Source organism: Diospyros lotus, chromosome 8 (genome assembly GCF_014633365.1).
Source record: "Diospyros lotus cultivar Yz01 chromosome 8, ASM1463336v1, whole genome shotgun sequence".
NCBI classification, from domain to species: domain Eukaryota; kingdom Viridiplantae; phylum Streptophyta; class Magnoliopsida; order Ericales; family Ebenaceae; genus Diospyros; species Diospyros lotus.
In genome coordinates this window covers 10,193,612-10,265,700 of record NC_068345.1, presented here as the reverse complement: position 1 = coordinate 10,265,700, position 72,089 = coordinate 10,193,612, and the positions used below count along the sequence as shown (strand labels likewise).

At 34.6% G+C, this 72,089-nt stretch overlaps 2 protein-coding genes across 2 annotated transcripts; one reads left to right on the top strand and one right to left on the bottom strand.

Moving 5' to 3' along the window:
* Positions 1-18,017: 18,017 nt before the first annotated feature.
* LOC127807572 (putative 1-phosphatidylinositol-3-phosphate 5-kinase FAB1D) lies at positions 18,018-31,148 on the top strand. Its single transcript, XM_052345536.1, has 13 exons — positions 18,018-18,226; positions 19,248-19,512; positions 19,603-19,636; positions 19,772-20,485; positions 20,945-21,089; positions 21,167-21,508; positions 25,252-26,100; positions 26,352-26,686; positions 27,068-27,194; positions 27,324-27,479; positions 28,421-29,839; positions 29,925-30,191; positions 30,418-31,148. The coding sequence occupies exons 2-13, from the start codon at positions 19,272-19,274 to the stop codon at positions 30,724-30,726; spliced, it is 4,938 nt and encodes a 1,645-aa protein (XP_052201496.1). The 5' UTR covers positions 18,018-18,226; positions 19,248-19,271; the 3' UTR covers positions 30,727-31,148.
* Positions 31,149-32,501: 1,353 nt separating this feature from the next.
* LOC127808403 (uncharacterized) lies at positions 32,502-46,334 on the bottom strand. Its single transcript, XM_052346930.1, has 2 exons — positions 46,133-46,334; positions 32,502-33,035 (listed from the first exon to the last, which is right to left on the bottom strand). Exon 2 carries the CDS (start codon positions 32,992-32,994, stop codon positions 32,695-32,697), a length of 300 nt encoding a protein of 99 aa, XP_052202890.1. The 5' UTR covers positions 32,995-33,035; positions 46,133-46,334; the 3' UTR covers positions 32,502-32,694.
* Between the last annotated feature and the right edge of the window lie 25,755 nt (positions 46,335-72,089).

The window sequence follows — 72,089 nt, the reverse complement described above, 5'->3', positions numbered from 1 at the left end:
TTAATGTGAAATACTAATGATAAAGGATGGTGAATTACATATCATATTGCATAAGATATAAATAGTATACATATGGGTAGGTGTTAGTTGAACATCTTCTGAATAGATCATATGGCTGAGATGATTAATGATTTGTTACTAGTTTTCAATTGTGTATATGGTCCTCAGATTAAAGGCAAAATGGTTGTCTTATATGTCAAAGTCAGAGATTTTTCGTTGAGCAGAACCACCTGGTGTGAGATATGGGAATGCTCTCTATGTAGTCTCTACGTAATAGTGTATAGAGGTAAGTGATTTCTAATGGGATCCATCGACCTCCAGCGTGAGGTGAACATCCTATATGATCTTAGTTGGTTGGTGATTATAGAAATCCTTAGCTAAGGTACGTAGGATAGAAGAATAGTTTTTTATGTTAGAAGGAGTTCCAATATGTCATCTCAATCATCCCATACTAGATTTAGATCTTGGCATTGCTACTCAGTCTTGTGAGTTTAATCAGTCCATGGCCTCACTCGATCAAGATGTTAGTCGATGAAAGGATTATAATGGCATGGTAATCGAAAGCCCTAACAGATTTATAAGAAGTATTAACTTCATTGTTGATAGAATCATCATAAGCCTGTGCTAGAGTTGCTTAGGATCTTTCGGGGTGTTTTGAGGAGATGAAAACATTTTCATAGTAGGACAAAGTGTTCAACCGGCATCAAAGAGTTTCATGTGTCCTAATTACTACTCAGCTGTGAAGCTAGAAGGTCATACCCAAGCTAGGCATAGCATTGGATACTCGATGATCTTTTTGTTAACTCTTTAACAACATCCATCATCATTAACTCTTTAATGATGATTAAGAACACATTAACACTTACTTTGCTTTAGTTTTTAAAGTTTGTAAAAAAGGTGAAAAAACTTAATTCACCCCTTCTTAAGCTAACTATTTAAACAATACTTAAAAGGCACTAGACAGAGGAATCCTATTCAAAAGAAGGCAAGAATTGACACTTGAAGCCCGTACTAATATAAACTATGCTAGGTTAATGATTGATGAAAGATCTATATCCAGGTACTGTACATTAATTCCTATGAGGAAATCTTGTAACTTTGAGAAGTAAAAATAAGAATGTTATGGCAAGGTCTAGTGCAAATGTTGAATTTAGATCAATGGCTATTGGAATTTGAGTTGTTATGGTTAAAAATAATTTTGAAAGATTTGAAAATTAAATGGAAATATCCAATGAGGCTCTATTATTATAACAAGTCAGCCATTAATATTGCACACAATCTAGTGTAACATGACCAAACTAAGCATGTGGAAGTTGACAAACATTTTATAAAGGTAAAACTAAATAGTGGTTTGATTTATACTCCATTTGTATCTACTAAACACCAACTTGTAGATATACTCACCAAGGGCCTAGTACTACATTTTAGATGATAACTAGCAAGCTTAGAATGGAAGATAACCATTCTCCAACTTAAGAGTAAGTGTCAAGAGATACATTTTTGAAGATTTATGGACTTAGTGTTCCAGATTTGGGTATTTATGTTCCTAATATAGTGGTTTAGTTATACTTGATATATCTTCTTTTCTCTTATCTTCTTATCCCCTTATTCTAGGGAATCAAAATCTAGTGGTTAGTTCCTATTTTAAGGAAAGTTAGTGGAGAAGTTAGTTTCTTATTTGTAGGGAAATAGATTTCCCATTCCATGACCCTCGCCAAATTATGTTTATATACTCTCAGCTCCTAGACCAAAGATACACTAGTTTTTCAGTCTCTACCTAATTTGTGTAAAAACCACAAGTGACTTCCTTTGATACCATTATAAAGGTATTGCATGATTTTATTGAAATGAAAAACAACTTTAGAAAATTAGGGAAATACATTAGATTCTAAATTAGGCCAGATTGTCTTCTACCTCTAACCCTTCAAAAGCAAACACTCATCTAAGTTGTATATCTTAGTCTTTTGTCCTCCAACATTTTTGGGTAATTTGTAGAGATATGTATTGGTTGATCACATATATAATAAATGATATTTTTTGAACACTGTCCTTAAATCTTTTTGACTTTTTTTTATTTAGATAGTCTTGAGCCAATTGTCCATCCTCACCACATGCATAACATCTCGATTGTCCTTCTTGGCATTCTTTCCCAATATGATATTTCTTGCTCTTAGGACATTGATTATCATGCTCAAACTTGAACTTTTTTTATTTTAGCCTTGGGTTCTCACATTTCTTCTTTAATTTGTCTACTAATGATTCTTCTAATCTCATCTTGATTACTCTAATATAGGTCAGGTTGGTTTCAACTTTCATGACTTGGAATACTTGTTAGCAAAAACTCAATGCATTAAAAATTGTTGAGTGCTCAATGTTAGGTATTCTCTATCTCATATGTCTCATATTATGAGCATATACTCGATCAACCTTGTGAACTTAGCCTCATTCTAGGCTATTGTTATTGTTCATGTTTACTTGAGATCCATAAACTCTTTGCCTTTCTCCATCTTCCAACAGCTTTGGAAATATTTTTCATTAAATAACTCCTTGTATCATTCTCAAGCGATGGTTTTCTTTTGCCTTTGAGTCTGTTCATGATCTTGCCTTAAGGTTAGGGTTTGCCCTTACAAAGTCTATTTTATCATCTTTAACCATTATTGTCTTTCAGCATAAAAATGACATAATTGACATTTTCTTTATCTTTTTACCCCAAATGTCCAAGCAATTTCTCTATTTGTTCTTGTTGGAATTTGAGAGACATTGGTAGCTATGAAGTTAACGAACAAAAGTTGTAGAAAGAAAAAACATGAATGTGAAGACTGTAACCTCATTATTTTTATTCACATCATCATGCCTTTAAATAGGAAATATATGTCAATTGAATAACAAGAAAATAGGATTTATTGCTGGACTTAAATTTAAAATCAACGAAATTATCTCAACCCACTAAATCAGTAAATAGAATCAAAGATCCAATCATAACTGACAATTTTGACTCAACAACTTTCAATCAATATTCAACATTCCTCCTTGATTCAAAGTTGCAAAACTTCAACTTTTTATGGAGCACTTATCTCCAAATTTCTTCCGAATTGTGAAGCACTTCTCTTCACTTCTTGATGCACTTCTCATCACAATCAATACTTCCTTCAAATGTTGAAAAAAACTCAATTCAATTTCATGGAGCACTTCTCTCCAAAAAATTCTTCTTGGTGCACTTCTCACCAACTAGAAGAGCATTTCCTTTTCAATTGCCCCTTCAACTGCCTTCACTGTATTTGCTTGTTCTTTCATGTTAAATTTGTAATCTTTTTTCAAATGCCCAAATCTTTTACACTGGAAGCATTGAGGCTTCCTCTTGTGCCAACAATCTTTCTCTTCATGACCAGGCTTTTTGCAATGGTCACATTCTGGAATTTTTCCTTTCTTCTTTGATGATGAACTCTTGGCAAGATAAGCTCCCTCCACCGTCTTTTCACTTTCTTCACTTCTCATAATCCTTCTTTACTCCTGAGCTTGCAAGGCTCCGATTAATTCTGCCAATGCAATTTGGCTAATGTCCCTTGAATCTTCAAGGGAGGAGATTTTTGCCTCAAACCTCTTAGGTAGGCTTATCAATACTCTCTCTATGATCCTCAAGTAGCTCTTCTCCCATAAGTTTAATTTTATTTACCATCGTCATTAGTTTTTCAGAGAACTCTTGGATTGTATCATTTTCATTCATTCTAAGAATCTCAAAATTTCTTTTGAGATTCAACACTTGTATTCTCTTCGTTCTAGCATTCCCTTGATATAGCTCTTTCAATACATCCCATGCTTCCTTAGCCATTTCACAAGCCATGATTCTTGAGAAAATTGATTTAGAGATAACAGCATGTAATTGAGATAAAGCTCTCGAAGCTTTAGCTTTTACTTCTTCATGAGCTCTGATTTGATTGAGCGTAGGATTGTTGCCAAGTGGAGGTATCTCCCTTTTACTTTCGACCCATTGCCACAAACTGAGACCTCTCAAATGAACTTTCATTTTGACAACCCATACTTGATAATTTTCTCCATCAAAAGCTAGTGGTGAAAGAGATGATGTGTTGGTGGAAGCCATAGAAATAAATAAGGCGTTGATGGGTTTTCTCTCACAGGCCCTTTAAGATCATTGAATGCTCTGATACCACTATTGGAATTTGAGAGACATTGGTAGCTATGAAGTTAACCAACAAAAGCTGTAGAAAAAAAAAACATGAATGTGAAGGTTGTAACCTCATTATTTTTATTCACATCATCATGCCTTTAAATAAGCAATACATGTCAATTGAATAACAAGAAAATATGATTTACTGTTGGACTTAAATTTAAAAACAACGAAATTATCTCAACCCACTAAATCAGTTAACAGAATCAAAGACCCAATCATAACTGACAATTTTGACTCAACAACTTTCAATCAATATTCAATCAATCAGTAACCTACCTTTGGTATAGATCCAACATACTTGGTCCCCTACCTCTCAATTTGTAACTAGTGCATGTAACCTATCATATTTTCCATTAATCATTCCATTCAATCCATTTGATTGGCATTTTCCCCAAGTTCTTCAGTAATCTACCTACCATACTCGTTATTATGTCCATTCACTTCATCATCATATTATCTTTTATGACCTCCATTGTTACCTCCTTGAGAACCCCCATGTCCATTAAGGGTTAGTAGTACTAGGACTCAATCACAACTTATATGTACTATTTGCAAAGTAAAAAATTTAAGGCACGCATTAAGGTAAGCCATCACAAATGTTTTTTTCAAAAAGAAATCTAAGACATTTCATTAACACTTGAGAAACATCAACTTCTTTGTTTATTTCATCCTATAACCATTGTTTAAGGGGTCAAGGGTTTGTTTTCAAGATGACCTCATTACTAAGAAAAATTAGATTGAACATGGGCTTTAACCACACACAAATTTCAAATCTCAAACCCTAACAAAATTCCAAACACCTCACCACCACCCAAGGTTTACCATGAGTTTCAACCACCCATGGTTACCTTGTAATCTTATTTGATGAAGTAATCACTGGGACTCATTTAACAACATTATTCTCCTTTGGTTTCTCGCCAAATGTCTACATATAACCTAAGGTTTTAGAAGGCCAAGATGACTTCTATGGTCATTGAGCTCAAAGCTATTAAATAAATTAAAAAAATTAATGATAACAAAATTCAAATTGAACATGGATAAGAACTCTTAAAGTTTAGAAGTATTAGAGGTTTAGAAGTATTAAGGATAAGAATTCTTTGTACTGTCAGATGACTAAACAAAGGCAAAAACATGCTTTGTTCTTGATCAAAGTTGAGACATCTGAAACATATCTTTTAAATTTCCAAACTATGGCAAAATGACGGCCCCTAATTATGATAATGATTTAGACGTATGAATCATAACCTATAAACATTCGAACAAAGGCAAAAGGTTTTAGGCTTTTCTTTAATCTCAACCTTAGAAGCTTGAGCCTAGGCAGTGCTTCATTCAAAAGTTTGAATACCTACTTCCAAACATCTAAATAAGACTAATTTTCTAAAAATGATCCAAAAGATCATATCTCTAGAAAGAGAACTTTAGATGTTAACTTGTCTCACAATTATGTATACAAATACAAACATCTCCTCTACAATGTATTATCTTTTGACCAACCTCTTTTACATATCATGTCAAATCTTTTCGATTTTAGTTAAATAGCTTTTTTGTTGGAGGATTGTCTGAATGGTGATATGACTCCAAAAATGTAAATAGTTGATCACCCACTTTTATTTGTAGTCAACGAAAGATCAAATTCTCCAAATTGTTATCTTCTCTTTTAACTTTGTGATTGAAAGTTTCTAGAAAATCATTAATGAAAAAAGATGTGGTCTTTATGGGAGAACTCACAAATGTTGCCCCCTTCTCTAATTCTCTCTAATAGTTTGTTTTTGAATTAAGGGTTATAAACTAAAAGATTTATAGAGCCACAAAACTACACAAAAATTTGGCAATAATCGAAAAAAGCATTAAATTCTCTCATTCCAAATAAAATGCCTAAAATGTTCCTTCTTGGCCAAAAGAGGACAATCGGAGGCAGAATGCAATAGCAGGGCGCGGGCTCTAGCGACGAATCCATCTGTGGGGCGGCTGACACCTGCAAGTACTCCGACCTTGGAGTGAGTAAGAGAGTAAGGAGAAAACAATGTATCAGTAGGTCAAAGGTCGAAACATATCTTGGCTCTAATAAGAGTTGGCTGATATAGGAGGGGGTGACATCCTACTACATGCATGCGTCGTGCATTTGCAGGTGATGGGACTGACTATCCGGCGCCGATGGTAGTTCTCAGGTGGTAGCATGGTAGCGACGAGACCCTCATTAATGTGAATGAAATCATTAATGAGGATGGAATCTAAGACGGTCGCGCTGATACCTAACAGGGGTTGTAATGACGCCATGGAAGGTTAGTGCTGGGCCGAGATTGGGCCTGATGAGAGGGCCGAGATTGAGCCTAAGGAGAGGCTGAGATTGGGCCTGAGGGGAGGGCTGAGATTGGGCCTAAGGAGAAGGCCTAGATTGGACCTGAGGGGAGGACTGAGATTGGGTCTAAGGAGAGGGTCGAGATTGGACCTAAGGAAATGACCGAGATTGGGCCTAAGGAGAGGATCGAGATTGGGCCTGGAAGATCCATAAAATTATAACAATTTTTTGTTGGTATATTTACTCTTAAGGGAAGGGATTCTCACTTTAATGTTAGGGATTTGTTTTTTGTCTATAAAAAGTTTTTCTTGGTTTTTAAGGGATTGTATTGATTTGTAGCTTCATTAAAAGCTAATCTATTCTATGTAGTAGAACCTTTAAGGTTTGTATTGAAAAGAGATGGTATATGTACTTTATTTACATATATCACAAATGTTTGAAATCACCATAAAATTATTTTAAATTAAGTCTACAAACTAAGATATATTTTCTTCAAATTTAAAAAGGTCAATTCCTTCCCCTCCCCCCTTTAGCTTAATTAATATCTAGGCATAATTAGTTCGGGGCCTTTTTAGGATCAATAGCCCTTGTTCTTCAAGTTTAACCTACCTTGATCCTTAAACCAATTGATATTTGTTACTAGACTCAAAAGTCTTCTTTCGTCTAAGTCTCTAGCCCTATGGGTTTTCCTTAATCAACATTACATCCTTCTAAAACCCTAAGTTGCATAGAAACGGAAACGAGAGACATTTCCAATAGGAAACGAAAACGCGAAAACAACATTTTTCTGAAAAAATAAGAAACAGAAACGCAGGTTAAACTGTAAATTTAAAAAATATAGGGTTTTTTTTGTAAATATAATTTTTAATATAGAAATAAATAAATAAAATATTCAAATATAAACAATAAACATAAGTTCCATAATGTATTCAAATAAACATAAACATAAAGTCCACAATGCATTCAAACAACCATCAACAATATTTAGAAAATTCTATTATCATTACATGACTTAGTAATTAAAAACAAACAGTGAATTTAAATAATAAAATCAAACATAATACAATTTATAAAAATTCATTCAGTTCATCACTCCTTGTTTCTATAGACTGGCTAACATCTTCACGAAAGAGTACAGACTCCAACTCTAGTTCATCTAAGGAGAGATTAGCAAACTCGAGAACACATATATCTTCCATACTCTCAAATTCATCTCCATCTACATCCCACATCTTTGTCTTCTCATCATAATATTGGGAGGTGTTTCTCAATAAAAGATGAAGATTGTTATGAAGAAAGACCAAATCCTTTGCACGTTTTGGAGTTAATTTATTCCTTCTAAATGAATGAACAAGAGAATAAGTACTCCAATTTTTTTCAGAACAAGATGGAGAAGTAGGTTGTCCAAGCACCTTAAAAGCTAACCTTTAAAGCAAAGGAGCACGTGAATCATAACATGCCCATCATTTCCTAGGTTCCCTATCATAGCTATTTAAGATAGTATCTAGATCTCCAAATAGCCCACTTTTGAGAGAAAAATCAACAAACTAATCATCAACAATAGCACGCTCATCTGGATTAAGAAAAAGTCTCCTAAAACACTTCATTCTTTGTGTAGAGACATCTCCATCCATATGTTGAGGCATTTTACCTTCTTTTTTTTGAAGCCATTTATCACTATAATACATTCAAAAGACAAAATCAACAAAAATTAAAAATAAAAAAAAATAATACATAGAGTATTGAATTAGTAAGAACTGGAGATTGAATTTGAAAATTACCTCGAGTTCAAAGAATGAGCTAGGTAGTGTAATGGAGTGGAGTGCTATGTTTTGTCCAACAAGCAAGAAGAATACGATTAATGACATGAAAAAATAATGAAAAATCACTTGGTAGCTTGCCTTCATGATCATAAATAACCTTCTTCATGTTGAAAATCATAGAATCCCACATCTCATAAACCAAATGAAGGTATGGTTTGTTTGTATCACAAACTCTAATCATATCATAAATAAGTGCTGTGAAAGCAAAAATATAATTATTTTTTTCCCAAAAATTCTCATTCACAATCAATTCACGACCAAATCGAGTTTTTCCTTGGTTATCATCTCGACATTGTGCCCATTCATCACTCATAACCATTGCTTCAAATGCACGTCTAAGAAGTTTAAATCTTTTAAGCATAACAACAATAGAAACAAATCGAGTGTCAACAACTGCAAGCAACTTTAAAGAACTAAACTGATTGAACATGGTCAATCTCATTGAATGATTCATTATAAAAAAATTTATGACCAAAGCATCTCCATGCACTTCAGTGATCCAATGACACTCATCATATGTCTCTTGATTACTTTCTAAATTCTTAGCTGCACATATATTCTTCAAAGCAAGATTAAGTGTATGGACAACACAAGGAGTCTAATAAATATGTGAAAACATACCCTCAATGATTTCCCTAGCTCCCTTGCAAATTAGCAGCATTATTAATAATGATCTGTACAACTTTTTGATCACCAACTTCATGTACTACCTCTTTCATCAAATTAACAATAAATTGTTTATCATATACTTCACCAACAATTCACAGATTTGATAAACATTGGACCATTTTCAGAAATAATCAAAAAATTAATCAAGAGTTTTCTTAGTGGGTCACTCCAACCATCAGTAACAATGCTAACACATTTTCCCAACCAAGTGCTTTAATAAGTTCCAGCAATTTTTCAACATTTGTCTTTTCTTACTAAAGTAATGTGGTCCTCAACTTATTATAATCCAGAGGCACATAACCACCTAATGTATGATTAGCAGCAAATGAATAAGAACTCAGATAATATGGGTTTCTAGCAAGATTAAAAGACAGACTTCCAGTGTAGAACATTCTAGCAATCTCAGCATCTAATTATACTCTAGTTTGTGTGTCAAAAGCTCTAGCAATAGGTGAATCCATGGATTTTCTTTTCTTTAAATGTTCTAGAACTCTTGGTTCATATAAAGACAAAGAAGATCCCAAAGAAACACTACTAGTCGGTAATGGCACTTGCTTATTGTTGACACACATTTTTGTAACACCCCGCATCGAGCGATAGGAAGGTCCGGGACAACTTACCTTGATTGGCCTACGCGAACTTCCCAGGAGGTCACCCATCCTTGGATTACCCCAAGTCAAGCACGCTTAACTTGGGAGTTCTTTGCCTACATTCAGCACAAAAGGTATCCAGCTAGTGTTGTTTTTTTTCTTACTTATTCTCGATATATACTACCCTCATCTGGGTTCTTGGGGTATTACACGTATCGTGTCATCATCGTAGGGCCCACAGCTGCGGGTTAGTTCTCAGCTATCGCCATTCGACGAGCAGGAGGCCCACCGCACTTATGAGCCCCTCAGTGGTTGCCCTCTGGGCAACCGATGTGGGACATACGCGGTGCATCCACACCATCCCCCCCGGCAGGTGTGGTGGGGCTTTATCGGCCCCTCCCTTATTTGGGGTTGTAGGGACCATTATGGGGTTTCCCGCAGACGGCGCCAAATGTTGACACACATTTTTGTAACATCCCGTATCGAGCGATAGGAAGATTCAGGACAACTTACCCTGATGGGCCTACGCGAACTTTCCAGGGGGGTCACCCATCCTTGGATTATCCCAGGTCAAGCACGCTTAAGTTAGGAGTTCTTTGCCTACATTCAACCCAAAAGGTATCCAGCTGGTGTTGTTTCCTTCCTTACTTATTCTCAATATATACTACCCTCCTTTGGACTCTTGGGGTATTACACACATCGTGGGGCCCACAGCTGCGGGTTAGCTCTCAGCTATCGCCATTCGACAACCAGGAGGCCCACCGTACTTATGACGCCCTCAGTGGTTGCCCTCTGGGCAACCGATATGGGACATACCCGGTGCATCCACACCATCCCCCCGGCAGGTGTGGTGGGGCTCTATCGACCCCTCCCTTATCCGGGGTCGTGGGACCATTATGGGGTTTCCCATAGACGGCGCCAAATGTTGACACACATTTTTGTAACACCCCACATCAAGCGATAGGAAGGTCCAGGACAACTTACCCTGATTGGCCTATGCGAACTTCCCAAGGGGTCACCTATCCTTGGATTATCCCAGGTCAAGCACGCTTAATTTAGGAGTTCTTTGCCTACATTCAGCCCAAAAGGTATCCAGCTGGTGTTGTTTCCTTTCTTATTTATTCTCGATATATACTACCCTCCTCTAGGTTCTTAGGGTATTACACACATCGGTCCCTACAACCCCGGATAAGGGAGGGGTCGATAGAGCCCCACCACACCTGCTGGGGGGATGGTGTGGATGCACCGGGTATGTCCCACATCGGTTGCCTAGAGGGAAACCACTGAGGGGCTCATAAGTGCGGTAGGCCTCCTGGTCGTCGAATGGCGATAGCTGAGAGCTAACTCGTAGCTGTGGGCCTCACGATGATGACATGATGTGTGTAATACCCTAAGAACCCAGATGAGGGTAGTATATATCGAGAATAAGTCAGAAATGAAACAACACCAGCTGGATACCTTTTGGGCTGAATGTAGGCAAAGAACTCCCAAGTTAAGCGTGCTTGACCTAGGGTAATCCAAGGATGGGTGACCCCCTGGAAAGTTCGCATAGGCCAATCAGGGTAAGTTGTCCCAGACCTTCCTATCGCTCGATGCGGGGTGTTACAAAAATATGTGTCAACACTTATGTTGTAAATTTGAGAATTTTTCTTCAACTTCTCTTTCAACTTTTTTCATCTCAACTATAATTTTAGGATTTACCTTTTTACAACAAGCAATCCATTTCCCACTGATACTTAATAGATGGGCCCTAACTCTTATGTATGTCTCAAATTTTTGCAAACCATAAAAGTTGCAAGTCCATTTCCAACTACCCCCTCCTTCTCCCATTTTCTCCATTCTAGTAACATATTTCCATAACGGACTATTTTTCCCATCCTTATTTTTTTATGAAATACTGTTGCTAGATCTTGAAGTTGAATAAGCCATATGACCTATGAGTTAAATTAATAAATCAATAGATGATCAAATATAGGGTCCATAATATAAGATCAAATTCCACCAAATTTATAATCCATGTAATAAGCAAACTTTGATATAATAAATCATATTGTATATGGAAAAGTAGGGAATTAGAGATAGAAAATGCCAACAGATTAACCAAAAAGAAAGCAAACAGAGGAAAATACACATATTACCAACGTTTATTATCCACCAAAACTAGCATTTATAAACCCGAAGAAAACCCAAAACTTGATTCCCACATCCATAATGTTTAATCACCTATATTACCAAATTTTTACCCAATGAAATTTTCTACAAAAATTGGCAAATGGTCCAATTCTTAATAGTCTAATTCACAACATATAACAAATTGTCCAACATTGTAATTCAGAACATATAACAAATGGTCCAATTCTTAACTGCATACATCAAAATTACATACAAAACTCACTTAAATATATAGAACAAAATTGCCCCAACACTGTAATTCTATAAACATCTTGTTTATTTGATTCATCCAAATAGAAAAGTTGCATTTAACACTATACATCATGATAAAAAGCACACCACGTTAAAAAGCACAAAAAAGCACAACAGCACAAAGAAGCACATACAAAATTCTACAAACGAAGCTGGGAGGTTACTTAGAAAAGGAAAGAGACGATCGACAGCCAGGGAACACTGGATTAGACGGCGACAAGGGCAACGAAGTAGACGACAACGAGGGCGACGAAGAGAGAGGATTTGGAAGCAGACGGCAAGGGCGACTGGAATCGAGTGAGCACGGAAGTGAGAGGCTCTGGAAGCAGACGACGAGAAGTACGACGAAGCAGACGGACTGGAAGCAGATGGTGGTGATTGCGAAGGGGATCGAAGAAGAAGAAGAAGAAAGGGAAAAAGGAAGGAGTTTAAGCCTTGGGCTTCATCAAATCGTGCGACGGAAATGCGTTTCTAGCCAATTTTATAAAATTCTAAAACAACCCATAATTTTCTAAAAATTACACAAACAGCCTGAAAAACGTTTCGAGTCGTTTTTCCTGTTTTGTGCTTCATAGCTAAAACCTTATTCACTTATTAGGGTTGGTCGTGTCTTAAATGATGTAAATTTCTAAAGTTTTATTCTTCATCTATCTATATAGACCTCAACTCTCCAATAAGTTTACTTGGACAACCAAGAAGTTGGTACCTTTTGCAAAGTAAATTTATATAACTTTTGGGATTATTATTTTCTCAAAGTCATGCCATTTAAGTGAGATGGATACATTTTCAATTAAAAAAGTATTAATCATGGGTTGAATACAATAAAATTATTGGTGGAAGTATATAATAAGAGTGTACGCCCAAAAGAGGGGCAAATTGAGTGTTTCAAAATTTTTCTGGTTTGAAATAATTTTATACAAAAACTATTTTATTTTCTTTTATAGTTTTGACAATAATGTTGGAAATATAAAACTGAGAGTGCATAATGTATGAAAATCAATTGTAAAAAAATATGTAAGATTTATAATCGTTCGGTACAACTCGACCTACTCCACTTCTTTGGTTCCTCATCAAGGACTTTTTCAAATGTAGTAAGATTCAGAGAGGTGAGCACCATCCTTTATAATGGTAGTTTTTCAAAGGCTTCAGCTATAACCTTTACACTAGCTTTTAATAAGTTTAGTTGTAACCTTTCAATAGCTTTTAACAGGCTCGGGTATAACCTTTCAATAACTTTTATAAGGTTCATCTATAACCTTTTAGTAATTTTTATAAGACTTGGTTATAACTTTTACGATAATTTGAGACATATAAAGATAAAAAAGCAAAATCTCACATAAATTACAGCTTTCAAAGAATTATGAGCAAAATCTCACAAAGCAAATGACCCTTAAAAAAATAAGAAATGAAGCTTATGGGGATCACAAACAAAAAGTATAAAAGATGGATAAATAAAGCACTTCACTATCTAGGTGTGAGATCACTTAAGGACTTGGAAACAAATGAATGAAAGAGATTGGCTTTTAACTTAACTCTTTCTCTCTCTTCTTTTTCATTCTTCTTAAGAGAATTCTCTTTTAGAGTTGGTCACTTCAATCTCGTGCATGCCTTGTGTATATAGACTTTTAGCTTCTTCAATGCACTTGACTGATTGTCCAAAGGATACAAATTTTGAAACCTATAACTTGCAAAATAATTATAATTCTTTGCTTTCCAACAGTTATATATGTATTTTAAGCTCAAATATAGTCATTTTGATGAAAGAAATGTTCAGGCATCTCTTAATAACAATTTGATTATTTGAAATTAAAAACTATGCGCATTTAATGATGTTTGTGATGGCTATTTTTTTTTTTTTTTCAAATTTTAGCACAACATTAGTTGAGTAACACTGATATTATTCAAGTGAGATGCACAGTCAATCAAGTAATTTTAAGAGTTAGTCGATTAAACTTAGATTTTATTCAACTGTTTAATAAGATTACTCAACTAAAGTATTTGTTACTCGACTAAAGATTGATATTACTCGATTAAGAGTATATCTTAATCAATTAGCATTCCAATCATTTGTAACTTAAAAGATGTTACTCAATAAAACATTTATGATACTCGACTAAGGAGTATCATTACTCGATTAACATTTCCTATTAGTCGATTAATAATTCACTTACAGAGATTAACACTTTCTCTAATAATTTTACTCTACTAAAATACTTAGTTACTTGACTGAATATGAAGTTACTTGATTAATATCAATTTTTTAGTCTACTAAATATTCAAGTAAAGAGATTTGACATTTTGCTCTTGAATTATTGCTTGAGTAAAGTTTTTGTTTATTTAACTAATATATAACTTTATTTGATTACAAGTTTGAATTAGTCGATTAATGATATATGTACATAGACTTGTCAATTTATCTCATATTTATTACTCAATTAAATAATATAGTTACTTGACTAATGTATTACTTGGTCGATTAACATTATGGTTACTCGATTAATGTTATTCCATCATATTCTTAAGTAAAACAAGTGTATAATTGATTAAACTCTTGAATATTTAGATTTTACTTAATTAAAAGAATAAGTTAATCGAGTACAAAATGTATTACTCAATTATACATTTCCTTATTCGATTACAAGAATATTACTCTATTATCTTCAAATGTTCATTAAAGATTTGCATTAAGCTTTTTATTATCAAAATATTTTGAAATTTTCATTAAAATTTTGTATTAAATATTCATCATCGAAATATTCTTAAAATCAAACTTAACAATTAGGCATAACTTTATGAGTTAATGGAGAAAATAGATAATTAATAGTAAATTAAAGTAATTCTAAAAAAAATAAAATTTTAATAGAGATTCAATCATAACACCAATATGAATGTTTGCTTATATAATGGAATATTTTTCATCGCGAATTAAATAATTTCATATCATATGTTTATTAGGAGGAAGTAATAATTCTAAAAAACTACAATTTCCTTTTAATATATTAAAATATTTTATCTGAGAAAATATATTTTATAATAAAAATTTTGCAAACAAGTTACGTAGTAATGAAAAAGAAACGAAAAATCATAATAAATATTTATTGAAACTTTAAAAAAATAGCAATAATATCTACAGAGCCCAGAGTTCCGGCCTTTTTAGATTTTTCTATTAAATACGCGGAAAAACTCGAACTTCATGGAGGGAAAATAAGGGATATACCGAAACGGCAAAGGCAATTCAAAATGAAGTGCATTACGTGAGCGTGGGCTCCACAGCCAATCAAAACACGCCACGTCATCCGCCGTAGTGAAATTCTAAGATCTAGAATCTTGATTCTTTCACAGGCTGGCCGCTGGCCTGGCCGCAATCATGGAACAGGCGCCCAACTACCCCCGCCACCATTCTGCCGCGTTCCAGTGGTCCACGGAACACGATAAGGACCACGCTGTAGTCGGCTAACGACACGTGGCGTCCAGAGAGGGACTGATGGTGGTTTGTCGGATGACCTGCCACCATTCGATTGGACAGCACAGCAGCGAGGCAGTCCGGACGTGCACGATTGATCTTCCTGGACGCCATTCATTCTGCTGCTTCGCATTTTAATAATCACCGTCCTACAACCACAAGCATAGGTTGTTTTATTACTATAATTATTTGATTTTGATTGATAAAAAATTGGAAATAGATCCGATTCAAAGCTAAAAAAAAATGGGTTGAAGTGAGGCAGTTCAATGGGTCAGGGTCAGGGTCAGGGTCAGGGTCAGGCCTTTTATATTAGTAAGATTGTGAACATTTTGGGGCAGCTTAAATTCAAGCTTAAGTTGGAACATCAATTGATTTGTTTCTGGTTGAAAAATGATTTATAGGGTGGATGGATCTTAGGAGGATGCACATGTACTTGACTGTTTAATTTTTTTCATAAATTTAAAAATGATTTGATGGTTGGGTATTGAAGGTTGATAGTTGGTCAGTTGTGGAGACTGAGTTAATGAAATTGTGATCAATTAAATGAATGAAAATTAGAATATGAATTAAGAAATAATAAAAAAATGAAAAATTGCCGCCAAATTTGAACAATTCCTTTTCTTTTCTTTTCTTTTTTTTTTTCAATTGTATGACTTTACATTAACCCCTTTTGTAAAATAAGACTAGTTAGATGGACAATAGAGTAAATTTATTATCATAATTATTTTTGAGATTTGTATTAATTGTAAAGCACTCACGCATTTTTGGAAGTAGAAATGACTTCCTCGATGGTTTAAAAATGTTATAAAACAATCAAAATATCCATGTCTTCTCCCGTATTTGATTTCAAGAAAAATAAAGAAATATTGATCGAACAATAAAAGGGTTTATTGGACAACCGATAGTCAATGCCAAAACAAGACGTGTTAGCATAGCTGGCATTGACACGACACTTGCATGACATGCACAATTGGACAGGCATCAAGCCTTCGTTGATCATCGTAAGTTTTATTGTAATCCAGTAATCAGTGGGCCCATTCATTATTGGTTAAAATTACAGCTGGAAAGGCGTCAACCTCCGTTGATCACCACCACCCTATAATTAGTAAGGCCATCCATCATAGACTAAAACTATAGCTGGAAATATCTCAACCTGCATCGATTGTCGCAAAGCTCCGCCATCACGTTATAGTCATCAGGGCTCTTTATTATCAACTAAAATTATAGCTCGAAGGACGTCAACCTTTGTTGATCATGTTGCAACCTCCATTGCCACCTTACAATTAGTGGGACCCTTTATTATTAGCCAAAACTACAGCTGGAATGGCGTTAATCTCCATTGATCACCACAAGCTCCACGTCCGCCTTATAACTAGTAGGGCCTCCCATTATCGACTAAAACTATAACTAGAGGGTTGTTAGCCTCCGTAGATCGCCGCACAGCTCCACCGCCACCTTATAATTAGTGGGGCCCTCCATTATAGGATAAGAACTACAGCTGGAAAAGACGTTAGCCCACGTCGATCCTTGCAATCTCCATCGCACCTTGTAATCAATGGGGTCCTTCATTGTCGGTTGAAACTTCCCGACTTTTGTTAGTAACCAAATTGACAACTCTCTACTAGCTGGATGATAGTTTAAACATTATATATCTATATGTGTATTCAAAACATATCAAATATTATATCAATTGAGTTTCCTTACTTAAGTAGCAATGTAAGTGAAGTGGTGACCTAGGCTAGGGTTTACCTCGAAGAGAAGAGAGATAACAAGAACAAGGGGAGATAGAGATAATAATAGCGATCTAAATGGTAGATAGGTTGTCTAACTTAGGTTTAGATAAAAATAAAAAATAAATATTATGATAAAAATTTCGATAGTTCAATCAACAATGCAACAACGGTTGTGTTTTGTTTATTAAAGGACACTTAGTAAACGAATTGAATTGTCCCGATATTAAATTAATCCCATGTCAAATGAGATATAATAGGAGATTTAAATTTAATAAATTACTTAAAAAGAAAAGAAAAAGAAAAGCTCTCTAAATATGAACACATTTCAGTCCTAAGCCGTCTGCCCGATTCACGCGTTAGTACTTAGAAGAGACATTTTCTGAAAATTCTGTTAATAATCAAACTCTTGATTTTTACGAATTGCATTCAATAATATTATTTAGACGAATTAATAAATCATATTTTATGTTAGTTTTGAATTTCCATTCCACCGCCATCTGTTCTGCTCATTAGTGCAAATAATAATAATAATAATTTAAAAAAGATTGCAGAGGCAGTGAAGATTAACATAACATGGTGGTAAATAAATTAAATCCAATTCATTAATTACATCACATGGAATGCAAATGTAATATATCGTAATTTACATAATATATATATATTTATATATGCTCATAATCTCCAACATTAAAAATCTAAATAATATATATATATATATACGTATTGTATGTATCAACAAGAAGAGAGTGGGGTGGGGCCCAGTTGTGGGAAAACGCTTGCTTCTGTTTTCTTCTTACCTTCTCTTTCATTCTCCCCGAACTTGTTTTTCTTTTTTCGCTCTCGACTCTCTCTCTCTCTCTCTCTCTCTCTCTCTCTCTCTCTTTCCTCGTCTCCTTGATTCTCAAATTTCTTCCTTGTTGGCTTTCTAGAGAAAGAACCAGAGGCTCTTGGTAAGTGTTGCTCGACTGGCGGTGCTCTGATATGATAGGGATTCTTGGAGGACATCGGGAAGTTGTGTGTTGGCTTTGCTTGAACAGTAAGTTAATCCGTTTCTTTCGACTTTTTTCATCTTGTTATTCGTTTCGTTGATTGCCCATAATGATGACTTATGTGTGAGGAAAATGTTGTTGGACTCTTTCTTGATTTTGGGTTTTAACTACTGTTTTTATTTTTTTCAAAGTGAAATTGCTTCGGGGTTTCTGTTGACTCGGGACTCGGCAGATCAACTGCCTATAGTTCTTGGGATTTTTTCTCCGAGAATTGTCTTTGGTTTTGGGTATAAAATCTTGACTTGTGGAGTGTTTTTGGTTTTCACTGCTCTGTGTTTTCGGAACTGGAGATTCATCGGATTTATAATAACTTCCGCTGGGTTTTCTGCTTTCCTCTTTTTTATATGGTAACTATCGATGTTGCCATAAAAATGATCTGATGTTATTTTCTTGATTGGTTTATCATTTTCATTTTAAGATTTCAAAATATCAAATATGGTCCCTCTGGAATTCTTTTCATTATATATATGTATATATATTTTATTTTCCAAGGTTGAAGCCGGGGATTTGGTCATTGGAACTAAAGTCTTGATCATGATCTTGGAGTCTCAAAACCGTCTCTTAATTGTTTTCAGCAGATTTGAGATTTCTTATTAGGATTTGGGTTTGTGTAATTTGGATGCTTTTGGCAGTTTTGACCTTGGCATCTGTAAATAATGGTTATGATGTCATCTAGACTTCATCAATTTGGGACTCAATTTAGTATTTTATTTGGGAGTTTTCTTCTTTCCATTGTTTTTATTTTGGTTTCGTTTCATACACTTGTTTGTTTGTTGGGAAATCTACAGGCTTGGGCATAACTTGTTCCTTCAAAGTTCATTTTGATTGTTTCTGAATTTCTCTTGTATTTTACTATTTGTTTTCATTTGCCAGTATAGGAATTTGGTTGCAGTTAGATATGAAATCCATTTGGATTTGTAGGTTTTTAGGTTGTTAATTGCTGAGAAAGAATAGACTTCCTTCTGATCTTAAACTGCCTAAACTGATCATGATAGATTGAATGCACAGGTTGGATAAGTTTCCTGGGATCGGATGTGTGGTATGTGTTGTTATTGTGGAGCAACATTGACAATGTCAAATGAATCCAGGCAGATGCATGAAAATTTGAATTCTATCAAATCAAATGGAATAGATCCTGTTTTGTCATGTAAACTTTATGGGGAAAAGCAAGAGAAAGAACCAACAAAGCAGAATGGTTTAACTCCATGTTCAATGCCATTGATCAGCCCTGCTCCTTCACTGACTAGCAGTGACCGTACCATCTCAAGCTGCAGTGAAGACTTTCCCATAGACTTTTGATACGTTCTGATGCAGTTTGATTGACAGTTATTATGTGATGCTTACTTGTCTTCTTTTCTTTCAGGTGATTTCTCAGTTGATGCTTACTCATATGGCAGGTGTGTTCCCTGATCCAGTTCCTCAGTGAACAAGTTCCAAATTAAAGGCTAAAAACAGGGAGCTTTTGTCAAGCTTTTTACTGAAATAACCATTTCTGTTTCCTGTCTTTCCCCTCTCCCCTTTGGCTGTTATAGGGTTTATCAAGATGAAGGGAGCTCAGACAGTGGCAGAGATGATCTCAACTCTAGGCCAAATGGGCATCTCCAAAACTTAAGCTTGCCGGTTCATATAAATGGAACTCAATCCAACATGGTGGAAAAAGATAACTTGGAGATGAGCAGCAGTGTAGAGAATAAGGGCCCTATATCTGGAGATGCAGAAATTGTAGGGAATGGTGACATGCAACAAGCAAAAGATAATGGTTATGAAAGTGATGGTTTAGATAATAATGAGCAAACTGGGATGGCTTGTACTTATAGGGATGAACTGGATGCTCTAGTATGGGTACCCCCAGAAGCAGAAGATCAAGAGTATGACGTGGAGGGTAGCGTGGTCAATTATGATGATGATGACGATGATGAGTGTGGTGATGGCACAAAGTGGGGCAAGCCAAGTTCCTTAAGTAGCACCGGAGATGAAGGCAGCGGGAGCAACAGGTTCAGAGAGGAAAAGCAGAAGGCAATGGACGAAGTGATGAATGGCAAGTTCAAAGCCCTTGTTGGGCAGCTTCTGAGATCTGTAGGAGTTTCCTCTACAGGGGAAGATGGTGGCAGTTGGGTGGATATCGTTACTTCTTTATCGTGGGAAGCTGCTTTGTTTGTGAAGCCTGATGCAATTGAGGGAAAAGCAATGGATCCTGATGGCTATGTGAAGATCAAGTGTGTTGCAACTGGATCTCGTAAAGAAAGGTATGCGCTTGTCTATTCACTTTAATTGGAAACAGAAAATTTTGTTTGTCAAAGTTGGAAGGAGAATAGTAATCTCTTCTGCTTAGGTTATACTTGATTGGATCTTGCATTAATTCATTTCCAATGAATCATCTAAATTAAATTTATTGTCATGATTTCTGTTATTGAAGTACATATTTTCTATCCGAACATTAGAAAATAAGTGGGCTTAGGCTTTCAAGCAATCCATGGAACTCTTACTAAGTTTTGTTTCATTTTTTTTTTTCTCATTTAAAACTACTATTCTACTATTTTTGAGTTTATTAGTACATATCAGATACAGTTGCAGTAAATTTTATGCTGCCTGAAGTCTTAAAGATGTGCTGAGAGGCATCTTAATATGGGCAAAATCAATCAACATTTCAATGATATGTTTTGTGACTGCAATAATTGGAAATTGAGTTAAATTTAATTTTTCAGTCAAGTGATTAGAGGTGTAGTCTTCAAAAAGCATGCAGCACACAAGCATATGCCAACCGACTACAAGAATCCCAGATTGTTGTTGATCCAAGGTGCACTTGGCCTTTCTTCAAGCAGGCTGTCATCATTTGAATCAATACAGCAGGTAAATGTTTGGAATTTATTTTATGTTCTCAGGGAAGTCTATAACCGTGCCAATTCTAATATTATACTCATGGACAGGAGAAGGACAGCCTGAGGTTCATCATGGAGATGATAGAAAAGTGCCATCCAAATGTGGTTTTAGTGGAGAAAACTGTTTCACGTGATATTCAAGAGTCTATTCTTGCAAAAGGAATGACACTGGTCTTTGACATGAAACTCCATCGTTTAGAAAGAGTTGCTCGCTGTACTGGTTCACAGATCTTATCTACTGATGTATTGGCTGGCCAAAAACTTAAACGTTGTGAATCCTTTCACTTCAAAAAATTCATAGAGGAGCACAATGGTTCTGTTGATGGAGGGAAGTGGCCAAGTAAAACGTTGATGTTCATCGAGGGCTGCCCTACACGTCTGGGTTGTACAGTGAGTGCATCTTTCTTAGTTTCATTTCCTGTGCTCCACAAGGAGCCTTATGTTCTGAAGCAAGCTGATGTTGTAGTTAAATTTCATATAAGATGTTTTTCTTGCGGCCTTTTTGCTTGGAGACTATATGCACCATAATGATTATTTTGATGCTTTAGGGAAAAGTCACTCATTATTAGACACCTTGAATTAGATGTCACTTGTCCTAAAAGCTTAAACTGTTAAGAAAGAGGTCCAACAATGTATCAAGCTTTCCATCACTCCCCCTGACATGCAATCCCATTTTTATGTGAATAAATTAAACTTAAGGTGCAATAACACACAGAAGAAGAGTGCATGATCAACATCAATAAGGGGAACAGAAACACATAGTATGATTTCAATTCAGAACCTCCTAGAATAAGTGCTTCCAGATCGTGTAACCTCTGCAAAAAAAGGAGAAAATGCAGGAAAACCAATATGGGCTGCCAGAGTTTGTATTTATACTGAAAAACATAATAATGTATGCTTTATAATTATACACTTATATAATATACCTAAATACATAAATAGCTATTATGAAGTTATTTATTTATTTTGTTAACATCTAGCATGCTAGTTTGCCCTGTTTGGTTGTTTATGATAATTTTCTAGCTATCCATCCGTTAAATTTTGATGCTTTATGCTCAAAGCATGGTGTCTTCCCCCCCCACCCCCTCCCCCCCCTTTCCTTATTCGAACTTCAACATTTTCTAGGATAAAAATTTTATAGATGTCTTTGATTTCGCTATGTGTCTGGGTGTAGTTTAAAAACTTAGTGCCTGTAACTGCAAAATGTTTTTACAGATCTGAGGTGAAGAATAATGAACTAGCTCTTGATCTTGTTTCTTTAATCATGTACGAGGCATACTGGGAAAGTACATAACTATTCTATCCCAAACAGTTACTGCTAATGGGGTTGAGTTGGTGTATATATTGGGGGAGGGGGGCTTGGGGATTGAGTGTGGTGGGACCTACAGGGAATGATATGAATACATGAGGCAACTGCCAGGTAAATTGCCTTCCTTGTTGGGATGGCATTGAGTGAGGGAATACTGTCTATAATGGAGCTTCCTTGCATTTTGTTGCTATAAAATGGGTGGACCATTTGTCCAGATAAAACTATTTCCCTCCACTGTAGGACAATGATGTTGGAGGGAGGTGGGATACCTAGTCCTGGAAATAGGAGATTATTGGATTAACAGAGGAAGACCAAAATACCCTTATACACAATATATATTTTATTATATAACATATTATTGTTATTGTTTTTATTATTGACATAATGTTTCATAACAAAAGGTTAGAATATAATATTATAATGTGTTAATATTTATAATTTTATATCATAATTAACTATAATATGTATAATGTATATTATTACTACATGTTATCTATATTAGTAATGTATTCATATATATTACTAATATTATTAATGTCTATATATAAATAAGAGTATTATAATTCTAATATATTATATTGGCATATGTTTTATTTAAAAATGTTGAAACTGTTAATATATATTGTTAAAGGCCTATGTTTATTTCATATGTAATCTAGTAAAGTGAATCAGATATGTACTAAATAAACTTAATTCTTTATTTTATCTTGCGAAAATTGAGTCTGGAATAGGATGGATCAATAGTCCAATGGACTTAGAGTCCAAACCAAGTACTAGTTGGTGGACCTGTAGTCCAGATAAATGTGCCTATAGGTATTGGTTGTCGATTGTTTCTTTTGGTACGAGGTATGCTAAATGTTGTCATTTTTCAACTATATTTTTTTAAATCAATATGGTAATCTTTTACTGGAACATCTGTTGTTTCATTAGTTGTGTTAAATTAGTGATCACTAACTCATCCAAAAATTTGAGCTGTTAAGGGAGAAGGTAAGTTATCTTTGGTAAATTGCATCTAAACCCCCTCTGGTTTGGTTATTTGCATGGAGGCCTTCTATGGTTTACTATTGTACCTAGAGGTTTCTGTGGTTTACTTTTTTTGTGCTGTGACACCCCCTCTATTAGTTTTCAGGTCAAATGTTGCTAATTAAATCCAAATAAAATTTAATTTAATCGGTATTTTTCTAATCTTCTCCAATTAAACAATAAAAAATAAAAAACCAAGAAAAATTTTAGATTACGAATCAACTTGCAGCTGCAGTCAGCATCTCTGCCGGTACCACCATTGTTGACACTGCCTTTGCCAGCACCAGCACTGCAGGCATTGTCGCCTGCTGACAATTGTGTTTCCTCTTCTTTTTTCCCTTCGTCACAGTCCTCTACTCTCTCCCTCTCCCTCTCTTATTGGGGTGGGGGGGGGGGGGGGAACGGGAAGAGAGAGAGAGAGAAAGAGATGGGGTAGCTGAACCCAGATCTGGATTTGGCTCCTGCAGATTTGCAGTTGGTGAACCCAAATTGTGGGTCACCAACCCCAATTTTCGCTCATCCTCTCTCTCCACACACACATAGTGAAGTGGAAAGAAAAGGAGGAAGGAAAGAAGAAGAGAAAGGACATTGCTGGACCCAATCTGCTCTCTCTCTCTCTCTCTCTACACGCACCCACATGCAAGTAGTGAATAGGTTGAAGAAGACAGAACCCAATCTGCTCTCTCTCGCCATCATCAACCAACTCAAACAAAGAGGAACTAGTTGGCATTCGGTGATGGTGATGATGCATGGGAACCGCTGCAAGGTTTATTATTTTATTTTTTAAGTAGGGAAGATTAGAAAAATATTGAATAAATTTAATTTAATTAACAACGTTTGACCTAAAAACTAACAAAGGGGGTGTCTGAGCACAAAAGGTAAACCATAAGGACCTCTAAGGACAAAGGTAAGCCACAGCGACCTCTAGGGACAAAACTAGTCACCCTCTTCGTGCAAATGACTTAAATCATCGGGAGTCTAGGTGCAATTTATCCTTTTATCTTTTATATTATTTGTTTTTCTATAAACATACCCTCTCACACGTGGCCAAACTTTATTATGTCATTGGGCCAAACAAATGCAATTGGCCCTAAGGTTTGAATAAATGATCTTTGCTTGTTCTAGTACTATGTTAAATCATTCATTTATAACCTTAAATTGCTAGAGGGATATATATATTTTTTTTCATATTATTGTTTTTATTCTTAACAAATTGATTATGTATTATCAATTTATCATAAGTGCGAACTTCCTGACCATCTAATGCTTTTGGTGCCTTGGCATTGCATAAAACACAAGGACTTGGTATGCCATCATCTTTTGCCTTGATCCTAGATTGCGTTTGGGTTGAGACTGAGGAGCACCCATTTCCTTTAGATGATTAGGAGCAATATATGAACAGTATGATTTAAGAGGTCGTGGATACTTCTCCTTTTGGCTCTTAATTTTAATTGGTCTGGGCCCTGGTAATTTTGCCTTCTATTCCTTGGTGTCTGTGCATGCTTCTCAATTTCATTCTTCTGAGAAGGTATTTTCTTTTCTTTTCTTTTCTGTTTATTGGTAGCCTTTTGAAGTTCATCACTATTGTTTCTTTGTGCACTTTCACCATCAATACCTTTTATTTTTGACACTTTCCATCATATTCTTTTATCAACCTGATGTAGTTACTGGCAGTTTTAGGCTTGCCTTCTTTGACAAGTTGAACCCTTGCAATAAAAAGTTTATGTTTCTCATGGATGTTTGTATTGCTTCTTCAATCAATTCTTATAAACTCATACCACTTGCAAATTTGATTTTTCAGATTTTGCTCAAGGGAACTCACAGCCATGAATTGAAGAGGATTAAATGTGTAGTCCAGTGTGCAGTTGTTATGGCATATCATTTAATCTTAGAGACTTCTTTCCTTCTAGATCAAAGAGCAATGTTCTCTACTATTCCCTTTAATGGAGCATCAATTGTAACACCGACTGGTCAACAATCTCCATCTGTTGAATCAATGAATTCAAAAATCTATTGTGTCAAGGAGCCCCATGCAGAAACAGATTGCTCCAGTGCAGTTGATGTTCCTATATCTAATGGATTCCATGAAGAAGGGTCTCACAACTTAGACCTGGTATCTGAAGGACACTATCCATTTTCGTATGAGCCATACAATCCAGTTGTTCTTTCTGGGTTGTCATCCCTTTCAGCCTCTCTAAAGAAAGTTATTGGTGAGAATTTCCCTCTTTTCTCCTCATCGTCTCGGCAGTCCATGTCCACATACCTTGGAAGTAATGAGGACCCTGACGGTCAGCTCCCAGCTGTCCTCCATGTTTCAACATCTCCAGAGACTTTTGAGCATTCTGATGTGGAAGTGAAGGGTAGCTCTGATGAGGACAAGGCATCTGATCATGGACAATTCAATTCTATGTCAGCTTGTTGTGAATCCCCTCCAGATAACGAAAAATCTGGTTCAAATTTTGAAGACCAAAAGAAAAATAAGGATGACATCAATGCTGTTTTGGATTCGGAAAGTATTTTGGTTTTGATGTCTAGCCGGAATGCCTCAAGTGGGACTATTTGTGAGCAAAGTCATCTTTCTCATATCAAGTTCTACCGCAACTTTGATGTTCCTCTTGGCAAATTTTTGCAAGATAATTTGCTTAACCAGGTCTTTTGAAACTCTATTTCATTTGGCATTTATATTCTTATATTGCCAGTATATTCTTCTGGACAAGTTTAACAAAACTTCAAAGTACTTTAGCCTGGGGAAACTGGTGGTGTTTCTCCAGGGAACTTAAGATTTCTTTAGTCAATTTGTTGAAGTTTTCTTTTTCTTGAGTTAGTTGTCATTTTTCTTTCCTGTACTTGGTGTCAAATCCACTTAAAGTTGGCACTCACTCAGACTCTTGCTTTTTGCAGGGCCTTCAGTGTGCCAAATGCAACGAACCACCAGAAGCTCATTTTTACTACTATGCACATCATAATAAGCAGCTTACCATCCAAGTTAAACGACTTCCTGGAAATGGGCGTTTACCTGGTGAAGCTGAAGGGAAGCTTTGGATGTGGAGTCGTTGTGGTAAATGTAAATCCCGCTATGGGAACACAAGATCTACTAAAAGAGTGTTGATATCGACTGCTGCTCGTGGTTTATCCTTTGGGAAGTTTTTGGAGCTCAGCTTTTCAAATCAGTCTTTATTCAATAAACTATCTACCTGTGGCCATTCTTTTCAGAAGGACTTCCTTTACTTCTTTGGGTATGACCAACTTGCCAGTACAAACATGCAATGTTCATGTCCTGTTATTTATTGATGTGTTGGGGCATTTGAGATGAAGGGAGCAGCATGTTTATATGTGCTATAATGGTTATATATTGGTGGATTTGTGTGTTTGTGTTTTCATGTCCATGTTAAAATAGAGATCATAAAAATTTATTTCCAGTCATCCATCAAAAGTGGAGTAAATTTATGGTGCTTATATTTCCTTTCTTGGCCTTTGTATTTCTCCTATTCATACCATTTTCAGTTTTCATGAGGTGTCTCCCTGACTTTTAGGGGTCTGTCTTATTATTGCATCCCCTCTACTTTATGGGTTTTAGTATTGTTATTCATACTTAATAATCTGATTGTCATGTGCAGATTAGGCCCCATGATTGCCATGTTGAAACACTCTCCAGTTGCAACTTATTCGGTGTCTTTGCCCCCTCAGAGACTGGAGTTCACTAATTCAATTAGAAGCGAGTTGCTTAAGAGAGAAACAGAAATTGTATGAACCTTTTGAATATTCTGTTTCATTATGCTTTAGGTGTTTCTGTGGCAATGTTATAAGTAACATATATCTTTGGTTTGTCATTTGCTTGAGCTGGGATTGATGTTTTCTTTCCTTCCCTTGAAGGTTTACACAAAAGGAATGAATCTATTCAAGGAAGTCGCAAAATTTTTGGAAGAGATTGCCTCTCAATTTTCAGGTTCAAGCCTGAACCTGAGTGGAACACCAAAGGAATTCTCAGACATTGAAGAGATGCTAAAGCAGGAAAGAAATCAATTTGAGGTTAGATCTTGACAATCTTTTCAGTTTTTGGCATCTTGCTTTAGGGGAGTTTGTGATCAATCAATGTTCATTTGCAATGTTTGTCACGAGCTTTCTCAGTGCCAAATTTTCTATTGTCAAGTGATAAATTGTGTTCTCCATGTCATCTCCAAAAAGCATTAGGATGATACATATGTGCTGCCATGTAATCCTTTCTGTCAACATTTGGCATCTGACATGCATTACTGCCCCCGACTCAAAATTTTGCTATCCCAGACTGCCCATAATTTTGAATGATCTGTTTCTTTAAGTCTGGTGGAGACAATAGGAGCTGGGGTTACTTGACAAGTTAAATCCACCATTCATATATGGCCCAGGCTAATTGCATTTGCTATTTGGGTTGTATTCAGGTTCATACCTTTGTAATTTATTACAGCTGAAGGACATTCTTAATTTAAAGTACATAACCAGAAAATTATATCCTTACACAATCACCCCTTTAACATGATGAAGTAAGCTATGACATTATCTTATGGTTTGTGAACTTGGAAGATGTTTTCTGGCTATTTCAGCATATGTCAGCATTAGTATTCTTATTTCCTTGTTTTTTGTTGGTAATGAATCTTGCCTTAGCCAGGAAAAATATAAAAAATAGAAAGTGAAACAAGAATCTTCAGGTGTAAAGATAGTAGGATCTTGTGTTTGTAACTTTGTATTATAATTTCTCTCACATTCTTATTCTGGACCTACAGTTGTATACTTAACATGTTTCTTTCATCTTTCCTCAACATGTTCTTTTCATGGTCCCAAATGTTCTATTTTCTTAGTTTAATGTGTTTTCATATCTGAATCTTTCAATTTTCCCATCAATTGTCATTTTTAATCTTAGACATGCAAGATTCTCTATTCTGTTGGAGCTAAGGCAGTATATCTATTCTGTTGATTATGCAAATGAAATTCAGGTCAACATTCAGAATGCTGTTGTCAAGATTGGGAACCCAGATGAGGCAGCGTACAGACTTCTGCGTTTAAACCAATTACTGTGTGATCTTCTGGTCGAATCATGCATTTGGGATCAGCGTCTAAAATCACTGCTCTCTTCAGATTCTAAAGTGATCAGAACTAGAAACACTGAAAAAGTTGTGCAAGTAAAGGAGGAAAATGCTGCTGTAGAAACTGAAGAAACAACAAATTCTTCTAATGGTGGAAATAAATTATTTGACGATAGTGTCAATACAATAAATGAGGAAGAATCTGGTGGGTTAAAGGAATTTCCAACTCAAGAAATTGTCATTGAAGGATCTATAGAACAAGATGAATCAAACAACTCACCTGTTGTTGCTGAAGATACTAAGCAATCAGATTCATCTGGCCATCTACCTACACAATCTTGTAGTGGTGATGATAATTTTCAAGAGCAGAATCTTCCTTTGCTTGATGATATCAAAGTGGATAGGACTATTCCAATTACTACAGGCCTTGGAACTGGTGTTCAGGATTTAAAGGTGTCTCAAAGAGGTTCTTATTTTCCACCCAACTCGGAAAATTTGAAGACGGGAGTTTGGGATTCATTTGCAGAAATTCGGAAGGAGTATCTGAAGGAGCTTCAGAGAGGTTATGAGCCAAAATACGAGTCTATATGTAGCTATACCTTAGAGGGCTTCCCTAATGCTCTTGGACTAATCGCGGAGGAGGGCTCAAGATTGCATATACCTGTTGGTACTGATGAATACATTGTCTCAGACCATGAGAATGAATTCTCAAGCATTATTGCTTGTGCTCTAGCATTATTGAAGGACCTATCTGTGCCAAAGGATGTTTTGAGTGATGATGCAAGGAGAGATAAAGTAACAGTGGCTAAAATGTATGAAAGTTCAAATAGCCTAACACGGATATCCTCTTTGATTTCCCCGCAATGGTCTTCAAATGGTTCTTCAGATTCAGATGGAACTCATTCTCCTCCCACTTTAGAAGAGTCACGTTTATCCAGTTTTGATGGGCTGAATTTGTTGGACTCCTTAGTCTCCTTGGGGGCTCTTCATCCAGCAGTGCCTATGGGTTCTGGAAAGTTATCTGGAAAGTCTAAATACTCTGTGCTTTGTCTATATGCCAACCAATTCCTTGAGCTCAGAAGCCGATGTTGTCCATCAGAGCTTGACTATATTGGTTCCCTTAGCCGTTGTAGAAATTGGGATGCTAAAGGTGGGAAGAGTAAGTCGTTCTTTGCTAAAACTCTTGATGAGCGCTTCATTATAAAGGAAATTAAGAAGACAGAATTTGAGTCGTTTATGAAGTTTGCTCCTGACTATTTTAGATACATGAATGAGTGCTTTGAGCAAGGGAACCAAACCTGTCTTGCAAAAATTCTTGGTATTTATCAGGTTGGTCTATTTATTCCTTCAATAACCTTGCTTCTTGCTAGGCTATGTATTGTAAGGACTTCTAAACATTTGACTCTATTTTCAGGTAACCATTAGACAGACAAAGAATGGGAAAGAAGTGAAACATGACCTTATGGTGATGGAGAACCTTTCTTTTGGTCGAGCTATTACTCGGCAGTATGATCTTAAAGGTGCTTTGCATGCTCGATTCAATTCAGCAGCTGATGGTTCAGGAGATGTTCTTCTGGACCAAAACTTTGTCAATGACATGAATGCCTCTCCTTTATATGTTGGCACAAAATCCAAGCGTGTTTTGCAACGTGCAGTCTGGAATGACACAACTTTTCTCAATGTGAGTTTTCACTTTTAAGTTAAAATCCATCGCCGTAGCGCTATCCATCATATCTGCCTTATTTGAACAGTAGTAAGCAGTTCCCTAGTTGTTCTGACTAAATTTCTTATTCTTTACTGAGTACCCTTGACCATTGAGGCCAGAATTTTTTTTTAGTTCTCGCCAGTAATTAAGTCAAAAAGGTTAGTTCCTGACTGCTGACTCTCTTACACTTGCTTACTTGCAGTCAATCAATGTGATGGATTATTCTCTACTTGTGGGAGTGGATACTCAGCGGCGTGAACTTGTCTGTGGAATAATCGATTACCTCAGGCAGTATACTTGGGACAAGCAACTCGAGACCTGGGTCAAGGCCTCCCTTGTTGTTCCTAGGAACCAGTTGCCAACTGTCATCTCCCCGCGAGAGTACAAGAAGCGATTTAGGAAGTTCATCACTACCTACTTCTTGAGTGTCCCGGACCGTTGGTGCTCACAGAGGTCCTCTAACCCCTGCAAGCTTTGTGGCACAGGCGAGGATGATTCATCTGATGCTTAACCTCGAGAGCAAGGGGAGCCAAATGCTTCATCTAGGTGAGTTTTGTTTGTTTCCTGTGTACCCAAGTGTGTCTACCATTAGTTTTCAGTACTGGAAATACTGTACATAGTCGGCGTAGCAGTATATACTGCAATTCCCCACTGATTCAGCAATTTTAATGAATTTCTGGGGGGAAGTTATTGTGTGTATAGGTCACAGTCCAGCCTTTCATTTCAATTTAGTGCATATAATTTTGTAGAGTTTTATAGAGTTACTGTAGAAAGTTGCGATAATGCAATAGAAATGGTTATTTTGCGTTGATCAAATCACCTGGTGGGATTAAGACTCGAGATTGTTGTTGTTAGAAGAAAGCTGTGATTAGCATTACTAGGTGCCTTTGGCATAGCATGCAGGTTGTTTTGAACCATTTTTATTCCGTGATTTCTCCTTTCTTGCTCAAGGCAGATCAATGCAGATTTTGTTTCTATAACAAACCAATCATTCAACATGGCAAACAACATCAAACAGAGGAAGAAAAAGGGGGGAAATTAATTGCTAATGAGCCTAATCTTCTATTGTATATGGATGGGCGTTACACAACATTAGATAATAGTTTTAAACGTACAAAGATATAAAGATAATAGTTTTAGAAGGCAATGTTGGGCGACCCTTGGTGTGCATCCCAAGGTGAAGCTAGGTAAATTGTCTTAGGATAGTTGTAAAAAAAAAACAAAAAATCTCTTTGGATAAATGTAACGGTGGATAGGCATTATAACAAATGTTTTGAGACTATTTTTTATGGGTTGCTTATTAGGTATGCACTTAGTGAAATATTAAAATTTTAATGAATTTTTGTATTCTTGTCATTAATTATATAACATTTAATTGCAGTTGCTGGACATAATGACTTTGATTAAAAACTTAAGGATAGAAAAAAAAATTTAGCAAACCTAGAAATCTAAGATATTCAAATAGATTTTCTTTTCGTTTTTGGCTAGGTCTCACTCAAATGGACTGGTTGAAGTTATTTTATTTAACTAATATAATTTACTAATATCATTAGTTACTAATTATTATATCATTAATTTTTTATGAAGTACTTGAATAGTGAAGTTTTATTGAGGGACTCTTATTTGTTTCTTTAGACCTTACTAAGTAATATGCTATTAGGCTACAAGAGCTTTATATATTTGATCTTTTATTTTTTTTGACATTGTATTGTGTTCATTTTACACTTATCAATTATGTTTATATATATATATAATAAATAAAATATTATTTCAATTATAGAGTAACGACATTCTTGGATACGGATCTTTTAATTTTTAGTATTTGTTATTTATTTGTACATTCTGTTTTGATGATTAACATTTATGCATATATTTGGTAAGTTTCCTTTGCTTTCAATTTTGTGTTATTTATTTCTTTTGTTTTTGTATTCTCTCCTCACCCATCTGGCTGTCATCTTCTGTTTACATCGTCAAAAAAGTGAAAAGAAAAAACAGAAAGCTGAACCGAAAGGCCCTACCAACAGGCAGGAAGGCCCTTTCATAATGGACGTTATCTATCTTCCGTAAATCCAAGATGCATCTATCTTATGCTGTCTCCAGCAGAACAAAACCGCATTGATCCTTGCAAAAATAGCATGTTTTTCTTTTGTCTTATCCCCCCCCTCCCTTTCAACACAATATGCTCACTCAAACAGTAAGTGATAAGGTAGCCCCAGTTACAGAGGTAAGTAACAATATTATTGAAGAAATAAGAGACGAGAAGACAAGAGGAAGAAGATCCAATCCTACAACCATAAACAACATCTTCCAATAAAACACTTCACAAGTTTCACAGATGCTTATACTCAAATTACAGGAAAGAGTTCAACAGCACCAAAATGAAAGGTGAAGCAGGTACAAACTACTCTCTCTCTCTCTCTCTCTCTGTGAATGCTGACCCGAAGAGAGGGGGCATCCGCTCCAACTCTAGATTCTTAGACTACCGCTCCATCAGGACTTCGTCAAAATTCCAGTTTATGACGAGGTCTCTTCTAACAGCTCGGCTTCGCACTAGCCTTGGGGTCCCTGCAGCTCCATTTGGAACGCTTGGTTGTGGAGTCACCTTAGACGAAGAGGCAATATTAGTCTGTGCTGTAGGGTGTGCAAGAGATACCTTCCTCACCAAGCAGTTTTTCATTGCCAAACATCTTCCCTCGTTGTCTGAACTCGAAATAGAGTAACTCCTGAATGAATGTGAAGGGCTTTCGACACTCTGGCATACAAGACATGCCAAACTCATATTTGGTCTCCGAGCAATCTCAAGCTACAGAAATTTCTTCCCTGCAATGTACATGCAAGAGTTACAAGAAGAGGATGATTGTTTTTAACTAGTATCACAAGACTAAAATTGCAATGGGACTTCCATTATTGAGTTTTGTCAGGTTATAAGGAAACATGTATTGATAAATACAAACATTTGAGAGGCAAAAAAGGTTTGCAGTTCAAAATTTTTATTTTGGCATGGGATGGACAAAATTAAGTTACCATCAAACCTAGAAAACTAACCCAACAGAAAAGTGTGATCCTAAATACAACATTCAAGATTAAAAGATGAACAAACACGAGTAGTTAAAAGTGTGCATAGCTGTTCATATATTAAGAGGCAAAGTGAAGATATGGGAAGAACTACAAAATGGAAGACAAGACTAAACAATATTGAATAGCTGGCAGTCCTCAAAGAAATAAATCCAGGTGGAATAAACGACTAAACCATAGAACTAAGAATTGGATAATGGTCTGTTTGACTAAATGTATAATATATGCTAGTATTATCTAATCAACTATTTTATAGAAACTCTACAATGCTAAAATTTCACTGGGTTCTTTCTTTATTTGAAAAATCAGTATGCTTCTGACACAACATTTGAAGCTCTGGGAAAAGAAACAGTTGACACCATCTCTTTCCCTTCATACTTCACAGTAGGTTTGTCACCATAATCCATAAGTATAACCATGAAAAGTTCAATGATTTAATCCAAAAGGCAAAATTCTGTACTAGGTCATACATAAGTAAGGGGGTCAATTCAGAATGACCCCTACTTGTTTGAGCATAAGCAGATGAATGAATTTTCTGTTTTTTTTTTTTACTCAATTTTACATCATGAATACAGCATTTCACGCCAGCCATAAAAACAATGCTATTTCAGGCAACTATTTAATATGTAAAACTAAAGGAAATCTGAAAATAACAAAAAAAGGGGGAGAACTTAGCACAATTCATATGGTCCAAGGTTCATAATATGCATCAAGACTACAAGTGGGGAGTTTCCTTACATGTGCTTAAAAAAAAAAAGGAAAAAAAATAGGTCACTTGTTATGGTGATGCTAGATTCCTATAGGCTCTAGCTCAATATCTAGCTGGAAAAGCTCATCTAGAAGTTTCCTCTCTTCCAGCAAACAAGATGAGATCACCACTTCTCTTAATGGGCTTCCTTGAAGTGGGACAACAATCATGTGAATAATTGGTGCATGTGTCATACAAAACCCGGGGTTTTGGCAGAAAGAGCTCTGTTTATTATACAACCATTGAGGTGAGCAGTGAGCTTGCTGACATGAATGAAAAGATGAAGAGGAACCCATAGCATTTAGCATTTATGAGATATTTGCAATTGCAGATAATTAAATTTGAGAAAACAGCCAATTAGCTTTTCTTCAGAAAACAACTCAAAGGACCAGTGTCCCTAATGCAAAAGCCGAGGTTGTGCAAGCCATTCTTTTACACCAGAAATTTAAATTGGAACCTCCAAATTTTATTTCAGCTCTCCCATCCTTAACAAAACTGCATTTTTCTAAATGAATATAAGAATCCAAAACACCCATAGCAGCTTGTCCATAAAATGTTTGAAGGACCTGATAGATTATATACATTGAGTTTATCTGAGAAGGAATGCTACTAATATCGATGCTCCCACAATAGTCCAAAATAACTTACAGACAAGAAACCCTCACAATTTCTTTTTATTTTCTTTTTTCTTTATGAGATCTTGCCATCGACTTATTTTTGACATCCTATAATTTCAATGAGTTGAAATGTACTCATTTGAACTCCTACAATTACATCACTTCAACTGAATTACCTTAACCTGACAGATTTCAGTCTAACAACTATTTGACCCAGGCCTCCTAACACCTACAAGTCCAGAATCCAGATGCAGTGTTATTCAGCGGTCTCACCACATTATGACCTCATAATAATAATCACCACTTTATAGCCTCATAATAATCATTTATACATTCTATTTCTGCAGCATAAAAAATCACCTCCAAGGAATTTTTACTGAACCACAACCTTAAACATTGATGTGATTCTCCAACATGAAGAAAATATGATGTATCTCACAAGATTGCCGAAAAGGCTAGAAACTTGTGGCAATGAAAACAGATGCATGGGTTGTTCAAAATGGATAGTCCAAGGGCAGTAACAAACCAAAAAACTTGTACATGAGTTATAGTTGAAATTTAAACTAAAACCTTCAAATTCATTGACAATGAACTTATCTGTGGATGAGATCCAAATTGCAAAGCTTTATCAGAAAAAAAGCAAAGAAAATCCACTCCTCGTCTTCCTTTTTCTGCTTCACATTACCAAACCAACTTCCAACCAGAAAACTAGAAGTAAAACAGGGGCAAGACTTCAGGAGGTAAACAAGATTATATCCTAGTGCCATTGATATGCAGATATGGGGTAAGCAGTCTCTCTGATTGATCAATGTGACAAGCTTCATATGGATGCTTAGATCCAAGACAACAAGATAGGCTTTCCAACTTAACTTTTCTTTTTGAGTATTGACTTCTTTCTCAAATACCGTATGTATTTAGCTTCAAAACAAGGGTTAACATAAATTGAACCTATAATTTTTCGAGCATGGAAAAGCTAGAGTAGGAAAATGAGTCCCTCAAAAACCATGCAACGTCACAATCAATCAGACTCAAGCATATTAATTGGAAATCAGACACATCTAATAAATATATGAGACACTGATGCAAAAATCTTTCAAATTCTAACGTGCAAACAACATCATTTTTACCCAAGTACAAAGAGAACATGATAACATATTACTATTCAAAAGCATAGTAATACAAAATCATTAGATATGTGTATGAGACAAAAATGTCTTTGAAGTTAATAAATGTTGTGTAACATAAACTGTTAGTTTTGTGCTACACCTTCTCTCTCCCTAGAACTGTGCACTCTTTTATGCTTAAATTTCAATTGCATCCTCAACTGTGTAATCATGTGTATAATATAGAACCGCATTCCAAATAATTTAGAGGCACAACAAGGAACTTAAATTTTCAATAATGTTGGACAAGGTTCTTCAAGATGTGTGCACACTATCTATAAGTCTCGAGGAATTAAGCATCATAGAAGCAGCTAGATTAAGAAACTCCTTTCCCAATTACAGTGTCATGGGAAAAGTGTGAAAAACAAGGTGTCTAACATAGATACGAAATATGTGTCTAACATAGACATGAGGCCTTCTGGAAAATGTATATGCTACATAAAATTTAGTATGGTCAAAGAATAATGTGTGTGTGAGAGAGAGAGGGAAGGAGAGAGACAGAGCTAATCCATTTAGTTTAAGTTTGCTCTGACACACCCTAGAGAGGGGAAGAAAGGAAAAATGTAGCATCCCTACCAAATTGACATTCAATGAAATATCATTCAGAAATGATGAGATCAAATCTAGAATGGCATCAAACTAGAAACAAAATGCTCCAAAGGTTTGCAAAAATATAACAATTGCTTTTACTTGATACCTTTTTTTCTAGGTAAAGTTTCATTGAAAAATTCATGCTGAATATATGCTACATTTTTCTAACATGTACAGAACCAAGTTACATATTATACAGGCAGTTTTACTTTATTATTGGACAAGTATAATAGGCAGTCTTACTTTATTATACGCTCAAATAGAGTCCCAAAGTATAACAAGTACAAGGAGTCTTCTTTTTTATTAACATGATGACAATAATTTCATGAGTGGAGACCATTACATCAAACGAAAGTATAGCAAAATCTTTCGTGCTAAAAAGCCAAGGAAACTTCTGAAACAACAAAACTGAAAGTTTAACCTTCATAAGTCTAAGGTAGACAAAAATATGTGGGAGGCACAATACATTTGTTGTCTTTACATTCAAAGGAAAGGTACACAACAAATAAAAAAGAGAAAGCTTGACCATCATCCTGTTTATTATGCCTATAGCACAGATATTAACCAAATATGGGTCACATACTTCAGAATTGATTGCCTCAAGCTAATCCAAATTCAAGATTTCCACTCATAGACTGTTGAATGATCAAAATATGGAGCCAGTGGAGGTAAAGGAGTAGAGAGAGAATGAAGCAGTCTAAAGGAGAATTTGGTTTGACAGCATATGGAATGTCTGTTGACTTCTTCGTTGAATTGTCTGCCTATTTATAGGTGATGGATGAGGGGTCCAACAATCTTCCCGTAAAAACCAGGTTTGAATAGTTACAGCATCTTGAAATACCGACATGGAAAAAGATAAACAGGAAAAAAAAAAAAACTACAGTTTTCTAAAAGGAAACCATAATTGATACAAATTTATTTAATCTGATAGACATGGTAGGACTTTAGATGGATCAAAACTTTCTCATTCATGTAAAAAATTGTCCAGTGGATTCAGTGAACAACTTTCAAGGAAAAATTAGAAGGTATATCCATTGTGTACATATATTTATATATAATTGTTTTATAAGTAAATGTCAATACATAATGGATATATTTCCTAGCTTCAAAACACGTCACTGCATCCATTTTATATTTCCTAGCTTCAAATGACTTTCTGTTGGGTCATCATAATCAAGGGACCTTGAGTTGAAAAAGTTGAACTAATTTACAGAAAGATGAAAAGGTTGAACTAAATAATGCAGCGATCTATAATTCATTTAGTTTCTGATACTTCTGCCATGTTTCTACCACCTTCTCTTTTCATGACAAATATTCTTTTCATTCAAAGAAGAATGAGGCATATAGTGAATTTGGAGAACACCGTGATGGTTTATATAGAAGAAATTCAAATTCAAGATAAACTTGTCACCACGATAAGGCCACTAACGAAATGAGTACATTACATGAGTTCATGGTTGCCACTTCCAGTTTTCATTCAAAAGTATCCCTTCATAATTATTGTGCAGTTCATAGCTTATTATCTACTGCTAGAAGCAAACCTTTCCACATGCTCCGCCTATACCTCAATCCATACGTGAAAAACCAAAAATCCTTTCAATGCCAAAAATGTCCATACTTCTTCCAAGAAAGTGCCACAAGAATAGGAGGCAGTCGCATAAAAGAGAAGGAACTGAATTCATGCTCTGCTAGGAATCCCCATTCTTGGGATCTGAATCATGTTCCCCGTGATCTAGGCATGCAAAAGAACCTCAATTTGAAATTGAAACATTGTTAGGAACTGGGGGTGTAAATGTAATAAGGGATTGATTATTATAACTGTAGACTAAATGGGCAGGGGGGTGTATCAGGCGGGAACGACAGTTAGGCAGATGTAGACACCTAATAAGTAGGCTGTTGTGGGAGGAAGACACGTCTTGTAGGAGGAAGACACGTCTTGATTGAATAACAGATTCTTCTCTCATTCTCTCCCTCATTTCTGTTCTTATCCGTCCCATTGCCAACCCTTAACCTAGGGGCTTGCCAATTTGGTATCAGAGCCATTGATATTTGGCGGATACCAAGTGCGAAAATCAGCGGACAAGCGACGTCTCGAATGGCAGTTGGAGACGAACAATTTGAGTCATGGCGGAAGGTATGCATTTGAAGGAACTTAGAGGCGCGGATGGAGGCTTTGGAGTCAGGCATGGTGCGCACGTAGGAGGACATCACGGCCATAAAAAACCAAAGCCGGGAAGACATGGCGGCCCATCGGGAGTACATGGGGACCCTAAGAGATAGCATAAGGGAGTTGGAGAGGGGCCAAGAACAGGCAGACTTTTACGACCGGTCAACAGCATGTTTAACATGCTGTCCGCCTTGCCGCAATTTCGATTGCCGGAAGAATTTCCTCCAAGATTGGGGTCGAAGATAGGGCTGGAGGGGCTGAGGAGGGCAGAGGATCGAGTTGCATGGGAACGAGAAACCCATGGCAAAGGACCGACTTATTTGAGCGGTGTTCATACCCCCACACCACAATTGGAAATTCCAATCTTTGAAGGCGTCAAGCCAAGATGGTGGGTTCGCTGCTATGAGCGGTTCTTTGAATTGTACCACATTGGAGAGGATCAGAAGGTGATAATGACGGTGGTGTATCTCAATGATACCGTCGACGCTTGGTACCAAGGTTGGAAGCAATCAGAGGGGGAAATAGCGTCGTGGGGGTCATTCGTTGAGGAGTTGTGTGGCCGATTTGGCGAAATGAGCATGGCCAACACAATGGAGGAATTCAACAAGCTGCGACAAGATGGGTCAGTGAAGGAATACTTGAGGAAGTTTGAAGAATTAAGGGTGGTGATAGGAATGGCTCATTCGAGTTTGCCCGAGCCTTACTACGTGTCAAGTTTTATCATCGAGAAGATTTAAGATCGGTGATCAAGATGCTGGAGCCATCGTTGGTTAAACAAGCAGCGGAGAAGGCCCGCTTGCAAGAATTAACATGGGAGGCTGTATTTAAGAAGGACATAGCATGGACCCAGCCCTAGTCGCAGCATATTAGGGGTACAAATGCATCTCTTGGGCGTAGTTTTAAGCCTGCAACATGGGTGGCAAGTCTAGGAAGGGCCAAGAATGCCACGGGCTCAAGGGCAAACAAGAACCAAACCATGGAGCAGAGGAGACAGTTGGGCCTATGTTTCAAGTGTCGAGAGAAATATGGGCTAAGGCATCAGTGCCGTCGGTTGATGCTAAAAATGGAGGGGTTAGATGAAGAAGGTGAGGAAGAAGAGGAAAGGCTGGAAGAAGAAGTGGGAGAGGAAGAAAATGCAGAGGAGGCACAAGGGGATGAAGGAGGTGAGATTTCCTTTCACGCGCTGAAAAGAGGCTCCACTGGAAAAATCATACAAGTTAAAGGTCAAATGGGAAAGGGAAGATTGGCCGTGCTGATTGATAGCGACAGTGCCCATAACTTTTTGAATAAAGCTACTGTCGTCAACCTCAAGTCTGAATTAACAAAGACGAACCCCTTATCAGTGATAGTGGCAAATGGGAACAGAATGTATAGCTATCACAAGTGTTTTAATTTCAAGTGGGTGATACAAGGGGTCAAATTCGTGGTCGGTCCAAGGGTGTTGGAGCTCGAGGGGTGTGATATTGTTTTGGGGGTCGATTGGATGAAAACTGTTAGTCCATTAACCTTTGATTTCAACAAGTTACAAGTGATAGTGGAGATTGAAGGGAGGAAATTGACCTTGGTGGGAAGCTTGGAGCAAGGTGAGTGCAACTTAATTTCGGGAAGACAATTACAAAAGCTAATACAAAAGAAAGGAGAGCATATCACACAGCTATATTCCATACAAGCAATGGAATGGAAGAAAGGAGGAATGGAGGAGAAGGACCCAAAAGCGAAAGTTGGACCAACCATCATCCAATTCCCAATGAGGTAAGCATTTACAATAACTTGCACTTACTATTGAATGAATTTAAGGACTTATTCTCGGAACCCAAATCGTTACCACCTCAAAGACCTTTTGACCATTCAATACATCTTAAACCAAACATTGAACCTGTGAACATTCGGTCCTACAGATATGCACCTATACAGAAAACTGAAATTGAAAAGCAAGTCAAGGAAATGTTAGCCAATTCCATCATACAACCCAGCCAAAGCTCCTATACCTCACCAGCGCTCCTTGTCAAAAAAAAGGATGGCACTTGGCGATTTTGTGTAGACTATAGACAGCTCAATTCTATCACTATTAAAAACAAATTTCCTATACCTATTATTGAGGACTTGCTTGATGAATTATCCAGTGCTACTATCTTTTTGAAGTTGGACCTTAGAGTCGGATATCACCAAATAAGAATGAACCTATCTAACATTCCAAAAACAACATTTCGCACACATCAAGGCCTATATGAGTTCACTGTTATGCCATTCGGCCTCACCAATGCCCTAATCACTTTTCAGGCTTTAATGAACCAAATTTTCACTCCCTATTTGCGAAAATTCATAATCGTTTTCTTTGACGATATCCTTGTGTACAACCCTAACCTTGAGTAGCATTTTATCTTAGAACAACCTTCGAAGTCCTTAGATTTAATCAACTATATGTCAAGTTGTCTAAGTGTACCAAGGGGGAAGTTGAATACTTGGGTCACATTATCTCGAGGAAGGGAGTGAACACTAATATGAAAAAAATTGAAGTTGAGGTGAGTTGGCCTAGACCTGCTATGATTAAGGAGTTGAGGGGATTTTTAGAATTGACGGGGTATTACAGAAACTTTATTAGGCACTATAGAGTGATTTGTAAGCCCTTGACTGAGCTTCTTAGAAAGGATAACTTCCATTGGAACTCCAAATCAGAGGCAGCTTTTGGAGCCCTTAAGAAGGCCATGACCCAAGCTCTAGTTTTGGCGCTACTTGATTTTTCTAAATCCTTTGTTGTGGAGATTGATGCTTGTGACAGTGGGGTGGGAGTTGTGCTTTTGCAACAGGGGAGACTATGGGCTTACATCAACCAAGGTTTGGCTCCTAAGCATTTAGGGTTGAGTATATATGATAAGGAGCTCATTGTTGTGTTGGTGGCTCATGGATAAGTGGCGGCATTATTTGGAGAGCAATCCTTTTGTAATTAGGACCAACCATGAAAGTTTGCAGTTCTTGCTTCAACAGAGGCTGCATACTCATTTACAACGGAAAGAGATTTCTAAACTCTTGGGGTTGGATTACACAATCCAATACAGAAAGGGAAAGGACAATGTGGTGGCGGATGCCCTATCTAGAAGGGTAGAAAAGTGGGCTTGTCAAGCTATTACAGTAGTAACACCTAATTGGGTCAAGGATATTGTGGGGAGTTATGCTAATATGGAGTGGCTGCAAAGGTTGTTGGCTCAGTTATGCTAATATGGAGTTATGCTAATATACACTCTCTAATGGAGTGATCCGGTTTAAAGTAAGGATTGTGGTGGGAAATGATGAGCAGTTGAAGTGTCAAATCATGCAAGCACTACATGGTTCACCTGTAGGTGGGCATTCGGGTGTGAGGGCAACTACTAAAAAGTGCCCCTTCTTGACCTGGGTTGAAGAAAGAGGTGGTGAAGTATGTGCTGGAATGTGAGATATGTCAGCGTTGTAAGCATGAACAGGTTGCTTCTCAAGGGTTGCTACAACCATTGCCTATACCAGAGCAAACATGGGAGGACATCTCTATAGAGATCATAGAGGGATTGCCTAAGTCAAAGGGCAAAGATTCAATCTTGGTGGTAGTAGACAGGTTAACTAAATTTGCTCACTTCCTTAGCCTCACCCATTCTTTTTCAGCCTTAGAGGTGGCCCGGGTGTTTATGGATGCAGTTGGGAAGATTCATGGAATCCCTCGGACTATTGTGTCGGATAGGGATAAGCTTTTTACAAGTTCCTTTTGGCAGGAATTGTTTCGGAGCTTGGGGGTTGAGCTGCACTTGTCAATTGCTTATCACCCTGAAATCGACAACCAAACCAAAAGGGTAAATCAATGTTTGGAGGCGTACCTATGGTGCATGTGTTTTGCTAGGCCTAAGAGTTGGCATAAGTGGTTGTCCTTATCCCAATGGGGGTACAATTCAAGCTACCACATAGCTATCAAGCAAACTCCTTTTGAGGCCTTATTTGGATATCGCCCACCCTTGTTACTGGCTATTGCAAGCTCCTTAGCTAACTTGGTTGATGTGGAGCATTATTTCTAGCAAAAGCAGGAGGTTCTAGCAAATTTGAAAAGGGAGTTAGCTACAGCACACAATCGGATGGTACAGGTTGCCAATAAGAAGAGGAATGACAGAACCTTTGCTATGGGGGATAGGGTGTTCTTGAAAGTGAAGCGCTTTCTTCAGCCTACTTTCTCAAACACTCCAGTGTCTAAGTTCAGCCCAAAGTATTTCGGAGCCTTACACTATACTTGCTAGAGTTGGAGAGGTAGCCTATCGATTGTAGTTACTAGCTGGAGTGAAGGTTCATTTCGTATTTCATGTTTCGTTATTAAAGAAAGCAGTTGGTCCTCATACTGCTACTAGCCCTGTGTTGCCACCTATGGAGGAAGAAGTGGAAGTGGTGATGGAACCCCAGGCCACTGTTGATAGGCGGGTTATATATTAGGGTACAACCCCTATTACCCAAGTTCTGATTAGATGGTCTCATCTACCTTCGGATCAGCCTACTTGGGAATATTTGACGGACGTGCTGAAGCAGTTTCCTCGGGCTATCAATCTCCTCTAAATTCTTGAGGACAAGAATTCTTTCAAGGGGGGGGGGGGGGGGTAGGGGGGTAATTTGTTAGGAACCAGGGGTATAAATGTAATAAGGGATTGATTGTTATAACTGTAAACTAAATGGGCAGGGGGTTGTATCAAACGGGAAGGACAGTTAGGTGGTTGTAGACGCCTAATAAGTAGGCCATTGTAGAAGGAGGAAGACACGTCTTGATTGAATAATAGATTCTTCTCTCATTCTCTCTCTTTTCTTATCTCATTTTCTCTTGCATTCCTGTTCTTATCGGAATTCCTATCGAAATTCCGTCCCATTGCCAACCCATAACCTAAGGGCTTGACAAACATGTGATCTAGATTGTGGCTCCAAGGGGAGGAGTGAACTCGGTAACTATGTTCTATACAGTCAAAACAATGATGCATGGTCTTCCAAATCTTACAAATGACATGATTTATCAATTACTCTATCTCACTTCGCAAATGATAAAACATTACTTCTTGTCCCTTTATAAATTGTTATGTTTTACATTGCAAGAATAACATGAGCAAACATTAAGGGCTAATTCAGAAAATTCCTTGTTTGCAAGTGGATAAAAAAACTTCCACTTTGTAGAGGAAGAAGGATAAGCAAGCATACATCTCTTCTTTTGATGTGCAAACCAATACTATGAAATTGCGAAAAGTAATAGAAAAAGGGAACTTTTGATGTGTTTTTCATATATTACCAATATGGCATCAAGCCTCTATTTTAGCAAAAATGTAGTGGCATTTGCAAGCCTAAGCACTTCAAAGCATCAAATAATCTTCGGACACTATAGCTAAATCAAATTAATCTGAATCTCAACCTTCATATGAATGTTGTTGTGCAACAGAAAGATAGTACATTTGGGATCATCAATCTAGCACAAGCATTACAACAACAAAAACAATCACAAGCCTTAATCCCACTAGGCATGGCCAACTACATGAGTTCTGTATCTCCAACCATATCTATCCATGACCATATCATCTATAAGGCCATTAAATCCTATATCATATTTAAGGGGTTTTTATCAAGTTTTTTTCTTTTAATTCTCTCTTTCTCCTCTTTTGCTAGAAACTTTCTCCATTTCATCTACTCACCTACAAGAGTAATTATTGGTCTTCTTCTCACATGCCCATATTATCTTAATCGCATCTCTTGCATCTTATTTTCAATAGGTGCCACTCAAACCTATTATATATAACCTCATTTCTTTGTCTTTTCTTGTACAACCAAATATCCACTATAATATCTTCATCTTAATTACACTCATATTTTGTACATGTAAGTACTTAGATGCCCAATGTTGTGTTTCCATATTGTACTTGTTGGTTTCACCATGCCAACTAAGTGATGGAACACAACTATATCAATTATCTTCATTCACTACCATCTCATGAAACTTCTCCATATGAAGATGGTGTTGAAACTTAATTTCATTATTATTTCGCCAGGGGATATTATCCACTGCCGATCCCAAATCCGGATAAAGGAGGAGGGTTGCGTTAAGTAGCTGACAGCCAGCGTAAAACCTAGTCGGATCCAAATATGAATTCTAGATAAACTATCTAGCCAACGTAAAACCTAGTCGGATCCAAATATGAATTTTAGATAAACTATCTGTTGGAGCATAACCCATATAAAAGTCTAGAATTCACGTAGCCGACCCCACATAGTGGGATAAAGGCTGGATATGTTGTTGTTGTAAGTACTTAGATGCCTAATATTCTCAAAGAACAGAATTTTTTTTATAGTTGTTTGATAAAATTTCCCTTTTAGCTTTGAAGGCATTATCACATAAAAAACTGAACGCACTTCTCCATTACTGAACGCACTTCTCCATTTTAACCATCTTGTCTTGATTCTATGAGTATGATACCTCCATAATCTCCATTTCTTTTTAAACAATTAATCCTACATATCTAAGTTGATCATTTCTTGGTATAGCTAAAATAATAACAATTCACATGTAGACAAGATATGACCAAACAGAATTTCCCAATGACATCATCTCAGCTGGAGAGTCCTATAGTCATCAATATACAATATATCAGAAGCTCTCATTTGTAGTGCTTTTCTTTTTCAAGTTACTAATGATTAAACAGGAGAACTAAAGGACCGGCAGTATGACCAAACAATAGCAACTTCTGCAGACATTATGCTTGTTTATGCCCATTATCTAACACCTGAAACATGTGGGGCAATGAAGAGTCTATTGAAAAGTTCACACCATTAAAACAGAGTCTTTCATAGAATCTGGAATCAAATGGCAATAATAGAACGTGTGCGTATGAACATTGAAAGATTGCCATGGTCAGAGCTCAAAGTTGAAATTCCAAGAAGGGTTGTGAAGCACCTAATGGCGATTTTGACCCTATGTATTTTCTTATTCCACTTTTCTACAAGCAAATTATGTGCAACATATTATCCATGAAACCTACCGAAGGAATATTGAGTTTCAGCGAAATATGCAGGTAGACAAACTGCATACAAGCACAAATCATTATTTATTGAAAATTTTCACCGAAACTTCATCCAAAATTGAACATTACATCCATAACCCAACCAACAATAGACCCCAAAATGGCCGACAACCATCCCGAATCCACTTACCCAATCAAGAACAGAAACCCATATTGAATCCGTAAAGATAAAAGCCAAAAACTAAGATACACAAACAAAATAAGCAATGGGTCGGGAAAAAAAACATGATTTGTCCACATCCCAAAACCACATAACATAAAATTTGCGTGGATTCTAAAGAGACTATTTGGGCTTATCATCACAAAAGATCCCGGGAGAGAGAGAAGGGGGGGGGGGGGGGGGGGGGGGGGGGGAGTCGACGAATAGTATAAATAATAAGAATAATCATGCCCCCCATGTTGTTTAAGGATTCAGAAAACAAGCAATGAATAATAATGTTCTAGAATCCAAAGCCATGAACAAACACATGAAGAAGAGTAAAGATCTGAGATTCTGACCTCTCTCTCTTCTCTTCTCTCTCTTGTCGGTTTGTTTTTTTGGGTGTACGCGGTGTGAATAAGTGATGATGGGAGATGATTTGGAATTTGAGTCCAGAGAGAGGTTCAAACAAGTAGAGCTCAGCTGCGAGAGTGAACCCTTTTTCTAGTAACCCTCAACTACGATGCCCATTACGTTAGTAGGTGTTCTTCATAATTACACTTTCCAGAGATACGAGCATTTTTATCTTTGTTCGGGTGAAGGCTGAAGCCATATTTATGATTCATAAGTTATTACGTATAGCAATTTTAAAACTCTTTATTGTAGAGTTTATAATGAAATTCATTATTCTTTCATAAGAAAAAGATAATTTTGTTGATGTCTCACATATTTTTTTCATATATTATTTTAATTTTTTGTGTATAAAAAAAATCAACTTTAGAAACAATGATGGCATTCACTATTTTCAAGAAAAAAATACCTTATTTTACTTTATTTTTAACCATATTCCTTATATGCACAAAGTTATTTTTTATTTATGGGGAATTCAATATATCTTATAATATTATAATGGTCAAATTAGGAAAATAACTTAAATTTTTCATGAATTTGCAATTTTATTTAATCTTTTTAATTTTAGTAATTAGGTCTAAGTTGTCTTGGATATAATTTTATCCAATAAATAAAATTAAATTTGAAGAAATATGTTCAAACTGACTTGACATGTCAAGTATTATATAATAATAATATTTATAAAATTCATATGTACACATAAGTAAAAAAAAAAAAAAAAAATTGTAACTTGAGTTTGATTTAACCTAGGATGTTAAACCAAACTCAACTTAGAACTTAGGGTTTTAGAATTGTAAAATGTAGGCTGGAAGAAGAAGAGAACGACTTGGAAGACATTGAGTAATTGAAAGAGGAATTGAAGGCTTTGCAACGAAAAGGGACAACGCTATCATGGTTTACACAAGTATAAGAAAGGAAGATAATCCATTGATTGCAGTTCAATAATAATAGGGAGACACAAAAGAAGTATTGGCCTAGTTCATAGTAAGAAAAAAAGTAAGTTGTCCTTTAACTTCACTAAGGCATGAAACCTTAGCATTATTCATTCTCTATTCTGTTCGCTAAGGCATGAAAGTAATGGTTTCAAATGAGCTTCCTAGTATGGTTTCGAATTAGCGTTAATGCATAAAAGTAATGGTTTCAAATGAGCTTCTTATTATGGGCCAATGACATCAAATGGGCATTTTGACACATCTTCTATGACTTTTAACATCAATAGGGTCTAATGTACTGTGGACCATTTAATATGTTGTTATTATACTCAAAAGAATCTAGAAATAATATTTTTCTATTGCCCTCTACCTAAGTAATGTGTTTATGAAAATAGTGAGATAAATGTGAAAAGATAAAAATCAAAACAAGCAATTGACACAAGATTTTAGAGTGGTTTAACTCTATCCAACCTACATCCTTTACTCTAGTCTCCTAACTAAAGATTTCAAACTTTACTATATTAACCAGCTAGCAACTCATGCTAGTTCTTCTACCAATACTCACTAGGAAGAATACAATTCAAGAGAAATAACAAGAGAATTAAATCTTACACTACTCTTTTTGAAGTTTATTTAAAACACGGCTTGAAATTTTTTTTACAAATATGAACAATAGTCTTGATGGTAAAATGAGAGTGAGAAACAATAAAGCACAAAAGCTTTAGAGTATACAATGTTATAAACTTGAAAGCTCAATTTCATCAATTTCTCTTGAATTTCAAATGAACTCCTATTTATGGTCTTTTCAGCCTTTCTCATTTAATATAGTCGTTGAAGTCATTTAATTCAAAATTCAACCTGCAAAAATTAAGTATATAGTTAGTCGTTTAATTTTTTGCGATAGAACCCATTGACATATTGAAAGAGTTGACAATTATAACGAAAATGGTTGACAATTTATAACAAAATCATTAACGATTAACGAAAATATTTAAAATCTTTAATAGATGTAAATGGTCAAAAAATTATATGTTTAAGGAGTATACATTTATTGAAGTATCTTGTAAAACAAAACGATCATCAAAACTCTATTTATACAACATAGATACCACCAACATGTGTAGCCAATGGACCCTTATTGAATTTACCACCAATGTACACGTCCACAGGGCAACTGTTATATCAAAACCACAAACAACAATATCAATATAAATCCAATTACAAACTATAAAACTAATTACCCATAAACATCATTATAACAAATACCTAATTTCATGCCTTTAATTTAAATAACCCTCCTTAATTAATGAAAACATAATTAAAAGATCTCCCAATATAAATCCAATTACAAACTATAAAACCAATTACACATAAACGACATTATAACAAATAACAACAAACCTTAATCACATGCCATTTAAACCCCCATCAATGAAACCATAATTAAAAGTTCTCTCCAACAGTAATTACAAAATCTCCAATTTCAAAACCCTACTTACAAAATCCCCCATTTTGGAAACCCTAATTACAAAATCTTAAATTTCGAAGCCCTAATTGCAAAATCCTCAATTTCCAAACCCTAATTACTATTTCCCCAAATTTAAAACCCTAATGCATATTAATGAAAACATTTAACTAGAAAATATTACTTTGCAAAAGATGTGCTAAAATGCTCATTCGATGCCATCACCCCCAAACCAAGAAACTCATTTGAAACCACTACTTTTGTGCCTTAGCAAATAGAACAGAGAATGAAGAATGCTAGGGTTTCGTGTCTTAGTGAAGCACAAGGACAACTTACCTTTTTTTCTTGTTATGAAATAGGCCCATGCTTTCTTTGCATCTCCTTTTCATCATCGAACCAGAGTCAATGGATTGTCTTTAATTCTTGTGCCTGTGTGGACAATGATGGTGTTGTCTCTTTCTATTCCGAAGCTCTAATTCCTCTTTCGATTCCTCAATATCTTCCAAGTCACTTTCACCCTCTTTTGGATTGCTTTTCACAATTCTAATATCCTAAGTTCCAAGCTAAGTTTGGTTTAACAACTTAGGGTTTAACAACTTAGGTTAAACCAAACTCAAGTTACATTTTATCTTTTTTTTTTTTAATGTAGATTCCAGAAATATTATTATTATATGACACATGACATGCCAAGTTAAGTTAAACATACTCCCTCTAAATTGATTTTACGTGTTGGATAAAATTACACCTAATTGAGTCAATTTAGAGCTAATTGCCAAAATTTAAAGGATTGAATAAAATTGTAAGTTTGCAAAAAGCTTTAAGTTATTTTCATAATTTGCCCTATTATAATTCAGTGTAAGAACATTATAAATAATTATAAATAAATTTAGGGGAAACCCAATGTAATTATATTTTAAAAATAGCGAATGTAGTTTCTTAAAATTAATAAAAAAAGTCGCCTAAATTAAAAAAAATATATATATTTAATGCCTATGAAACACTATATCATTAGTGTCTCAAACTAAAATTTAAGGGAAAGATAGGCAAGTGACCACACTAGAAGATTTAACGGAAGGGAAAAAGGGTTTCCGGCTTTGGAGATGAACAAGAAAAATTCCAAAATAGAATTCCTTTAATGGGCCAGCCCTTGGGTTGGGCCTCTCCCTTTCTGTTGCATGTTGCTATGCATGGGCTGCCCATTTCGGCCAGTCCATGGCATTTTAAATATGCTTACATAGTTTGACGCATTTGTGCAAATATTTTTTATATTTTAAAATTCGTTTTAATTGTGCTTTTTAGTTCATTGCGCTTTTTTGGATTTTTTTGCTCTTTTTTGTAGTTAAATTTATTTTGATATAATTTAATCATTATTATTTTGACACAAAATTACATAATTTTAATTAATGTTTCAATCAGCTCGAGTCGAATTGAGTTTTGATGAACTTAGGCTCGGTTCGGTGAGTAAGTGTATGGGTTCAAGCTCGAGCTCGATTCGACAAGAGCTTGAACACAAATTTGGGGCAACCAAATGTAGATCATTTGGGTTCAATTTTCTTAGGTTTTTTCTCACTCTCTCTACATATATAATTCAACATAGTGAAAATGGTGGCGACCAAACCCAGATCAGGGTTTTTCTCTATATCTATCTGTCTATATGCGTGCACAGTCTATAACAAAAAAGAAGAAGAAGAAGAAGATTTTCATTTGTTGATTTCCGATTAAAGAAGAACAAAAATAACTTTTGATTGAATAAAAGTGAAGAACATACCATTAGTCGTTCTTAAAGGAGAAGGAAAGAAAAAGTTAGTGAGCTGAACAAGGTGAAGGCGAAGTCATTATTGTTTGTTAGAGAAAAAAAAAGAAAAAAGAACAAGCAATGAATGGGTCGAATGCACGAGAAACTAGAGAATGGAGAGGACAGGAATAGATGAAGAATCTAGTTAGGCTTTTTTGGAGACCACTCCCACTAAATTTAATAAATAAATACCACTTTGATATGATATAATGATATGTATATGTATTTATGTTAAATAATATATTTATAAAATATATACATATATTATCTAATCATAAAGTAATATATTTATAAAATTATAAATAAATTTATTAATATATTTATAAATGAACCTGTTCACGACCTAATCACGAATTTCTAATCGGGCATGCTTACGACCCTCTAATCAAGCCAGTTTACGAAATAATGAGTCAAACTTTCAAGAAAAGAATTTAATACATGAAGGACTTTCAAGCCCAATTTTAAAATATAAACAGTATTCGTGTAAAAGGATTAAATTGTAGAGGGTGTCTATGTGATTTACTGAAATTTATATACATGTAGCTAGGTATATAAGTAAGTGAAATTTTATTTATTTTATTTTATTTCACTTTATTTAATGTCTAAAAATTCAAAATTCCCTAACTTTTGGGTCTTTACACATTCTTTTTTGTATTTAATTCTTCATTTAATTTGCATATCTAATCAGTTTAATATAAAGAATATAAAATGTTATTTAAAATTATTTTTCTACTATAAATCATAACCTTGTTTTTTTCTTGTCATATAGATATTCACAGAATAATACAAAAAACACATTGATAAATTAAGCAATTTTAAAGACTCAAAAGTAAAATTAAAAAAAAAAAACATCATTTCACAGATGAGATATCATAGGCTTAAACTTGGTAACAGGAATGAGCAAATTTAAAGGTTAGAATAATTTATTTTTAGGCATAAAACTCTATATCTAGATAAAAAAATAAAATAAAATCATTATGTGTGGACAAGAATCATTTACTCTTTCTAGATTGAGAAGTTTTTATATCTATACTATAGATGGTGAAAATTTTATATTCACAACTAGTTATTTGTAATCTCATAATAAATGCTTAAAAATCACCGACACATCATTTTGATAATATCTAATGTAAAAGAAGTTATATTTTTTAATAATAATCCTCTATTATCTCGTATCGATGTATTATTTTGAATTAATTCTTTTATAGTTGACTTATTAGTTTAAATGTATTGGAGAGTAAGTAACACATCAAATATAAATGATACCGATAATTTTAAGTGTGTTAATATTACCTCACTTTATTTTGAACCCAATGGTGAAATTCGCATTTATTGTGTCTTAAAAGAGCATTTCTAACCCTTTGACTCAGATTTGGGGTAAAACTTATCCCAAATTTGGGGTAAGGATAAAATGCTCTCCAACCCTTTACTCCAAAATAAGGAATAGTATTTTTTTTCTTTATCTTTATTATTATAAAAATTAAAAAATTAAAAATACTCAACAACAAGGTGATAGATCTCAAAGTAGCTCCAGTTTCTTTGGATAATATTAGAGGATCCAGAAATGATTTTTCAAATTATTAAATTAATGTTTTTGTTTATGTAGTATCTAAATTTTGAAAACTTTAATTTTCAAAATTTATGATGTTATAGTGTTTATTCGACACTTTTCTAATCATCTTGTCTGTGACTTTTATTTAGTAATTTTTAATTTAGTACATTTAATAATAATTATTTATTAATTAGTTAAAAGTTATTAATATTATTAATACTAATAATAAGTAAATATAAAGATGTAAAAATATATAAAAAATGATACAAAAGGAATTAAAATTTGTTATACTTAAAATGGGAGGGCAAAATGAGGATAAACACATTACCCCACTTTTGGGGTAAGTGAACAGTGCATTATTCACTTACCCCAAATTTGAGGTGGGATTTTGGGGTGGGTTGGAGGGCATTTCACCCCAAATTTGGGAAAATTTCGGGGTGGGTTGGAGATGCTTTTAACCCCAAATTTGGGAGTGGGTTGGAGATGTTTAATGCTTTTAATAATGAACTGAATATTTGATATAAAAGAGAATATTTCTTGCTATATTGAATCCTACCAAGATTGGCTCTTAATGAACTGAATATTTGATATAAAAGAGAATATTTCTTGCTATATTGAATCCTACCAAAATTGGCCATAGTTTGGTTCACAATATAAGGGGTTGAAGAAACCAGTAGTGAAATAGTGGGGCATTGGCATAGGGTTTGTATTCGATCACATTCACATGGCTGATCAGAAGAAAAGATTTGAAGCTTGGTGCTGCGTGTTAGGATTGGTGACCATCCTCCTCCTGGTGATGACTCAAGGATGTGTTGGGGGCCATTATTCCGACTTCAACCACACAATCAAGATCATAGAGGTTATCCCTAACCACTGCTTTCTTTAATTTGTTTATACTCCCTTTTGTCTTTCATTTCTTTTTCAAAACCTTTCAGAAATTATTCAAAATTTTTGTTTATTTTGTTCGGCGATTAAGAAGAAAGGGAATGGGCAAAGGGGAAGATGGTTGCCCCTCGTCAGGTTTCCATAGACCTAAAGGTATAATACGTAATTATAAATGAATTATTGGGACTAATTCTGTAATTCTCATTTTTGTTTCTCCAACAGAGCGAAGATGGTGAAGTGATTGAATGCGTCAATATTTACAAACAACCTGCATTTGACCATCCACTAATCAACGACTTGCAGGTTTCCTTTTTGTTTCATTTTTATTAAAAAAAAAATACTTTTTGATCAAAGATACGAGTTTAGGGACTAATTCCAAGTTCCTCCTCCCATAATGAGAAGACCAAGTCCAGTTCATATTCAAATGAGTCATTCGACCGTCAACTTCCACCCGGACTCGTTCAAAGCTGGCATCAATATGGAGAATGTCCTGAAGGAACTATCCCCATTAGGAGGACTTCAAACGCAGATGTCTATCAAGCTCCTTTTTCTTTTGATGGAACCCAATTTAACGACAGCCTTTGGATACTACCTCGTGGTCGTGAGGTATGTTTTAAACTTTATTCAACATTTTACAAACAAATAAGAGATGCGTTGAGTCATCGGAGTTGTCTTTTGATTATTACGATGTGGCTTTAATTAGGGTTTGTTTCTTCTTCTTCTTAGTATGTCCAATTAGCTCAACGTGAAGGTGTTTATCACGGAGCACGTGCAGAAATTAACGTATGGAATCCTATCACAGAGGCAAAGGAATTTAGTTCGTCGTATATTTTGGTTGTATCAATAGACCCCAACGTCCTATCAAAAATAGATATTATTGAAGCTGGATGGATGGTAGGTCAATTCATTCCTAGCTAACTTGTTCACAAGTACATTGCATCTACATGTCATCATAATTTAATTACATCGTCTTATATTAGATATGTCAATGGTTGGTGTCTGTTCACAGGTAAATCCCAGGTTATACGGTGACAACAAAACAAGATTTTTTACGTATTGGTCGGTAAGTTTGGTTACTCTTTGTCTATTGTTTAGAACTTGTGAGACAAATTAGGTACACTTGTGAAACTATTTTGGGATGATTATTGCCAGAGAGACGCTGGCCAAGCAACCGGATGCAATGATCTCCGCTGCCCTGGGTTTGTACAGACAAATCAAAGGTTTGCGTTGGGTTCTCCAATTTCAGGAGTTTCCACCTACAATGGAGCTCAGTTCGAAATCTCGGTATCCGTAAAAAGGGTAACAAACATTCATATCATTACATTGAAGTGTTTACTATTTTGTTTAATTGTTTAAGAGTGGTGATAATTTGGCAGGACAAGAACACTGGAAATTGGTGGCTTCAACTGCAAGGTGTAGACTTGGGGTATTGGCCGGGATCCCTCTTCAACGGGCTGGGTAAGAGTGCTACTTTGCTGGCATGGGGTGGAGAAATTATAAACAAAAAACCACCAAGACAGCACACCACAACTCAAATGGGAAGTGGCCATTTCTCCAGCGAAGGCTATGGCAAAGCCAGCTATTTTCGTAGCCTCAAAATGGTTGATGAGAGTGAGAGAGAGCGAGAGCCGGACAATCTTATACCCTTGGTTTCACATCATTCTTGCTATGATCTCCATGTCCGAACAAACTGGAAAACTCCCTTTGGAGTAAGTTTTTACTATGGGGGACCTGGATTTTCTGCAAATTGTCACTGATTTTGTTCTATATCAAATAAAATGAGTTCATAAAGTCTGTTCTCTTACTGTGTTTGTGAGACCTGACTAAATGAAAATGGGTGGAAGAGAGGAGAATGGATTGAATGACGATCAAAAATTTTATTTTCATAAGTTGATTATAGTAGCTTGTAACGATTTTGTAAAAGTTCAAATTTACTCTTACCATTGTGCATTTAGCACGAGGGTTGACCTGGAAATGGAAATGTCTGGAGGATGGATCTCATTATCATTTGAAAAAGAAAATAATAATGAAATGAAATCGAAATGGTTGCTAATATATTAGCCTTAATCATTTTATAAAAGATTAAGTTTAGAATCGTCGCTTAAGAGAAACAATAATATTTCAATGAACTACGAATAATTAGAAAAACTTTTCATCCGTTATCCACCGAACCCTATTTTTTGCCCTCCAACAATTGAGATAGAAAAAAAAAAAAAAATTGAGATGTAGGGACCAAAACTTCCTACATCTCTAGCTGTTTTGTTGTGTGAATTTTTCCATTCTTTGATTATCTTAGTTAGCAAAAAAAAAAAAAAAAAAAAAAAAGAAAAGGAAAAAGGAAGACACCATTATAAGAAATAAACTAGCTAATGTTATTCTCTTTAATTTCTAAAAATTTTATATTAATATTTATGTAATTCTAAAAAATATATTTTTAAAATGTCTACCAAATATGCTAATAAAATATTCATACCTAATACCTTGATTACATTTGAAGAAAAATTAAGAAATTTTTTATGATGGTGCCAGTTTCCAACTTTTTGAAATCCCGTCTTTTCCTCGCATTTTTTTTTATTTTTCTTTTTTAGTCAAGTAAGACATTTTTATCTCGTTTGACTAGTTTTTTCAACAAATTCCCTATTTTTCCTACAAGCGTAAAAATCGCTCAAAACATAATTTTTTCTCTCTATTTTGTACAAATATCTTGCTTTTGATCTCTTTTACCAAAACCCTCGATTAAAACTCTTCAAAACTAATTGACACATAATCGATTTTGCTCCCCCAAAATACCAATCTCTACTTTAATTTAAATCTTTAGATCTCAACTATCAATTTGTTTCTTTGGAACCAAAAAGTGAAATCTCTCACCTTAAGGGCCCTCCGCAGCTCAGTCTCGAGATTTTTGTAAAAGAGGTTAATCATGAAATTCAGTAACAAGATTCGAATACAGGAGCTGTAATCGACTATATAGCGGCTAAAATCCAAAACTCTTTAAAATCAACACATGTACGATTTCAACTATTGCGCTATGCCCATAGGGCACTATCAATCTATTTCTTTTTCCTACCTAGGTTGGTTCTTGGGATTTGACCATTGGCAACAAGTTGCAGATTTTTGAAAAATTACACTTTTAATTCTCAAGTTTGGTTAATTCCAGTTTAGCCTATTATTTCTAGAGCTCTGCCTTTGATATATTACACTGATGACTTTTGTAAATTATGCCTAGACCTAGAACAATTTAAGCTTTCACTTAAATCTTGAAAATTCTTGAGAATTATTCAACCCCAACAATCTTTGACAAATTTACACTAAGGTCCCATACTTTGAAAATTTTCATTGAATAAAGGCTCTATGCAAATTACCAAAATACCCCTAGTCCAACAAAAAAAAGTCTCAAGCCTTGGTAGTTTTACCAAAATGTCCTTAAATAATACAAAATTACCAATAAGTCCATTTTTGTTTATTTGAAATAATAAATCTTAATTTTTCAAATTATCTAAAAATTCAATATATTAGACTAACGTTGATAGTCAAAAAATCAATGGATTGGTGGCACGTATGAATGAAATAAGAGGAATAAAGTAAGGTAACGGTTGGATTGAAGAACATGAAAGGAAATGGTGGTTGAAAGTAATGGCAATAATTGGAAATGATAAAGAAAAAAAAGAAATAAAGAGAAAAAAATAGGGCATTTCCAACAAGGGTTTCTCCAAACCTTAATTGACTCAATAAAGCCCTTTAGGAAGCCCATGGACTCGGGTCGGGTCCTTAGATAAGACAAGTATGACCTCTTCATACACTAGCAAGCTAGTCACTAGTGTAGTCACTTGGCCAACCCAATTTCGTTTTTTCTCTTTCATTTTTTTTTGTTTTTGTTGAATATCCAAAATTATTAAATGAATAATATTTTATTCATTTAATTTAATTCTTCACCTCATTAATGTTTAATAAAACCTTTAGTCCACACTCATATGGAATAAATAAATAAAATTTCATTTTTATTTATTTGTCTTATTTGATTATTCTTATAAATTAGAATCTTTAATATAACAAATAAATAAAATTTATTTTTTTATTTATTCGCCTGATTTGATATCTTTTAATTTTTAAAAAATTCTAAAAGCATAGTAGCTGTATATCGTAAAAAAACACACATAAAAAGTTCATGAAATTACAAAATAGACGTTATATCTTCTTCCTAAATAGATAATACGTGCTTTGGACCAAACCAACAATGATCATTTTGTCCGACCCCCCTAAGTGATCTACTTGATTCTTAGCAGTGGTTTAGTCAATGTTTATGGGAGCAAAGGAAGAATCAAATTAATAGTTGAGACCATAACAATACAAGAATTTTGAGTTTTAGTGATGAAAATATTCCATCGTTAAATTAAAAAATTTATCGCTAAATCAATTTAGCGACGGATTAGCGATGGACTTTTTCTGTCGCTAAATTTGTTTACGACGAAAATTTTTCCTCGCTAAATGTATTTTTTTTAAATTTAACGATGGACACTTTTGTCGCTATTTTTTTAAAAAAATTTATAAAAAAATAAAAAATTATTTTAGCGACGAAATATTCTGTTGCTATTTTTTTAAATTTTTTTATTTTTTATTTTTTAATAAAAATTTTTATCACTAAAATATATTAAAAATAAAAATTAAAAAATTATTTAACGGCGAAAATAATCAATTGCTAAAGCATACTAAAAAATAAAAAATAAAAAATAATTAAAAAATAAAAAATATTTTTGCTACGTTAGAAAAAGAACACTACAATTCTAACAAACATAAAATTATTAATTAATACTAAAAATTAATACTTAAATATTTAAATTTTAAATATAACAAAAAAATGAATAAAATTACAATCCTAAGAAACATTTCTAATAATTTACTGAAAATAAACAAAACATATAAATAAACAAAACAAAACAAAAACAGAAAGAAAGAACATAAAAATTATATGAGCAGCAAACAATGCAATAAATAAAATTTCTAATAAAATAACGCAAAAAATAAAAAAAGGAACATAAAAAAGAAAGAAATGAACATTTCTAATAATTCACTGGAAAGGCAAGGTTGCAAGCAAAGCATATAAACAAACAAAATAATGCAAAAAAGAAAGAAAGAAACATAAAAAGAATTAAATAGAAAAAAATGAACTAATACTGAAATCACTACAAATTTACTAAATTTAACATATATGAGCAGCAAACAAATTTTAAAATTAAAAAATAAAACAAATATCCAAAAAATAAAAAATAACCGAGAGGCGAGTACGGACAAGTCGCGAGTGACAGAGTAAGCAAGCGAGAGACGAGGGCAAGCCGTGAGCAATCGAGATGCGAGGGTGAGGGCGAGGCAGCAAGCGAGAAGCAAGGGCGAGCAGGGAACGAGAGCTAGACAGTGAAGGTGAGGCAACAAGCAAAGGCGAGGGCGAGCAGTGAGCGAAAACAAGGGCGAAACAACGAGCAAAATACGAGAGGCGAGTATGAGAGAGCTAGAAAGCCAGGGGGGACTTAGGGATTTTTTGGGGGAATGGAGGGTTTTGGCTAGGAAAGATACAAGGAAATTTTGTCTTTTCAATTTATTTAGTTTTTTTAATATTTAATAATTAAATAAAAAATAATATAATTTATAAAAATAATATTAATAATTATTTAATTGATAAAAATAATGTAATTTAAATAAAATCTTATTGTAATCATCCAAAATGTGATAATAAATAATTTAAATTATTATATTTCAAATTAATATTTACTTACAAGTATAATTATATTGTAAATCTAATAATTATAATAAATTAATTTGATATATTGAATTATTTATTAATAGTTAGTTATCTCAAATAATTATTTTTTTTTCTATAAATAAAAATTATATTAAACAGAACCTACAAAACATCTACAAATTACTAGGGTAAATCTTGAGTTTCATAAAAAAAAATTAAAAAATAAAAATCCAAAACTTCCACCGCACTTAAGGTAAATCTCGAGAGAGATCTGGATTAGAATTTTTAAATTTATATGAAAATATATATTTTTTTCTTGATCAACATTAACATTTTATACATAACATTTAAACTTTAAAAATAAAAATTAAGCCTTATAGTTTTTTTATAGTATAACTATTAAGGGGGAAAATCATTAATTCCATATCTTCCTATGAAAATCATTCTGAACTTATCTTAATACTTTTTTATTCTGTTCATTTTAACAAACATTATATAAATATATTAAATAAATATTTATTTATATATTTTTTATTTTTTAATAAGAATAATACATGTTACTTCTCTAGTTGTTTATTATGAATGAATTAATTGTACATTTAATTGTGTTAAAATGTCTATATATTAGATAGTGACATATGATATTGTTATCAAGTATAAGACACAATGTTATCCATATATTATGATTTTTAAACATTTTAATTTATCGAAAAATTCTCCTATTTATAGAGAAAGAGATTAACAAGATAACTCCTAGACTCCTTTTATATATAATGTAATCTCTCGATATTATTTTATTTTTATGATTTTTAAAATTTAAAATAATAAAAATATTATTAATATTATGATTTTTAAACTTTTTATTTATTTTTCAAATGAAGTATTTGTTTACATTTTGTATACATTTAATAAATAATTAATTATTATACATTTAATATATTTTTTATTTTATGCACATGAAATATATTAATTGATATATTTAAAATTTATAAATTAATTTTTTTATATTCATCTCGTGTTTAAATGCATATTTAATTTTGGGTAAATTATATGAAATCCCCCTGCACTTAGGGTCATGTGCAACTTATTCCCCTGTACTTTCGATTGTATCAAAAAATCCCCCTGCACTTTTAAAATGTTACAATCAGCCATAATTTGTTATTTTTTTACATAATTTTGTACAATAATCTACATACAAAATACATAATTCTATATATATAATTTCAATATATCAAAAAAATACAAAATTTTGCATTAATCAACCAATAAATTGCATAAAATTATGTAAAAAAACAACAAATTAGGGCTGATTGCAACATTTTGAAAGTGCAGGGTTTTTTTGATACAATCAAAAGCACAGGGGGTAAGTTGCACATGACCCTAAGTGCAGGGAGTTTCATATAATTTACCCTTTAATTTTTTATAAAATTTAAATATTTAAATATTCATCTCAAATTTAAATATTAATAAATTAATTAAATAAAATTAAAAAATTAAAAAATTAATGTTAGCGACGGATTAGGTTAATCCGTCGCTAACTTTAATTTTTTAACTTTTTTTATTATTTAAACTAATATTAAATTTATTTTTTATTATTTTTTAATAATAAAAAATTTAAAATTAAAATTTTAATTTTTAACGACAAAAATAATTTTTCGTCGCTAAAATTAGTGACAGAATATTAAATCTGTAGCTTAAATTAATTTTTTATTTTTATTTTTTATTATTTAAATTAATATTAAAATTAAATTTTTTATTTTAAAAGGTAGCGACGGAATTTATTTTTCGTCGCTAATATTTGCAATGGAATATAAATTATGTCGCTCAAATTAGTGACAGAAAATAAATTCCGTCGCTATATAAAAATTTAATTTTTTATTATTTTTATTATTAAAATTTAGCAATAGAAATAATATTTCGTAGATAATTTTAGCGACGGATTATTTTTTCCGTCGCTAAAAAATTATTTTTTTAAATTTTTTAGTTATAGAATTTTTTTTTGGTTGCTAAATTCCGTTGCTAATCCTCACAAAAAATTTCTTCGTAATCTGTTGCAGTTTCGTAGCAAAATAGCGAAGGAAATTTTCGTCGCTAAATCTCGAATTTCTTGTAGTGTAACCTAACAACAACTAAAAACTATTAGCTATTACTTTCTTATTCAATTTCAACTTTCTTAGAAGATGGGGTAGAATAATCGCCACGTCATGCGGTGGTTATGTAATATAATAAGAATGAGGGGTAGAATGGTAAAAGGGAATACCGCCAGCTTATATGGAATTCATATATAAGGATACTTCATCGATAATTATTTTGGATACTAGGATATCTAGAAAAAATAACAATAATTAGGCTTGCTATAAGAATTTTTTTGATTTGACTTAAACATTGGAGGACAATTCCAAGAGCACCCCTCTAAGTCTTTGTGCATGCAAGTTAATTCAAAGAAAAACAAAAGGATAAGAAAAGAAGATTTGATCAACTACCACACACATCCAAAAAAATTTGTTGGTGCAAATTCTCCAATCGTATCAATCAACGCCCACCATGGGGCTTTTCATTTTAACATAAGTAGTAATCAATCAACTATGTTAAAGCAAAGAATGAACCCTACTTAGGGTTGGTCAATTCATTATCCTAAGACACTTCAATGGCAAAAAGCGAGCGATGTTAACAGAGCTTTTACTACCATAGATTTTGATAGCATGCAAGAAAAGAAAATGAAAGCTATTGAAGATCGAATGCATGAGATGCAAAATGCTATGCAAATGCTGATGAAAACAAAATATAAAATCTTAACGGAAATGGAAATTCTAAAAGGAAAGTATATGATTGGACATGGTAGTGGAGTGGATCCTACCATGGAAGAAGAAATTCATAGAAAAAGATGGGAAGATCATCATAAAATTTCTAGTTATCAAGATCGAGATGATCAACATGGAGGATGAGGATTCATGTAGTTAAAAGTGATGATGATATCTTTTTGGAATAGATAGCGAAAAGTTATTGCATCTTATGAAAATAATGAAAAATAAGCTTTGGGAAGATGAAGGAAGTTTCCATTCACACAAATGAGATCTCAAAATCTTAGTTGCCTTCTCGTTTTAATTTTTTTGTAGTTAGAACAATATGATGAGACCAATGATCTCGTAGCATATATTACAAGATATTGAGTTGAGATGGATTGCAGAACTTTAATCGAGGCTTTGTTATGTTAAGGTTTCCCTCAAACTCTAAGGAAAGCTATGAAGGATTAGTTTAACTCATTGGAGTTGAAGCATTAGAAGCTTCCAAGAGTTGGCAAAAAAATTTATCACAAGATTCAATTGTTATCGTTAAGTTAAGAAGTTTTGCACGAGTTTACTGTCGACTGTTTCATGCCTTTCTTTTCAAGTTTCACTAAATTACATCAAGACCCACTATTAAGTCTTAATAGCATTTCCATTAAGTCTTAATGGAGCCAAGACCTCGCGTTAACTCATAATGGCATGTCACACTAACTTTTAACGGTCTCCCTTTGTTCACTCTTAATAGTTTGTTAATACATTTGTTATCTCTTAACAATACATCTATCATCATCATTAACTCTTAATGATGATTGAGAACACACAATAGTAAGGAATCACTAATCCAATACATCACTCAATTCGTGTAATCTTCTAGATTCACTGCCATATAGCAATCAAGATACGTCAAACTCTTTAACACCGACCAAACACTTTGGTCTACTATGAGAAACTATTCATTTTCTCATAGCACCATGAAAGGTTCTGAGTGACCTTTAGTGTAATACCCCACTTTCTTGGACGTGTTATAACTTAGGACAATTCTAAGATAATAATATATTTTTTAAAAAAACTATTGCTAAACCATATCATTCCTCATATCCATACCAAAATTTTCATACATTTATCTTGAAAGAGAATCATCATAAACATCAAATGCGGAAACTATAATCGAATCTTAACTTTAACATTAACCATAAATAAAGTTATACATCATCATTTCTCAAAACGTTCAGAATTCAAAGTAGCAGAATTTAAATACATGGGCTGCATAACATACATTTAACTCATCATTCAATTCATCATGCACTTTGCTAAGTGCTATTTCATACCTCATTCATCCTCATTTCTGCTACAATCTCCATCTGGAACGTTTGAATATTCCAGAGGTAAAGGCCAAGTAAGATGATGAATCATCTAAGTAAGGGTACATCATTTAATGCACGTGTATGAATGCAATGCACATAACATCATTACTTTTATGTTTGGGTTAACCACACCCAACTATTACCCGCCATTTTTATAGTCTCCCTATCAGATCGAGGTGTATGGGTGCACCTTTAGCAAAGCAAAGGCGCCAGTCCCTAATCCTAAACCCATGCAATATATGACCGTGAATCTCATCGTGCTCATATGCATATTTTATCATTAGAAAATGTAAATGCACTCTATGTGATGCATAACATATTAAGACATGACAACATGATAACAAAACGTTTACATGAAACTGAGTTTTTGGGTTGAACTACTTACCTTCTCAAGCTTATCGAGCTGCTTCAATATTCGCGCCTTGCCTCGAAATACGTGCATCATCTCGATTTACGTGCCAATCTCAAAATTTGCACAAGTCACTTCAACTTAAGCCTCAAAGCACCCTAATAATCATATTTGTTTAAATAAGTATTAAAACCTATTTTCCATAATTTCTTACATTTTCTTTATTTTTTCTCTCTATTTCTTCATATTTTTCTTCAATAAATCCAAACTAAATATTTCTCAAATATTTCACTATAACAATTCATAAAATAACATTCTTGAATTTCTGGAATTTTTTAAGAAATTTTACTCACCTTGACTTAGTTTCTTGTGCTCGGCTTTGATTCTCGCACACTACTTCGATTCTCGCGCACCACCTTGACTCTCGCACACTATCTAAATTTTCACGCATTGCCTCGATTCACGTGCCCGGCCTCAATTCTCGAGCCGGAACAATTTTCTTGCCCAAAATCTCCTGAATATTAATAAATCTCCATTTCTCATTTTTTGGGATTTTTCTCTATTTTCTTCCATTTTCTTTTCTTTTCTTTTCTTCTTCTTCTTCTTTTTTTTTTTCTTCTTTTTTTCCAACCTTTCTTCTTCTTTCGCGCGTGAACCAGCTCTGCTGCCACCTCTAGCTGGGCCTCCGATCATCCTCGGCCTCCCGCGAGCCACTGCCATCGCGGCTTGCTCCGCTGCGCTTGTTGCCTGCGGCCATGGCCTCGCCTCAGGCCTCTTCGGCCACCACACCAGCCTCCACCGGTCTCTTCTACTGCCTCAGAACCACCGCTGCCCTGCTGGACCTTGCCGTAGTTGATGTCGGCTTGTTGGAAGCTTCTGTCCGCTTGCTGTGGCTAGCTCCAGCCTCTCCCTCTCACGCAACTCTTATTCAATCTCTCTATCTTTTTCTCGATCTCTCGCAGATGCTCTCAGCCATTTCTTTGTTTCAAATCTCTCGGCCCTCTGCTTCTTCACACACACACAACACAGATATGTACACATATATATATATACATTAATCTCTCGAATTTCTTCCTCAAATTGCTCTGAATTTACTTGCGAAATTTCCTCGAATTTGTCTGCCCAACAGCTTTCAATTTGCAGCAATTATGGCCATCACTCTTTCTTTTGGCGCTTCTCTCAGCCTAATGCCCTTAAATGGTGCAAATTTGTTCCTCAATGATGCAAATTTGCCCCCCTTGTCTCATGCGCATATATATGTATATATTATATATATTTCACACATTTAATCCCCATTTTACATCTTTATTACCCTTGAAAATTTCTTAAATTGCAAATACACCTTCTAACGTCTAATTAATTTGCATTACGATATAATAAATCCAAAATTAATAATTTCAAACTTACTCGATAAGGATAATTTCGTCTATGCACCATCACTGGACCTTTGTTTCGTCTCGAAACCACTTCAGGGTTGATCCTTACGAAAAATCGAAGCTCTCTTAGGGTTCCATTAACTTCCTGGGAGTCCCCTACGATGATTCAGTTTTTCAACCTGAATTGAAGCTGTATTTTAGCTGTACCAAAAACCGTCTCAATTCTGATTTCTTTTAATACCATAAATCCTATTTCGGGATGTTCGTCGAGATCATATCTATTTTCTTAGACAATTACACTCCGGGGCATTCCCTACAGTCGATTCAACACTTATAATTGTAAAAAATTATACTTAAGTCCTTAATCTTTTGATAATTTCACCCATGACTCACGTTAAAATTACTCTTAAGCCCTTTAAAAAATTTGGGATATTACATCTAGCATAATATCAAGATGATCCTAATGGTAATGAAGTCAATACTTCAAGTAGACCTATTAGGGCTTTTGATTACTGTTCACTATAATTCTTCACTAACTAATTAACATCTTGACTAAGTGAGAGCCATGAATTGATTAAACTTAGGACTCAGTAACTATGCCAAGATCTAGTATAGTATGATTGAGAGACACATCAAAGCTTATTGCAATATCTAAAACTTATTTCCATTCATGCACACCCAGGCTAATGGTTTTCTAACCACAACCAACTATGACCACATAGAATATTCGTCTCATACTAGAGGTTAATAAATCTCATCAGTGAGCATTTACCTCCGTACACCACTACATAGAGACCATATAGAGAACATTTCCACCTCTTACACTGGATGGTTCTGCTCAATGGCAAATCTTCAACACTAGTGCACAAGAGAACTCTGTCACTTGGTTTGAGGACTAGATACACAATAAAAAACCAGCAACATATCATTAATCTTCTCAGCCATGTGATCTGTCACAAGTGTCACATTCAACAGATGTTCAATCAACACCCATCCACATGTCTAATAGTTGCATCTCAAGCAATATAGCATGTGATTCACCATTATTTATCTTTAATATCTCATACTAATTAAAGGTAGTAGCTCATGTGCTAGTCCATAGTCAATTAATCATAGTCCCCATCTGATAAATCTTTAAGAAATCCTATATTATAGATCATTGTTACATTTTCTTAAAAACTTAAGAATATGATCATTAGGAAATCTAAGGAGCCATTCATACACATTTGGAGAGCAATGAATGAATAAATGACAATTTTATTAGTTGCAAGAATATCATACATGTATCCTTATTACATACTAGATATCATCTAAATCTTGCATTAGGGCATACATCAGTAACACTTAATTCCTCTCATTTTCCTTAATAAGGTTAAACTTTGCAGGGATGACATTTAATCCCTCTTAACTTCCTAAATAAGGTCAAGCTAAGCAGGGATGACAACTTAATTCACCTTGGCTTCCTTAATAACATCATGCTTTCGAAGGATGACAACTTAGTTCCTCTCGGCTTCTTGAATAAGACCAAGCTTCTTAGGGGTGACAATTTAATGTTGTTTTTCTCTTTGTTTTGGTTTTGATGATGAAAAAAAAAATATGACTTTAATAATGAAAATCTTTGTCTTGGTGATTTTTATTTGGTGCACCTAAACCATTTAGAAGCACCAAAACAAAATTCAATTTCATATCATGAAAATCAATTTCGTCCAATGCCAAAATACCATTCTCAAAATTCTTGATGGCATTTGAAAAATCAAGTTTTTATGTCAAAAGAATCATTTAAATTTGTCTCATCAAAATTGATTTTGAAGCATTTGAAAAATGAAACAAAGTTTTTAAAATGCAAAGGCCAAACTATCGACCATTCATGAGGAATGGTCGACCGCTTGAGGCCTTGTTGTAGACTAGCTGCCCAAGCTTGTCAATCAGTCAAATGATGCTGCCTAAGCTTGTTGATCGGTAAAATGATAGCTCTCAACCAAATGCAGTCAACAACTACTGCATAAAAATTGGTCGACTATTTTTATCCCTATTGACTATTTTTGCTTCTCATGTCGACCGCTTCCTTAGGGTTCACCTTACTGATTAGTGGTTAATTTTGTAAAAGTTTGTTATAATTATAATCCTTGTTTTGATTTTAAATTGGTTTAATTGAATAGTTATTTACAATATATATAATATAACATATATGTAATATATAAAAACATTTGAATTGCAAGTATGCGTGAACCATTAAATTGGAGGCTCAAATCATTAAAATTCAAGGAAAGCCCACATTTAATTACAAGATGGAATGAAGAAATAGCCCAGCGCATACCCATTAAATTGAAGGCTCAAGGCCTAGCACATGTTTAAGACCCAACTTGAGCAACCCATGGAAGACATCATTTAGAGAATGCCCAAGCATTTTTAATCCTAATGAAGGCCTAAGCATTTTTAATCCTAATGAGACCAAAAACTCAATTATAGAAATCTATTTTTATTTTTAAATATTTGTTTTATGAGTGCTTTATTAGGTGTATTTTTTTAGCTAAAATCCATTTAACTTTAGGTGTGTATTTTAGCTAAAATCCATTTAACTTTAGGTGTGTGAGTGCCCATTAGATATAATTATGTCTAGTTGAATAATTAAAATTGTGTGGTTTGTATTGCATTTTGTGGGTTATAAATAGCTCACTTGGTTGCATTTGTAAGGGGGATTATTATTCTTGAATAAAAGCTTAGTTGTTTTCTTAGATTTTCTCTTTGAGAATTGCTCTTGTTCTCTCTTATTTTCTCTATTGTTTTCTCTTGTAATCTTACTTCTTTCTTTCTTCTCTTGAATTCTTATGTCATTTATTGTTACTTTATTATCCACCGCCTAAATGGTTGGTTAATTTCTACCTTTAAATTTCTACAATTTTAATTCATGTCTTTTTATTATCTACTGCTTAAATGGCCAGTTAATTTCTGCTGTTTTAATTCCTGTCATTTAAATTCTGTTATTTAAACTACGCCATTTAAATTCATGTCAATTAACTTTCAAATAGAGATGAGTAGCTAAATCCAATATTGGATTAAGGCAAGGACAGTGTCCAACGCCAATAATTCCAAAAGAAAGCTGCGCTTTAAATGAGTGACATTAATTTAAATTCCAGTATGGGTGTGTAGTAATTATTGAGAAATCACTAGGTTTGGATTGGAGTATAAGGGTAACTTAGAGCTTTCATGCCATGTATGAGAGTTACTAGAACTGGAAACGCTATCATACCCAAACCTAGATGATTAATTTAGTTGTTTTGTGTATTAATTGCAATCGAATTTATGGTAGTTGCTTAAACTAGAATCCCGCATATCATGTATGGGGATTGCTTAAACTAAAACTATCATTATCTTTAATTGCATTTAATAACAAACCCTTATATCTGAAATTAAATTAATGTTGCTAATCTTTTTTGCTAAAAATTGGGGATCAGCGGGTTGGTGCTGAAATTGTCTTAACTCAAGTGCTATCCAATTTCATATTTTCAAATTCAATATTTATTTCAATTTCTGGCTCGCTTTATTTCCTAGTATCCGTTATCTGAAAATTCATAAAAAATCTTGTTGCCAATTCGTCCAAATGCGTGTGTGTGTGTGACATTCCTTTTCTTTTGCCATAAATAAATTTCTTAGTAGATGATCTGGACCTATCCAGAAAATACAAATTTAAATTTGGACTATAATTGCACTCGTATACTGACGAGTATAAACCTTTCACCAAAATAAAAAAAAAATATAAAAATTTTATTGTGCTTTAATTGCAGGGTGAGTGTAGTGACCCGTTAGGGGGCCTAGAATTTATTAGAATTTAATTATAAATTATAAATTTTTGGATTATGTGATGCTGGCCAAATAAATAAATATGGAGTTATTTTGGGATTTAAGAAATAATAATTTATTAGGAATGGCATTATTGTAATTTTGGGAGTTATGTAATTAGGTGGAGTTTGGATATATGGGAAATATGGCCTAATATTTAAATGAGGATGATAAGGAGAAATTAATTTGCAATATTAAGGATTTAAAAAAAAAAGAATCCTATGGGCGTGAGGTTTAGTTCTTTGGGAAATATGGATATATAAGGAGATTATATATATGGTTGTTAACCTTAAATTTACTCACACCACAGTTGAAATAAAGGGAAGAGGCTAGTAGCAGAGAAGGAGTTATTGCAAAAGGAGAGTTCTGAGGGAAAGCTCTAAGGAATCAACGTAGAGAGTTATTGTAGCAGCATTTTGATTTTATAGGCAAGTTTCTCCATCTTCCTTTCATTATGTTATGCAAGATCCTCTGTGGTTCTTCTCTGAGGTTTATATGAACCCTTCCATTCTTTTATTTTGTGGTGCAAAGGATTATTCATGCATGATCTTGATATACAGAGGGTCTTTGGAAATTTGTATGACGCTTCTATTAAATTTTTCTACTCTTGAGGGCTCTATAAGTTGAGCAATATATATTTATATGTGCTTATGTTCATGCGTAAACAGTGGAGTAATATTTTGCAGAGGATTGGCTATGGGTTAAATCTTGATAATTCTTAAATTCTTAGCATTGAGCGAAGTCATGATTTATTCTTTATCGTTTGGGATTGTTCTCTTAAAACTTTCTTTCGGAATGGTGTAGTTTATAGTGAGTTGATTGATATATATATATATATATAAGCGCATGTTCAGTTGCAGAGAGTACATTATTCCAAGTGGGCATGACCTGTGATTCAATTTATCCTTGTTTGATCCCATAACTCATCCTTTGCTATTGGGTTGATCATCCCAGAGTGTTATTTTGAGTGGTGCAGCCGTTACAAGTGAAGTTATATGCATATATATATATATATATATATATAAGTGGCTGGAATTGCAGAGACATGTTCTTCGTAAGGAGCTTCAAATAATAAGCAGGGTACTGTCGCAATTGCACTGTAGCGATTGCATTGTAGCGTTGTACTGTAGCGATTGCACTGTAGCAATATTACTGTAGCGCTGGTACTGTAGCACCAAATTTCATTTCAATTAATTTAATTATTTTTAGTTATAATTTAATTATTCCTTCTTATCAAGTTTCAAAATTAAATTTAAAATTGTTATTAATAAAGTTTAATGAGATTTAACGAACACTTATAGTTCATAAATAATTTTTAAGCAAGTTTTATACATCTAGCTTATCCTTAATGTCATAAGACTTGAGATGTATTATATATCATTGAGTTTCAATTAAATTAAATACTATTGGATCCATTACTCAATTAAGATAATTATATTATTGAGACAATTGAGAAATATGACACATGCATTTACTTGAGATTATTTGAGTTTATGTGCATTCATATTGTGTGCGAGCATGAGATTACTTGGAGCACTTCATATTGTGTGCTAGCATGTATTTGAACATTTGGCATTTAAGGCGGCTTAGTCCATGAAGGGATCCCATGAGCTCAGTTCTTTTGAGATTACCCACTACCGGTAGCGAGGGGCGGCAGCCCTAGTAATACTATGGAGATGACATTTCTTTTCTGTTTGCTCCTAGATATGGAGTAGGGGTGTTTGACCCTAGTGAGTATTTGTTTGATGTTTATGGTTGCAGGTTCAGTAACAGGCAGGTATGAGACTTCTTCTTTATATATGTGGGCCTTGGCCAGTTTTGCATATATACCTGCATGAATGATGTTTATTTATTCCACATCCATACGAGAACTTATGCAACCATACAAGACATGCCAATATATTAATTCCCTCAAATTCATGTCAGTTATCCAATAGTTTATGACCGGTTATCTATGAGTTGTGAGATGAGTCAGTCTTAACGAGTTCGGCTTTTCTTTGCCTCAACTTTAAATTTTCTTTCATTGCTTATGACTTGCTGAGTCTTGTGACTCACCTTGTACTCTTTACCATTCCAGGTCATGGCGAGGTAGCTCCTGAGGCGGGTCCTAGTAATAGCAGTGGGGGACACTAGTAGTGTGTACGTGGAGGCCACTCGATGCCTACAAGATTTCTGGGTCATGGTTGACTAGTTTAGAGATTGTAATACATTTTATTTTCAGCATTGAGGGATATTTCATTTAAGTTTACATTTTGATGGTTGAGTTTGGCTTGCCTTGAGTTATGGCACAGTTTAGTAATTTTATTTCTAGTTTATGAGAACTAATAATTATTTTTGGTATGGGTTTTCTCTTATTAATTATCATAGCACTTGGGGTGCTACAGTGAGAGTGCAGTCACTTACTGGTCAATTGTCTCTTAACCCTATCAACCATTTTCGTCGCAGATGTCTTTAATGACTAGTTTTGTAAATCATTTATATATGGTGACTAATGGCTCAATCAATGGCTATTAAATTCAAAGGGTTAGTGAAGCCTATAAATACCAACTTGATGGTGCATTTAATGGGTTAAAGAATTTATTACAAGCTTGAAGTGTTGAAATCATCCTCAAGTGCTCAATTATTTTCAAATTTTTCTCTCAAAAGGCTTTGTTCTTCATTTGTATTATTTGTTCCAAGGCTTGTATTAAATTTTTGAGAGACTTTGTAATGAGAGATTCATCTCTCAAATCCTCTCTATTGTAATCTCATTGTACATTACCTAGCATAGTTGCTAGAGGGCCTACCTTGCAAAGTAAGATGATGAAAATCCTAGTCTTGGACTAGAGGGCCTACTTGGGATCAAGTAAAAGGTATAGTGATTGTTTTAAAATCCTTAATGAGGAGATAATGTAGTGGATTAGGCTCTTTGAGCTAAACCACTCTAAATTGGTTGTATCTCTTTTGCATTTTTAATTCATTTCTTTGATCATTTTAAGCTTCTCACTTAATCACCATTAATTTGTACTAAAACCTCATCATTTGGAAAAAAGTTTTCAAGATCAATCAAAATTTTTAAACACCCAATTCACTCCCCCTCTTGGGTGTGTGGTGCCATTGTTTACACAATTTTAACAATTGGTATCAAAGAATGTTCCCTTGTTTTCAAAGTCTAAAAACCTAGGGTAAGATCCACAAATGACACACATTTTTAGATCATCTCACTTTGAAGGTCAAAGCACCAACTGTCCCCCTTTCTTTGATGGTACTAACTATGGTTATTGGAAGAAAATAATATATTGTTTTCTTATGCAGGAGATTAGCATCTTGCAAACTGTTATGCAAGGTGTAGATCTTCCAAACATGGAGAATATGAAGGATTGGATATAAGAGGATAAGGAAACTATGGAGATAAACGCAAGAGCCATGAACACTTTGTTATGTGCTCTAAGTTCGAAAGAGTTCAACCATGTGTTAGCGTACAAAACCGCTAAAGAGATATGGGACAAATTAGAGGTAATGTATGGAGGCACAAAATAGGTAAAAGAAACCAAAATTAATTTACTTATTCATGATTATGAGTTGTTTACTATGAAAGAAAATGAAACTATAAAAGAGATGCTTACTAGGTTCAATGATATTGTCACGGGTCTAGAGTCTTTAGGAAAGATCTATACAAATAGTGAAAGAGTAAGAAAAATTTTGAGAAGCCTTCCAAGGGTTTGGGATCCTAAAGTAATAGCAATTACGGAGACTAAAGACTTAGACACTCAATATTTTGATGATTTATTAGGCTCTTTAATGACACATGAAATTATGCTAAAAAGAGATGAAGGGGAAGATTCAAA

What these genes read in the sequence shown, in the direction of transcription:
- LOC127807572 (XM_052345536.1), top strand. Translation starts at nt 19,272, where the DNA reads ATGTGTGGTATGTGTTGTTATTGTGGAGCAACATTGACAATGTCAAAT. An exon ending in CCGTACCATCTCAAGCTGCA is followed by an intron (nt 19,513 to 19,602) that starts GTGAAGACTTTC and finishes CTTTTCTTTCAG; the next exon opens with GTGATTTCTCAGTTGATGCT. An exon ending in CATTTGAATCAATACAGCAG is followed by an intron (nt 21,090 to 21,166) that starts GTAAATGTTTGG and finishes ACTCATGGACAG; the next exon opens with GAGAAGGACAGCCTGAGGTT.
- LOC127808403 (XM_052346930.1), bottom strand. Translation starts at nt 32,994, where the DNA reads ATGAGTTTGGCATGTCTTGTATGCCAGAGTGTCGAAAGCCCTTCACAT.